This window comes from Buteo buteo, chromosome 3 (genome assembly GCF_964188355.1).
Source record: "Buteo buteo chromosome 3, bButBut1.hap1.1, whole genome shotgun sequence".
In the NCBI taxonomy this organism is placed as follows: domain Eukaryota; kingdom Metazoa; phylum Chordata; class Aves; order Accipitriformes; family Accipitridae; genus Buteo; species Buteo buteo.
In genome coordinates this window covers 65,633,861-65,694,428 of record NC_134173.1, presented here as the reverse complement: position 1 = coordinate 65,694,428, position 60,568 = coordinate 65,633,861, and the positions used below count along the sequence as shown (strand labels likewise).

The following is a 60,568-nucleotide window of genomic DNA, read 5'->3' as shown; positions in this document are numbered from 1 at the left end:
CCAGAGCAGAGCAGAGGGGCAGAATCACCTCCCTCGACCTGCTGGCCACGATTCTTGTTATGCAGCCCAGGACACAGTTGTCTTTCTGGGCTGCGAGCGCACAGTGCCAGCTCATGTCCAGCTTTTCATCCACCAGTACCCCCAATCCTCCTCTGCAGGGCTGCTCTCAATCCCTTCATCCCCCAGCCTGTATTGATACTGGGGGTTGCCCTGACCCCCGTGCAGGACCTTGCACTTGGCCTTGTTGAACCTCATGAGGTTCACATGGGCCTCCAGCCTGTCCAGGTCCCTCTGGATGGCATCCCATCCCTCAAGTGAATCAACTGCACCACTCAGCTTGGTGTCATCCGCAGACTTGCTGAGGGTGCATTGTGTGGTAGCAGTGCTTATATTTGAGCCCTTCCCTTGCAGCAGGTAGATGAGGTATGTCAGCATCCTGCTGTGACCTCCTGACAGGTAGTTTCTGCAGCTGCCTGTATCCACATGTTCCCCTCACCACTGAGTGATCAAGCTTGTGAGGGCCTGTTAGGATTTTTGACGTACCTCATTGCTGAAATGGTAAACTCTGTTTTCCATCAAAACTGAAATTCCATTCATTTGATGTTCAAGTTCAGCTGTCGTTTGAACTAGCACAAGCTGTGTCCCTGATCCAGGGCTGAAATCAGCTCATCTTAACTCACAGTACTCCTTCTGGGTTATTAGCTTGTCCGTTACCAACTTCTCATTAGCTGTGTTCTCCAAAACTTCTGTAGGCAAACTACCTTGCCCCACAGAGATGAGAAGAGCTCCTTCATGGATTTCATGGGTCATGGCCTGAGGAAATGAAGGCTTCAGAGGTAGTGGTCTACGAACTTCTCCCCAGAGCCCCCCCTCTGTGCCACATGCAGTTGGGCCACAACAAGATCAGGGAACTGAATCAAATTTAGAAGAAAAATCTTAATTAGGCTGGGGGGACATGTATGCTTAATTCTGTTCCTGTTGATTTCAGAAGAAACAAAATGTGTTTCCTCTTCACCTGGGCTGTATGGAACTCATTTAGCTTTTGGAAGAGAAGAGACTTAAGGTGCACAAATCAAGAGAATATGAAGAAACAAAATTATTCTCAAAAGGATTTTAATGAAATTCTTCTCTTTTATTTGAATGGTTGCCATATTTAGATAATTAAGTAGAATTGTCATAGGAATGAAAATCATCTTTCCCTTCTTCCCAAGGAATCCGAAAAATGTCACTATGTACAGAATTTACAATTATATGCAACAGTTTATTGTTATTCTGGACTCCAAAATTTGGGATCGCAGGTAAAAATGGCCACACCAAAGCTAGAGCAGGATGTGTCCATCCTGTACCTTTCACAATGTTCTGTGAACTTTACCAGTATACTTTCAAAATGATAGCTCTTCCAAGGATGAGAAGCTTTCCTCACCTGAGATCTTGCTCTGTATACAATTTTCATAATCCATAGCCTAAATAATTAAATTGTATTCCTTTTAGAGCAGGTGAGAAGTCAGGCAAAATGGGCCAGATGAGCAGATGTGTTTAGATTTCTGTTTTCTGTTGGTGTCACATGAAAGATGATATAAAGCAGGTGTAAAAAAAATAATCTAATGATAAATCAGTAGATGTTAGGCATCTAGTAACTTTGGGATTTGGATGGAAATCCTTCATTTCATGAATTTTCTTAGTAATTTTTGCCTTTCACTTACAGAAGTTTCCTTCGTTTTCATGGATTATTTGGCAGAAAGTCTTTCTGTTTTGGTTCAAGCTGCTGAACCTCCATAACTCCCTCTGTAACTGTATTTGACAGCCACTACAAACACCGAGTTTCTCTTTAAAAATTAGAAACCTTGAAGAACTCTGAAATACTTCTGAAATACAGCATCGTTATCTCTAACTTAACATTCAATCAAATGTCCACTGAGAGAATTTCTAAGATCCACATGCTATTAAATGAATTGGAACTCAGTCCTGGTGTGTTACTAGTAGGACTTTGCTTCTTTACTTAGCTTCATTTTCCAGTCTGAATCTACATGGCTGCTCTTCAGTAAGGAAAATTGCTCTGAGCTGGTGGGATCGGAGGTTTGTAACAAAGTGTGCTGGAAGGCACCCATGTTGCTAATGAGTGGAAGTGAGTATACAGTGGCTGCAAGATGTCCTCCGTAACCTGAATTGTCGGTCTCGGTCCATGTCATGGTTAGCAGGTCCCTTCTGAGAAACCTTGGGAACAGACGTCCTTGCTGTGCACCTCAAGCAGACAGCTCTGAGACAGTGCAGTGGTAGAAACTGTGCTTCCCCGTCAGCCCTAAAGGAGTCCTCCTAAATCATGATTAAGGTGCGATAACAGCATGAAGGTAGACTGCTGCTGCTAGCATTGCCTCAGTTTGGCACATAAATAGCAGCCTTCAGTCCCCTTATGCAAGTGCATAAAATGCATAGTAATAAACTGTGACTTACCCCACTTTCAGGTGCCTGGCCATATGAAAAACAGTTAACCACCTAAATCTACTGCTACACAAATATGCTACCAAGGGCAGGTGATAGGCAGCAGCAGTGTTGCACTGTGAGCAGCATTATTTAGATGCGTTCTTCCTGGGATCATGATGCACCCAAGGTTTACATGTTAGCAGGCTTGGCTTTTTAATTAGGGAAACGAAGCATCCATAAGCAGCGAAACAAAACAAGAGGCTTGAAATCATCCTCATTTTGTATTATACAGAATTTCTATATTCATCAGTACACAAGCGATTGCTAAACAGGTCCTCACTACATTTACTTGCAATTCAAACAAAGTGGTTATTATGCAAACAGGTTAGCTTTGTGGAGGCATCTCCAGGGTGAGCTTAACCCTGTCCTGTTTGGTTCCTCTTGTCTAAGTCTTATAGGTCTGTAAATGTTCATGTTGTTGTACAGAACTGCGGAGTTATCGGCCACGTAGTGTGGCTGATAGTAGTTAGCCTGGATGGCCTTCTGTGGTGGTGGGGCTGTGAATGAGACATAGCTGTGGAAGGAATTAACTCTATGGAGAGGTGACTGGGGGGTGAAGTTGCTGCTGAATATGAGAGTTCTTGGGGTTTGCTTGGTCTGGTGGGTGCTGCCGGCTGAGAAGCTGCTGAAGGGATCGGAAAGAGTGTTAGCACTTTCCTCGTTGCTGTAGGGAAGGCTGCGCTGGGGAGCCCAGCTCTTGCTGAACAGGAAGGGCATGGTACGTGGTGGAGACTTTGGTCCCCTCACAGGCTTGGACAGTGCGTAAAGGTGTCGGAACTCTTCATCAAACAGCTCCACAACTTGACCCGTGAACTTGGAGAGGAGGTTGCGGTGAACCTGGCCGCATAACCATGTGAAGCTGGAAGGAGAGACAAGGTGAGGGTTAGCATTAATGTCAGCTATTAGGAACTGGAGATCCCTGCAGGGGTGGTGCGAAAGGCAAATGTGTTTTACTGCTGAAGTTCCTTGTCTAAACACAGGAGGAAGATGGTGTCGCAGTTGAATTTCAGGTCAGTTCACATCAGTGCTCTTTGACTTGCATCAAGCTTTATTATTGCAGCTGCCTCTAAAGCCTTCAAGAAATCTTGTAAAGTTATACAATCTCCTAAAGGGAGCAGTGATCCAGATCCACTGCAGGACTAAATGTCAGATACCATATCCAAGGTTTGGGCATCTGTTCCATGGAAGGGAGTTTAGACCCCTCTTTTGGGTACCTCTCTTTCATGCACAATGCTTAAATTCAGGTCTTACCAAATCTTGTCTGCACGCACATAAATTGTACCTTCCCCGCAGAATGCTGTGCCAGTTGGTAACTCTCACTTACTCAGAACTGACATTAGAAAGACTAGCGAAAAATAACCATCCTTTGTTTTTGTTTTGCCACACTCTTCCTGCATTGGTCAAGAGAAACACATAAAAAGCCAACCTGTCACATCCCACTCCCACTAAACAAATTGCCACACCTGACAAATGCTTATTTTCTTCATTACAGAGAAAATGAAATTATAAATATTTCCTACAGCCTTTCCAAAAATAAAAATACCACTTTGCTATAAAGTAAGGGAGAAACACTGCAATAGTTTTCATTCTGGTAATCCAGAGACACACCTTAGGATACCCCATAGTTCTTAAATGATTTTTCTTTTGTGTGCTTCCTTAATCCACTCAGCAAACATAAATTTGTGCTCTTTTACAGAACCACAAGCCATCTTGATTGTGCTGTGCAGCCTGCCTTGTCTGAGCAGCATCATCATCATCAATAAAAAGAGCACAGTTGAGAGAATGAAATGTAATTACTCCCTAAGCTGACCAGGGCTTGAGCTGTGCAGCAGAGGATACAGAGCAGTGTTGGACTTGAACCTGAGGTTATTCTGTGTTGGCAAAACTCTGCCACGGTTATTCCTGCGTGACTTTATTAGCTACGCTGGATGTGCACAAGGATTGCTGAGAGGCAGATTTGGCTGTAGGTGTGTGCACTTTAAATCTTGTTCTTGTCATGTTTTGACAAAACTCCTGTGAAACTCAGTGGGACTGACAGCCTGAGCTGATGCTAAGGGAATAAAGACAGACAATTTGCATCTGCCTGTTTGGAGCATTCTTAAAGAGGGTTGGGTTTGGGGCATAGAGTGGTTTTATACTGTTGCTTCAGGAGCAAGGGGAGGAGTGAAGAAATGACTAGTTCAATGCCACCAGGCAACCCTACAATATATACTGTACATTTTATGATTGGACATGAAAATATACAGTAAATTACCAGAATACAGGCACTTCTCATCTACTTTGTTCAAATCATTCTAAATATGGACAAAACCTTGGGAGCCGAGGTAAACAGCACAGCAAGCTAACTCCCTGCTGTGTGGGTAGCATCTGCTGTGCTAGCTCAACATTGCCTTTATTCACTAAGAAGCACTCTCTAAACCTTCTCATGTCCTTCATCTAACTGTTAAGCCAGGAACAAACACAAAACCACGCAATTAGTCTGGGATATCTATGCTGAAGGTTACAAACTCATGAAAGGGCTGAGGTGTGGAGTGTCAGGTTTATACTTTATGTGCTAGAGATATATCTAGTTTATAAAAGACAATTTAGAGAGAAAAAAATCAATTACACTTATAAATGGCTTTTAAAAACCCAACAAAATCAGAGGAAAAAACTGTTGCACCCAATTTTGATAATTTACTCCCACACATAACTTCCTGCAGTACCCGACGGACAGATACTCATTTCTGGTTCATCGATCTTATCTGTAACCCTTGTAAGCAGAGAAAGTTGGATCCAATTAATAGCCCAAAGATTCTCCATAAACTGATGGCGAATGGGTCAGCTGTAAAGTAACAAGGTGAGACCTGTGTGATTTTAGACAAACATTTGTGGACTTCACGTAGTGAGTCACAGCAATTTACATTCTGTGCACTTTGCTGAAGAACAAAGCAGAACTAGACATAAAGACTTAACAGGTTTTCATTAGCTTCATTCTAAGAGGAAATTCGTTGTTTAGGTTTCAGGCCCTGTTTTGCTCCTTAGTTTACAATTCCAAGTGCTCTTTTGGGAAAGGCTCAGAGAATTCTGTTATTGTCACTATCTGCCCAGAAGGATCATTTTTCTACCAGGCCTTTTTGAGTGAAGTACATCAGAAAGAAGAGAAAGCACAAAGAATTACTGCCTAGCTTGGGGCCAAAGCTGTATCACTAATTCAGTCATTGATAGCTACTTCTCAGCTGTCTTTCCAAGGCTTTGTCCCAAGCCCCATGTCCTGTTCTGGATCCTCTCATTTATGATTGTCTGAATCAAAACCCGCCTCTCCTGCTCAATCTGCACTGGACTTGTTTCTTTCTGAGTATGCCCTCTGTATTACTGCAGCTGCAGTTCATCAGAGATGCTCTCATCCCTTGTATTTACAGCACTGCAGTAACATGCAGCATTACATGCATTTAATCTGAAATGGAAGGACTGGATTTTTCACCTGAGCTCAGGTTTGAATTAACCTACACATTAGTGTTGCTTGCTGGTGGGATAACCTCTGTATGAGGAACCTGCCCCACCTGAACGGATGCTCTCAGCAAAGCACCCCAGTGTTAGATGTTAGACGCTGGCTCTGAAGAGGCTGGTGGCTTTCAGAGTGGCAGCCAGGGAGGTACGCAGCTGCCCCTGAGGATCAAGGTCTATGCTTTCTGCTGTTTTCATTTTGCCTTCTTTAGGAGCACTGAGTTCATGCATTACCTAACTTCAAATTCTTTTTAAAAAAAAAGGAATAACATAGTTATCATAACATGGGGTAGAGTAACAGAGAGACAGCAAAAAGAAAATACTGCATCCTAACCTCACACCATAGACTTTGGCAATAAAAATTGAAAGGAAAACTGTAACTTAAAACACTTGCTCATGCCTGCACTTGTGCAGGCATGTGGGTTAAACAGCCTTCAGAAGCTTCTCAGCTCCAGTGTGCCCTGTGCAGCAGGACCACACTCATCCACACTGACCCAAGCAATGGCTTTTTACCGTGGTTTTAAAAACCATTCCAGAGCAGGAGATGCCACAGACTCAGTGGTGGTTCCTTTGCCTCTAACTAGTTGCCAGCTTCAGTCCTCTTTGTTGTCCATGAGGCAAATATATTTTGTCCCTAAACACTTTGAGTAGAAAGAGTGAGCCACGGTCCCTTTTAGTGCAGTATGTACAGAAGGCCTATTTTATTTCCTCAGCCTGTTCTGCCCACCAGTATTACAAAGTCATGCAGAGCACAGCACTTAAGTGAAATCTGCTGTTGTATTAAAGATCTTTTGTATTAGTTTTAAGATCTATTCCAATCTGATTTCCAGCAAATGCACTGCAGAAGAGTTTGAGTCTGTTTTACTCAACATCATTCTTGTTTACACCTGCAGAGGCTGGTAGATAAGGTTTAGGGATAACAGAAAACTTTCAGATTAATAAAGTGAGAGCTAGCAAGCCTACAGAAATGCCGTGTACTGATAACCAGCTAGAACCCATGTGAATCTGCAAACTGGTGCTGAGCATGCTGAAGTTAAATAGTGTATAGATTTATTCCTCACCACCCTCTCTGCTTGCTTGCTGGATGGGGGATTACGTAGTTTGACAAGGCTCTTCGGGTTAGAAGATATTGCATCAGCAGTAGAGAATGACAGAAGTGACTCTGCACAGGACTTTGAGGGTTTTTCTTTTTATTTTTAGGATTGAAAAGAGAAGCCCAAAGGAAGCTTCGGCTAAAGAAAATAGATCTTGTTCTGTCCCTCTTCTCCCACACATCCTTCACTTCTACTCTCTCTATAAATCTGCTGTTGCATTTCTACACACCTTTGATGAGGGACTGAAAAAAAACTGAAAGAAGAAGAAAATCACAGGGCAGCCAATAAAAAAAACCACTGAGTGTTCACTCATTTTTGTCTGATGGTTCATTTGGAAACTGAATGAAAACTGGATGCTCGCCTCTGTGGACAGCCAAACTCCTGCAGCCTGCACTAACCCCATGTATTCACCTTTACCTTCATCACTATAGTTATGTAATCATCCTGGTGGCACAGTTTTATCGGACTAGAGGCATTTAAGCTTCCAAACCATAAACTGGGATTAAGAAAAACAATCTCATCCTTTTAATTAAATAATCACCTCTTGTCTTTTTGTATCTTGATTTCTAGGATACACTCAGTCATTTGTGAAGCTATCTACATAGCCATGAGGCTCAGCAGCTTCATTTATTTGATGCAAGCTCAGAGTCTCCTGAAATTCCCTGACTGGAGGATCTTGGATCTTAATTAAAACCCCAGTTGTTGAGATATTGCATCCTCTACCCGAAATAATTATAGCAGCACAAAAGTGGAAAGTTACAGACTCAGCTCACAAACAACAACAAAAAAGGAAATAAAAGGGAAGGTACAGCAGTTGTGTAGATGCATACTGCCTACCTGTTAATGAAACACAAGAAAAAACAGGAAGTCTCTGAAGTATTTCTGTTTTACCTTTAATCACTAAACTTGTCATATGGAGAACAAATCCTCAGATAAGCTGAGTGACATATGCTACATTAAGGGATCCCGAGGGAGATGGAAATGTATCATGTCTCATGATAACACCATCTGAGCACCCAAACAATAGGGAAAGCATAACATTAAGCTGTACACATTTCTAGTTCTGCTCCAGGGCTGCACTGGCAAAGTTGTTTACATTAGTTTCTGAACATTTAAATTAAATACCACACTCCATAAAGAACTAACATCAGCTTTAAAGCAAGTTAAGTGGATTACTGAAAAATGGCACATATTTGAAAACATAAGGGGGTTTTGTTCAAAAAAATCCTTCTCACCTGTACAAAAATTTCCATGGCACTTCTTTGTGAAGTAATATTAAAAATCATAAAAGAGCACCTGGACATGAGCTGCAATGGCTTATCTCACCTGTAAGATCCAGAGAGCACGTATCTCCAGTCAGAGATAAGAAATTTTTCCTGTATTTGTCCTGAAAATTTCCTGCCTGATTTGGCACAGTAAACCTCTCCAGTGACACTGCGGACTGAAATATTCTGTAAAGAAAAAATAAAAAAGAACAGAGTGAATTTTTTTATAATTAAAAATCAGAAGGAAAGGGCCCTTTCTCCCCATTGCCTTTAGCTCTTCACTTCCCCAGTGTTTATTATGACTTCTTCATAGACTCTCCAATGTTACATTTGAAGGTTTGGGGCTAGAGGAAACTTAGCCAAGGTCTCTCACCTGCCACAGGGTTACTTGTTTCAATGGGGACATAAACCTGCATGGAAAGTCATGCAGATGGAGCTGTGCTGTGTAACGATAACTGATGCTACCCCAACCAAAATGAGTGTGAGATGTGTCCATAGCTGAGAGTCGTCTGTTACCTCCGCTGACACCCCAGCAACAATTTCCTCTAGCTGTAAGCTCTCGTTTTACGCTGGCTATGGCACAATCCAGCAGGGCAAAACCTCTGCTCTTCCAATCCATCTGGGCCTGCAAGTACATACATGCTGCCCAGACGAATGCTGTCCTGCAGAATCAGATGCAAGTACATGTGTGAGTGGAGAAGCAGGTCAATTTGGCCCATGTGATGCTCTGCACTGTCCTTGTACCTGAGCAAATGCATTTAAGGCAGGCCAGGCACCCAGACCTGACTCTGCTGTCCATATGCACACTTTGCAGAGTCAAGGCCTTAGAAAATGAGAGGTGCCAAGGATCTGGCTCACACATTGTCAAAGCCTGTGCATTGTAGCAGCATACTTACAATAAATAGCACAGGCTTGTTCTTCCTAAGGAGTGGGGGTTTACAGACATGCAAACACTGTTATGAGCATGTTCTATTAATTTGAGTTTCTTTATACATTTGGGGTGGAATTCAGCTGTTGAAACACAGGTGTCTGGTGCATGTCTCCTGCCTGCCCTCCAGCTGCCATTCCAGGAGGCTGTTGCATCTGCGGTAGCAGCCATCCCCATGAAGGTGCCACAGGTGCCCTACAGCATCTCAAGCAACAAGTGAAATGGTCCCTAGGAGGTTATTTTTAAGGTCAGTTCCCTCTGGCAGGGATGAAGGTGGGCTAAGCTAACAGCCAGCTAAATTTGAGGCATTATCTTTAAAACAGAGCTTTAACAACAGGTTTTATCAGAAACCACTTACTGCAACCAAGGTATTGCCATGAAAAAGTTTCATGTGCCTGCTACCCATGGCTGCCAGACCACAGCTGCTGTGGAGTTATCAAACAGAAGCAATTGTAATGCTTATGTTGGACAACTCTACTACGGGACTTGACTTAACTCTGTTTTAAGACTTCAGGGCCCAGATTAGTTTCATCTAAGGACGTAATGGAAATGCCTTAACTTCCAGTAACATCCATGGAAAAATGTAGGCATCTTCAGAGGAGAATTAGGTGCAATAACACTACCTCTGGAAATCTCTCACTCCCTTTTAATTACAAGGTAGACTGACCCTAGCATAACCATGCTTCTAGCTCACAGTGCCTAAAGTTAGGCATACAAATCTGAACCTAACAGCTTCACAGAGCCACAGTACCTTGAAGAGATCCTCAGCAATTTGCAACTTGTCGCACATCTCCGAGAAGAGATTTATATTGCCATGATCGAGTAACAGGTAGACAAACACCATGCGCTTGTTAGCTGCCTCCAGGAGGTCACAAAGAATCTCAGTGTCTGTGAACACATCCATCACGATAGCTAGCACCTAGGGGAAAAAAGCAGAGGCATTACCAGAGTCAATTTATGTAACTTAAGGTTGCCTGTGAGGCCACTGAAATGTAGTTTATTTTTAAAAAAATATTCTAACAAACACAAATCTTTGGACATATATGTGGATATTTCTTCTGGTTTTCTCCGTAAGCTCCTGAATCAGTAAATTGATGAGATACATATTGCTTCATTGTTTTATTGCTCATATAAAGCCAATATAACACGCAACATACGCACTTCAGTTAAGCTCTTTTAATCATAAAACACAAAATGACCTGTGAATTTGTAGGTGAGATTTCAGCACTAGGAAATACATTGAAGTGCTAATCACAGAATAATAAGGATGCAGCTAAAATAAGAGACCGCAGCCCTTGCCAAATGGCTGACTAGCTTTCATAAGTCACATGCATTTAGCAAGAATCACTGGATGATGCCTTCTCTGTTATGACTTACACCTGGAACGGTCCTGGCTTTAAATCCTCACTGATGGTGGTGGTGGGGCAACAGACTCCAACAGCTACATCTGTTTGGGTTTTTTTTAGTAACGATTTATAAACTAATTGTTTCAATTTAACCATACATCCATGCTTCCCAACTCACAACTGGCAGGACAGTGTATAAAAATCTCAGGACTGGGCATAAAAGCCCCAACAGCTACTTAAATGCACAGCCTCCAGCCAGAGTGGATCAAGGAACTGTAAATGTGATATAAAACCACTTCCATAGTCTAGCCCCTATGCTCAGCATTGGGCACGGCCTCATGAAGGTGCTGGTCTTCACTGACGTCTGCTATTGTTCATGGAAAGGGTCATCTCTGCAGGGCAATTCTGCCCAGCTAATACCCGATTTATCTTCAGAAGGTGCCTATATCTCCATTGACTAGAAAGGCAACCCTTGATAATTGCACTCACAGGATATCATCTTCAATCAAAACAAACTTTACAGTATCTCTGCAGATCTGTCTTACCAATTGCTTCCAACTTGCACTGAATCTTACTCCAAAGCCTGTGCCCACACTTACCAGCGAGCTTATTCCCTTCACCCCCACAAGGAAATCCTACAAGACTAAGCACATCCTGCATAGCCAGCATCCTGTTCAGGCAAGCCAAATTATTTGCAGAGCAGTGAGGATCCCACACCTTCATTCTGCTGCCAAAGCATGGTGTTTCAGAAAGGGCCTCGCCAGTGCTACGTAAGTGGCACAATTTTGTCCAGTATGTCACATTCACTCTTACTGTTAACTCACCTTGTCTTTTTAAATGGCACAATATGCATCCAGCCTCACCGTAGCTCCAGACCACTCTCTAGTACTGCTTTTTCACCAGCTGTTCCCAATTTGTATTTCTGTACCTGACTTTCCTCTCTTACTTGCAGTACTTGTCGCTTCTTTTGCCCAAATTTCATTTTATGATTCGCACCTATTCCAAAAATGTGTTAAGATTACAGTACTACACGCCAATCCTCTGCAGTTTGGCGTCATCTACAAACACAGTCATTTTTCTGTTGTTTAAGTTGTTAATGGATATATCACATACTAGGCTATCCAGGATCGATCCTTATCAAATACTAATTAATAAATGCTGCCGTTGAAAAACTGTACTCAAAAAGCAGTTGCCAAATTTATACTGTGTGTAAGTGTTGCTCCAACACCCTCTTGTAATGTAAATTAGATGGTTAAGAAGGTCATGTGAACCATGGATTTATATTACATTTCCCACTTTTTCCCCTACAAATTTTCTCCTCTTGAGACAGAAAATTGGCCTGGGTCGATAGTTTACTGATGCTTATTCTACTATCAATCAGAGACATTTCTTCTGTTACTGAATCTTTCTGATGCCGCCAACTTAGAACGACTGATCTATAATTCCCCTGATGTGCTGAGCACTTGTAGCCTTTGACAGGGCAGTTGCCAATGGGGATTCTTCTCCCTTGCCATTACACTCGGCGTTGTCAGGCCCAGCACTTGCAGGAGAATAATAAAGCAAAAGTCCGTAACTCCAGTGGGCTTTGCAGCCTGTGCCGCACAGCAGGCACTGCAGCCTGGTATTGTTCCTGACTGTTCCCCTGTGAAACTGCTAGTGGCGTCTCAAGTTTATACAAGGGGAAAACTCCTGGACGATGGTAAACACAGCACTGAAATGTCAAATATTTTTTTTCCAGGAAAACAGGAGAGCTGCCAGAACACACGACAGAGGCTTTTTGTCCCCCTCCAGCTGCTCAGCTTCTGGTTTCCCAGTGCACGGGCAGACTGGCTTGTGGCTGGCACCTCTCTGCGGCCCCCGTCACTTTGTCTGTTGTCAGGGGCATCATCCGCACCTTTCTCATTTGCCAAGTTACGCTGCAGCGTCTCCATATGGAACCCACGTGGCATTTTTAGTGATACTGACAATGTATTAGGGATGAAAAGTCTTTTTTCTGAATAATTTCCTTCCTCTGTGGACGGCTGCTGGCACACCAGACACACATGCCCTTCTCTGGGCTCCCCTTCATCCACATCTCCCATGAATACCCTGAAACAATTGCTAATAGCTCAGAGCTCGCTTTAGCTTAATTCTTGTTACCGGTGCAATGGTCTGAACAGATCAAAGCATCCTGCTGGTGATGCATGAGAAGGGACAGAGCCCAGATGCCTTTTCTATGGCACATTTGCTCTGCTGGGTTAATGGGAGTTTAAAAGAAGAGGGAATGCTTTTTTTTTTAAGTCACCAACATAAAAAGGTGTTGGGAGTGAGTACCAAAAAAAAAAAATAATTACTGCCTGTGTTCAACAATAGGCTCTTTACAGCCCCTTTCTTGAGCAAAGCTACACTGCAACACACAAGGCTGGCTCTGATCAAATACCACGTTTACCTGATCTTTTCAAGAGCAGGAAGACAACCGAGTGCAGAGGAACAGCAATTCTCTCCCCATACCTGAGTGGTCTTGTTGATGTACCGGCGTATGATGTCTCTAATGTTGCTGTTCTTCTCTGTTTGGAAATACACAGTAGCAGTGGATTTTTCCTTTAAATAGGGCTTCTCTGCTGTAATCCACGTGTGCAGCAGAGCTGGCTCACTGCTGTCAGAAATGGTGGGGAAGTAGGTCCCTGAAGGGAGTGACCCAGTATCGTTCTGCTTTGGTGCAGTCGCCCCGTCGGCAGCCAGGGACTCCTGCGCGTAATAGGACTCCCTGGTGTTATCCTTGATGTACTGAGCTTCCACTGAGGAGAGGAAATCCACCTCGCCTTCTTTGCTTAAAGTTTCGAGGTAAGAGTCTGTCCCACCATCCAGGAAGGCGTCGGTGGCCAACCTTATGCTTTCGTTGTGGCTGAAATCCGCTTTTGTCAGCTTTGGGGACTGGTTCTTGATATCCTCCAGCCTTTTCCTTATCTTGCCCATGTGTCTGGAGTGGCTCATGGCTCTCTGTCGCAGCAGTCGATCTGCCAGGCAGGCACCATGCATTTGCACGGCGCAGGCAGCGCAATCATCCTTGTTCGGAGACTGCATTCTGGCGTGAAATCGCCTCAGCTGAACGAATTAACTATGAATAAAAATAAAGAGATCTTATTACCTCAGGCAAACTCACACTCCCTGATTTTGTTGGTACAATTATCTTCAAAAAAAACCCAAAGCTTGCTTCTCAGGTGGTGGTGTACTTCAGCAACAATCTGTTTCCAGATGGGACACAAGTGCAAAGCTGATTAGATTGCTTATCTGAGAGGCACCCACCTCACCCCCAGGGCATACGAAGGATTCGAGTCCAATTACCAGGGCCGTCGGATTCGGTTGTATTTCCCTTCCTGTTGCATCCTGAGAAATGTGAGGGAAGAAAGCACTCAAGCAAAAGCAGGTAGGCTCCCAAGCATCGTTGCACAATCTTCAAAACAGCTTGAGGCTTCTCTGTCTTCCCATAGTATTCGTTAGGGAGCAAAAACAACACTGACGTTGAACTGGGAGAGAGACATCAGCCATGTCTCTAGCTTCAGAACAGCAGAAAGGGTCACGGACTCTTGTCTGGACCCACATGCTGCCAGGCAGGCTTAAAAATAGACTTGAACTTCGTCACTGTGCCCCATTCATAGTATGTTGCTATTACCATAGACGATTCACTCATTTATTTCTTTAAAGCTTTGTGACTACGCCATCCTATTAAAAGAAAAATACCCCTTCCCAAACATCCTGAATATTATGTGGAGGGAGGGTTGTGAGCTGGCCTCAAAGCATCAGAAATACAAACACTCATCACTTGATTGTGCACATTTAGGGCTGTTTGGTTGGTTTTTTTTTTGTTTGGTGTGTTGTTTTTTTTTTTTCCCAGGCTGCAGCTTCTGGAGTCACGTTGTCCCTGTGGCAGCTCAGCTGCTGTGTCATTAGCAGGACAGAGGCACAGGTTTGCAGTGGGGTGAGAGGCGCAGTGCCTCCAGGGAGCCAGGCCAACTGGTATGACTGCGCGGGGGCAAGGAGAGGCAGGGTGGGAAGGCACCCTGCCTGAGGTACGCCATAAATACCTGTATGCATGCTTTTACACAGAGGCACGTGTGACACAGTTTTCTCACACAGGCTGGGTTTGCCCTCGCCCTGCATAGCTCTCTATCTGTGCACCAGCATGTCGCGGCTCCGGAGGGGAGTGGAGGATCGAGGGGACATGCCAGTCTGGGCTTTTGCACAGGGGTATGGGCTGCTGAGAGCACATCTGAGCAGGGAAAGGCTCCTGCCACTCTGACCAATGCGCTCGGGAGCATGGACATCTTCAGGGCCACTTGGAGTGACACAGGCCCAGTTTTTCCAGGGTAGCTTCCCAGATTCTGGGTCTATGTCAGATGCCTTATGGGGGGGAAAAAGTAATTATATGTGAGGATGACACAAACATATATATATGAAAAGAGAAAAGGGTATGAAATGGTTCGGATTTTAATCCCGTAGCCACAAAGGGCTGGAAACACCCACTGGGGGACAAGGAGAGGTGGTGGTGGGGCCCGTCCCTGAGCTCTTGGCGTGATTTTAAAAACTATCCCGTCCCTCCCCCCACCCCCCAACATCCGCCCGCAGCTGTCAGACGCGGCAAAAAGTCACTAATTATCTACTGACCTGTTCCGCGCAATTATGCCGAAAACGATGCTGCCTAATTAACCTGACGTGTAAGATCGCGCCCTGTCAACGCCAACCAGGGCCTGCCCGCAGCAGGGCTGTTACCCCCCGCCGTGGCCAGGGCCAGCGCTGTCGCCTCGGGTCCCACACGGTCACCCCGATGTCCCACATCACGGTCACAGCAGGGCCCCACACAGGCCACCCGAGGTTGTCACCACGGGGCCACGCAGCGTCACCCCAGGGAAGCCCCGTTCTCACCCTGGGGTCCCACACGGTCACTCCCCACGTCCCTCATGGCCCCCACAGGACCCCACACCGTCACCCTACGGTCACCACAAAGCCCCGCACCATCTCCACAGGGCCCCGCTCAGTCCCTGCGGGGGTCCCACAGCGAGGCTGCCCGGCACGGAGCCCGCTGGAGCGGCCAGGGGAAGGGCCGGGCCGCCCCTCCCGCCCCTTCTCCTCCCGCGGCGGGGCTGAGGCGGCGGCCGGGCCCTCAGCGGCTCCGGCGGGGCGGGAGGCCGAGGGGCAGCGTCCAGGCCGAGCGCGGGGAAAGCGCCACCAGCCGCCTCGTTAGCGCAGTAGGTAGCGCGTCAGTCTCATAATCTGAAGGTCGTGAGTTCGATCCTCACACGGGGCAAAGGCCGGCGTTTCTTTTTCTTCCTGCGGCGGGACGAGCCTCCCCCGCTTTTAGCTGGGAGGGAGCCACCCAAACCTGCCCTCTAACCCCCCGGCGCTGTCGTTGCTGTCGTGATTTATGAAGCCCGAGTTCCAGGGCAAGGACCTGTGCCTGCTGGTTGTGGGCTCACAGAAATAATTTCTGCAACGCCTGTTGTTAAAAAATGCACTTTTGGCAGCGGGTTGCCTGCATCCGTGCTGTCTGCAAGCCCATTTCAGAATTTGGGAGCGAGGAAGCGGGTCCCGCTCCTGCGGTGGGCTGTGGGGCGCAGGCAGGGTGAGGGGTCCCGCAGCCCCTGGCAGCGGGCAGGGACGAGGAAGGGCTCTGGGTGCACACACGGGCAGGGGCTCCTGCCTGCTGCAAACGCTCCCGCTTACACCTATTTACAACTGCAACATTTTTACCAACCGTGAGCACGTACGCACATGGCCCAAGTTGCTAGCCAAAAACTTTGTGGGTTTATTTTCTCCCTTTAAATATAATCACATGTAAACTCCAAGACAGTCATCAGAAAAAGGCAATTTTCTCATCTACTCCTCCTGCTTCCCAAAGATGATATTTACTTGTTGCATTTTCATCCCTTTTTGAAAAAAATAAACAACCCAACAACACCTCTTCCCCGCACTCTGCTGCAGTCTGTGATGAGATTTCTGTGGATCCTGGTCGCTATGAATGTGACTGGTTCTGGTTCCAGACGCAGAGGACGCTAACGTGAGGGTAACGAAGCACCTCTGTGCATTTAAGCCTTCATGTAATTTGAGGACAAAGAGTTGCTGTTTAGCGGTACCGTCTGGGTCTGCCCTCCTCTGCGCGGTGCTTCAGCACCCGCAGGGCACCACGAGCGGTCCCGCTCTGATGCTGCTGCCCCAAAGAGCGCCAGCAACACCCCATGGGAAGCAGAACAAATTAAGTAAGTTCCAGGTCCTCATATTTTCACACAGCCAAGTCTACTCCTATATCAGCATCATGTGTAGCAATTATGAATCATTCACTTTATTTAACTTTGCCTCGTTCTTTTTTACTGTAACACCACATAATGTTCTACTCTTGGGTCAAAAATATTAGCCATTGACAATCAGCGTAGCAGCATGGAAAACAGCATATTTATTTAGATGCTCTCTCCCTTTCTTTCTCATGAAAGGCACCTGCTAGTATGTGTAACAACCATATGTATCTCCAGCAACGGAGGCTCCACAGCCTCTCTGGGCCTTGTTTTCAGTGTTCAGCTCTCAACAGAAAGGTTTTTTATCTCTAATTGCAAATTTCCCTGCTGCAACTTGTAGAATCCACGTACAAATCACTGACAAAACAACATTTTAACAGTGGTTTGTTTCTTCAGGTCATGGCATCCCCCAGAACAAATAAAGTATACAAATACTGCAGGTGTAATAATTTAATGGTAAAAAGTGAGTTTATTTTAGAAGTACAGGATTATAGTTACTAAGAAAATAATGAGGTTACAAACAACATACATTTTTCTAGCTAGCATTTTATTTTTATATAAAAATATTTCCAAAGGCCTTTATAATAAACAATCTATGATCAGTCCTTAATCACACTATACATATTTAGCATTTCACTGATTAATAATTTGAAAGTACAGCTGAGGTCCAGAGCAAACTGTCTCAAGGTGTCCACTTTGTAGCTGGGAAACGAGTTGGAGGATGTCTAGTTCGAGTTCGAGCCCGTGACGTAAGCTTTTGTCTGAGCCGTCTGACTTCTGCCATCAGTTCCCGCTCTTGGCATGCCAGTTCTTCTCGTCTTCTGCCTAAAGACACTTAAGTGGAAAAAACTTGGACTTAATATTACAACTAATGGTTTTCCATAAATACTATGAATGCTTATTGGAAAACAGGTATCTCTGGCATAGAAATGCTATGTTTTATCAGTACCACTGTATGCAAGACAGCCCTAAGACCTGTAAAAGCAAGTTTTTTGAAAGTGGTGCCTATGTTTTGTTACAAAAAGGTCAGATGCTGATGGGTCGCTATGGCAGGTCCACAGATACGTGTTTCCCATTGTGTGCAGAGTTTTGTACATAAGATGCATGTGATTTTAAAAAGCACTTTCACTGGCCATAACGGCTAGGACAGCACAGAGGAAATGATTACAGATTAATTCCTGACTATAACTTTCAGTAAGATTTTGATGAAACATCTTCTCAACACCCCCAAATCATACATAACTATGAAGACAGAAAAAGCATAGGTAAAATAATCAGGTCAGAATGGGATTAAAACTAGGCTGAGGTTTAATAGGACCACTCTCATAATGCAACACACTTCAGGCACTTCCTACCTGTGCTGCCCCTTGTAGCAAAGACATTTTTGTCAGGTTTGAGATAGATAGAATACAACAATAAATTGGTTTACTATCCACTAAACACCTACACAACTAATGACGACTCAATTGCACAATGAGGTGTTCCAGTAATGCTTCTGAAATTAAATGTGAAAGAAAGGAGGGTCCTAACTTAGAAACTTACTGTGTGATGATGACTCTGAGGCAGACAAATCATTCAGACAGACGTTTCCAGACCTTGGCACCTGCTGGAGTTCTACCCCTCTCTCTGTACGTCTGGCCTTTAAATCACGCAGTCTCTCTGTGGGAAATGGAGAGAAGGATTCTTTGTAAACTAAAAATGTTTAAATTTTTAGTGAATTTTTCTAGCTTGAGGTGAAACAGTTTTTCTCCAGGAAACAAAACTGGAACAATCACTCACTCCAGCTAATGGCAAGTAAAATTTGCTCAGAATTAGAAGTCAATGTTTCTACTCTATGGGTCAAAGCTACGCATCATCGCTGCATTTCATTTTAAGAAATTACAGCTCCACACGTGCTGCTTCTTTCCATATAATTAATCTTCTGACAAATGGGCCACTAAGATCATGTGGAAGTATGGCTACTCGTACTTGCAGATTTAGTAGGAGACACCCATTTTAATAATTTGCAGTTGCAAATTAATCCATATTAAAAACATTAGGTAAGTAAGGGCAAAGTCTAAAAAAGTTCACCTAAAGCAATACTAATCACTTAATCTTACTACTAATCACTAATCTTGTGTGAGCCTTGCGGAGATGGGGGAATAGGAGAAATATCTGCAAAAACACATAAATGCAGCATTTGAGAAGGATGTACTGGCCAAATCTGGAAGTGCATAAATGTATTTTTCCTGTGAACAAACACTTGGCAAAGTCACTGGTTGGTATAATACTGTATGTCATCTCAGGACAACATTATTTGACAGAGCATTTCTAAGGGATGTGATTTTACGATTGGCTTAAGCTCAGCTAAACCTGTGCTCCTACTAAAAATGCCATTTATATTGCTGCATCTGATAGATCTCAAACTGAGATTCCTTTCCATGTCTGGCCTGATATATTGGTTTCATGAAAGAATATTGCCAAAAAGTACTCATGTAAAGGAGTTAAGCTTAAGTGTATCTCTAATATTGGACACTTAGTTTGTACTCAGTTGCTGAATACTTCATGCCAACATCTACACAGGAGAACTGCATTATCTATATGCTCACCAAAATAGCCATCTTCGCTTTGCAGCTTTTCAGCCAATTCTAATGCATCATTCATTTTGTCTTCTAAAAACCACTTCCTGTATTCATCTGCAGCAGCAGCCGCCTTCTGCTCTTCCTCCAGTTGAGCTTTTTTCTGTGTAACTTCTTCCCACTGTGCAACAGAGATATTAAAAGTGTCTTCAACAGATGTGTTGCAAGGAAAAAGCAACAAGTAAAACTACCTGGATTATTACAGATTTCACTTCACCTTTAAATCAAAATATAGGTTATTAAGTTGAGTGAATGTTTCTTTTTGAAAAATTTCTCATTCAAACACCTGGAGAAAGGTAAAAGTCTTGGGTCAGAGAAAAAAAAAGAGAGGAACTTACAGAATTAGGAATATGCTTTCCTAAGCCTAAAATATCCTCACCAATTTGCTCTAGTGCTTCCAGAAACTTCTAGTCAAAACAGGAAAGGAGATTCCTAACAAAATATTTCTTCAATACCTTTCAGTTTTATGCTCTACCAAGTTATGGGCAAAAGACAGTTACATTTGTGCCAGTCCCACTTAGAAAAAGAAATAATGCAAATACCTTTTTTTCTTCCGCTTCCCTCATGGCCTTCAGCAGTTCAGCTTCTTCCACCCTGTTGTCATGCAGGAGCTTGGCTATCTCTTCATAACGCTTCTCACGGTCCTGATCATCACGCCTTAGTTTATGCAACACGTGCAACCTCCAGTCAGTGTCAATGCATTTCTGCTCTGCTTTGGCTAAGTTTTCTTCAGCCACCTAATAAAACATCTTTCTTACCAGCAATCCATTTAGTCTATTTCAAGTACACAGCCTTACATACAGATAAGGTAAGATGAACTGAAGTGTCCTCCAGTGTCACTGTTAGATGTCCCTGCCGGGAGACTGTACCTGCAGTGCCACTCCTCCATTAATTACAGCAGGCTGTCTCATCTATCAGGGCTTTCTTCTGCTTCTTCTTCATCCTTCTTATTCTTTCCCTTACTGAGGGTCTTTGTTTTGGTTTGTGGTGTTTTTGTTTTTTTTTTTAAATCTTTTGGAATGAGGCATCAACTCTCTCCATGATTTTGGGGATTTTGCTTTCCTAGCATGGATTTAATATGATTTACAGGTGCAATTAACATAAGACTGATACCTGGATGCCAATGCTTCCACCCACACCCATCTGCTTCCAAAAATCAAAGGCTGTTTACAAAAATTTAGACCCATATGTTTATTTCTAGACAAAATATAAATGCAGATGCCAAGCATATGGGCAGTGGGTTAGCTGCAACTATTTTTCCAACTGTGCAGTTACAAGTTCTGAGCTTGAAAATCTGAACAATTCCTAATGTCAAGCTACACACATTCATTACTGTGATCTAGAAGACAGCTTCTACAGCTGAATTTCCTGCCAAGTACTACCAACTGAAAGTTCCTTTGAGGCTTACTTTTGTTTTATTATGGTTACAAATAAAACATGTTCCTTAACAGGAGGATGACTTATTTTGAAAAGCACTTTTGAGTCTTACATGCCTTCTGAGTTCTGAGAAGTAAAGAAAAGGTAATATCCATGACAGGCCCAGAGAATTTCAGTATTATATAGCTGTTTGGACACTTCAATCAGATTTTTGAAAACCTCAAAACTTTAAACATACCGTCATAATCTATTAATATAGGTATCTAGAAATTAGATTACTTTAGAAAATATTTTCACATTAACTTGAGCTAGTTAATTGCAATTAAAATACTATTAACTAGTACTACTTGTACTACTTAGCATACTAACTCCCCAAAATATGTGTTAAGATCCAATCATCTTACTATCTGAGCTTTCTGGTTTTCTTCTCTATCTATTTCCATCAATCTCTGAACAAGATGATCTTCCAGATCCACCTTTCTTCGACAGGCATCCACCTCTTCTTTCATTTCCTGTGTAACTGCCTCTTGATCTTTGATGAGGTGCTGCCAAACACACAAACATAACTTATTTTTGCTAAACTACTAGCCCACATCTGTAATTCCATCTCTTTAACATTTATTAAAATTTCATTAAACTAGTATTTGAATATATATACACATCTCATCCCACTACATATCATAACTGTTGAAGAAAGTGATAGTCCCTGCTGTTTTATCCACTTGGAATTACACTAAGCCTGAGTCATCACAGTGGTCTCGCAGGTTGATACTGATGTAATTCCGTTCCCTGGATTATAGTGGACCGTAAAAGCAGAATTCCAACTTAAATGAATTAGATTCATCATGACAATATTCTGCACTTTTATGGCACATTTTAGCCAAAACCTCAAAATGTTTCACAAATATAAATCATGTCATGGTACAGGGACTTATAATAAACACATATGCAGCTTGAATGCAGAGATGATTTGCCAAAGTAGTACGAATCAGCAGTAGACCTGGAAATAGAATTTTAACTCTCACCACCTTTTCTTCACATTCATCAGGGCACATCTACACAGTTTTCTGGAGAAGAGATAACTGCTTCCCAGGCTTGCGGGAATCTATTGAGCTGTGTCAGCAGGGTACTGAAGCAAAGTTAACATACACAGCCTTCTAAGCTTAAATATAGCCCCTCACTGACGGCGGTGAAACAGTCAGTTCAGGGCATGGCAGGGAAAGCCTGTCTACACAGACTCTTGTGGGGAGACATATATCCTCAGTTAGTTAAATAATTGCTACCTTTCTAGCCTAAAGAGGATGATCACTGTAGAATTAGTTCCCTTAAACAGTTGACTTTACTTGTACTGGAACACAAATGAGCTTAGCCTGGTTCGTGTTATGTAGCCACAATACAGCTGGCTGTGTATTTAATAAATAAATGCTAAAAGAAATTTAGCCCAGTTATGCTCAGCATGGGTTATTAAAAGTCTATGGCCAAAAGCTTTAAAAAGCCAAATACAAGCCAACACATGCTTCAAAATAAGGATTAGTTATCTGGATGTCCACTTCTGCTTGGATTCCATCGGATCTGCACATATGCAAGATGGGCACACGTAGCTGTGATTTCTACACACTTACTATTTCTAACTAAAACGGACATTACTAAAGCCTTCCATTGGAAGCCTTGCTTTTCAGTCATTTATAATAATTAACTGATATTTAACTTTAAACAGTATTATTGATTAAAACCCTTTATTACTGAATAGTGATCTTTCTGAATTATAAGTCAGCCATTTGAGAAAGGAACTGTACATTCCCCACAAACCATCCATTCCTTTTTGCTTAATGATGTTGTTGGCAATTAGACATTTTTCATCAACTACATCAATCTGCTATACTGTTCTCTCCAGAAAATGTAGATATATCTGGATATCACAGATGAAAAGGTGGGAGTTTCTGGGATGAGGAACATATTGTTAAAGACTTATTTCTTATTTACATGTTCCTCACTTCTTTCAACCAGATGAGCACACAGCTAAACCCTGCAGCAAACAAATGATACGTCTGCACAGGAGAAGAATAAAATGGAGAGGATATGAGTATTTTCTCCCAGAAAAACAAATAACAGTGAGTTCTACTAATGCTTTTATCAATAGAGGGTTTATTCTAAAACAGGTATCAGAGAGAAAAAGGGAATAAAAAGGTCTCCTTTTTCCTCACAAAGTCTGGTTGAATGAACACAACCGAATCTGAGAACTGCAAAGGAAGAACCATTAAATATAAACATCTGTATAGTTCCCTAATAATTACCTGTTCAAAAAGCTGTCTTTGTGATTCAAGTTCCATCCGTCGTACTTCTACATCTTGAACGGTAGCAGCTGTTTCCTGCTCTCTCATGGATACCTTGAGGAGAAGAGAAACACATGAAAATACAGTAAAGAAGAAACTCTTCTCCCTTGAAAAACCAGTACCAAGAAGAATGTCCAAAACCCCAAGCCACACCCTACTTCTAAGTTCTAGTTAACTTTCTGTCATACCATGAATAACGGAAAATATTGTCTATCAAAATTACAGGGCAAGGTGGAGATGAGGCACAGGAATAGTTTTGCATCCAGACAAGCATATTAGGGAAATGTCAGGCTTGTTCTAGTGCTAATAACCTGACAGATGCAGCTCCAAATCGAATAAGGAGTCTCTGAACCTGGAATGCTGCAGAGGACAGTACACAGATAGGGAAGTGGCCACTTTGCACCTGGCAGAACCTGTGCTGAGCTGCAGCTAATGAATCTTACAGTGCCCTGACTGTGGAAACGAACACACAGATGTGCTGTGCTCTGTAAGATATGGTGCTGAGACACGAGGAATGGCCCTGCAAAGACTCAATTCATGCCCATGAGGTTCAAAAGCTTCCATTCTCAGCATCTGAATGCCATGGTGCTCGAGCTAGTGACACGGGAGCAGAGCCAGGCCTGGCCAGAGGCTGCTGCGGAGCCTCTCAGTCAATGGCAGAGTTAATTTGCAATCTGGACATACAGCCCACAGACAGCTGAGAATTCACTAGCCCTTTAAGGAGCTCATTACATTTTTCAACACTGCCAATATACAGATGAATCTGGCTTTTCTCAGGAATTTTGCCAGTTAAAGCAAGCCAGTGGAACATAGTGAGTGCCAAATAAAACTGTTAAATTATGCATTTACCACTTAAAGCAGTCCACCTTGTGCTAAATACACCTCTGGGCTCACAAATCACAGTATATCAACTGAAATTTTAGTTATGCATTTTTGCCTTGTTTATTTTCACTAATAAACCTTCAAGAAAAGAATTGTTTGAGCAATACTCAGCCTTTCTCGCAATTTCATCATCAAGACGTTTCAGTTCCATTTGACGCTGATCTTGCTGGTATTTCAGAAAACGCCTTCTCGAAGCATCTAGAAATTGTAGTTCCTTTACTTTCAGTTCTCTTTTCACAGCAGCTAGTCTTCAAAGCCAAAACAAACAGAAACAAGGGAACTTGTATATATAAGGGCAGGACCAAAGAGCACAAACTTGCACTGCAGTTATCCCTTAGTTACTGTGAGCTAATCTCTAACTTATAAAGCTTAGGACAGTTGCTTTCATTCTTGTAAATTGTCCAGTTTTGATTTACAAGACAAAATTAAATTCATAGACACACAGACATCCTCTAATGCCAATGTGTCTGATGGAGCTTTGAAGTCCTGTGCTCTGTTTCTGTTCAATTTTAATAAGCACTAGTTTACTATTGCAATGATCCAGAACTGGAAACTATTCCTTAGAATAATTGCCAGTGTCCCAGTACCTCTTTCTGCACAAAATTAGCCTTAAGTTTATTTGGAAAATATCAAACTCTTTCAAGGAACAAAACCACAAACTCAAGAATTAGTTTGCAAAGAAAGGCTCACTGCCCTCTTTTGAAACAAAAACTTACCCTGTAGGTTACAGAGGTTTAAGGGAAGTGCCTGTAGACATGGTGCTTAGGGATATGGTTTAGTGGTGGACTTAGTAGTGTTAGGTTAACAGTTGGACTCGATGACCTTAAGGGTCTTCTCCAACCTAAATGATTCTACGATTACTTGTTGTTGATCTAAAAAACTATGGAGATGTTGAAATTCTCTTAAACCTTCACAACTGCAAAATGTACAAACTAACAGTTCAGCTTCAGTGCTATCACAACTCTTTGCTCAGCAACTGATACATAAAGCAGTCTTTTATCTAAATCCACTAGAAATACAAGAATGTGTACAGTCACTGATACTATAAATGACTCTCATATCTGCAGCGTGAGTCTGCCCACAGTGCAAATCTGAAGTCTCAGTGTGCAAACACACAGCGCTTGACTGCTTAAGAGCATTCACAATCCAAAGAGACCAGACAAAAGGCTGGGAGCTGAGACAAAAATATGAAGTGACTTGGCCTCTAATCTGCTGTATTCCCTCAGGCAAGGCAGTAATACAACCCAGATCACTTCATTCCCACACCAAAATCTGACCCACCAGACCACACTGTTTTCCCACATTACAGTTTATACAAATTAGTGGTTATTTCTCCTTTACTCACGGTTAAAACTGTAATAACAGGGTACAGTAGCCAGGCCCCTAATGCTTCTTATATTATAATACCTCTGCCTCTGTTCCACCAGCTTCTCTTCTTCTTCCAATAGCATTTTTCGCTTCTGTTCTTCAGCTTCTCGAAGTAATTCCTGCTTTCGATACCAGGCTTCATCTTTTGCTTTCCATTCCTGTGCTTTAGCTTCTAATTCATGTGCTAATTGTCTAAATGGAGGGAGATCACATGTTAATAATTCAAGCCAGGTATCAAGAATTTAACTTGATTACTTAAAAACTGATGACTGTAATAGCAAAGACCTGCTGAAATGCAATGTCATGAAAGAATATGGCATCCCCTTTATGTACTGATAAAGCGCATGAGGAAGAGTTACAATACTGACTGTTACAGGCAACAGGGCATTTCAGATGAGCGCAGATATTTTCTTCCTCACATTCTTGACAAAAACTAGTTTCTAAAGGTGCTTTGGCATCATGGTACCCACTCATTTCAATAGCAAGCTGAGAACTCCTGGCTCTTCACAAAGTTGGACCCTACAAGGTCAAAGGAGGTTTAGGCTCTGACTTACAAGCTTTCAAGTTTGAAGACTTGTGGCCCAATATTTTCTGTGAAGTAACAAACATTTTTTGTTTAAGATAAGACTACTGATTTAACTTAAAAACGTGTCAAACCAAATAACTCTTAACCTTTAGCAGCTATTTAAAGTAATCTTCCTGAATTTTCTTAATTGTCTCTCTTCCCAAGCATACACATTACAACAGAAAAAGGCAAATGTGTCCACCTGTCGCTCCCAGTCTGATACTGTCTTCAACTTTCCCATTAATACCTTTCTCGTAAGTATTCAATTTCATCCTGTCTGATCCTCTCCCATTCCTGAGTTTGATAATCCACAATGAACTTGGGATATTTATTAAATACAGGGTACTGTCCTTTTGTAAGTGGTATGAAGTCATCAAGCATATGTTGTGGATGGATATCTGGTGGCGTAGCCTCCATAAGATGATAAGCTTCCTTAATCACAACGTTAATGTCCAGGTTGTTACGATGATGAAAGAAATACTGTAAGAGACATGCTTCCATTAATGTCCAGGTTGTTATGATGATGAAAGAAATACTGTAAGAGACATGCTTCCATTTACATTCTACAAAAGATTAAGCAACTTTTTAATATACCTATTTGGGAATAATTAGGCAAATTAGCAAGATCTATATACCAAAAGTTGATTTAAAAATGGATTCTTAAGCTAGCCCTACTAATTAGTAAAATATCACTGGCTCAAATGACTTGACCCAAACCTCTTCAAGTTGTAAAAGTATGTTCTGGTTCTTTTCCTTCTCTTCAAATGGCAGTTGCATAAGCGATCTGGAAAGCTAGGTGTGAATTAGAGTGTCCACCTGCCCGCACAGACACTCCTATCACTGGATAAACCTCCCTCAACTTCTGGTGTTCAAACATGAAGCTTGGAAGTTCCTCTTCTTGAAGGACTATTCTTCCTGTCAAAGATCTTATTCACCAAGAAAATCTTTAAATTGGTAATTATTAAACATAGCAATAATGTTTGTTTGGTGTCTGTCAAACTGACTGCTCACAAGCACATTTTCAAGGTGGAAGCCTTTGTTTGTCTACAGAGATGTTTTCAGATGAAAAAACCTCTTCCCATGGAAGGCTAAGCATAAGGAAAGGAAACATTTTCATTTAGCTTCAGAGAATGTCCAATACTGCCTAATTTTGCAAATCTGAAAGCAAAATAATGAAGCAACATGACAGAATGACTGTGTCTGGTCTCCACAGGCAGAAGTCTGTATTAGATCCCCAAAAAAGAGGCAGAATTGCTTTGTGGTTGATGAACTATTGACATCTACAAAATGGCTTTTAGTGGCATTAGAAAGCTTATGAAAGCTTTTAAACATCTCGTTGCATGAAACTGCAGGAAATTGCTGAATATTTTGCTCATTTATTGTATATTTATCAGGTACTAGATGATGTTGTTCAGAAACATGTAATAATATATTAATGTGGAAATGAAACATCTCCTTCTAACCTCTGTAACAACAGATACAAAGTTTTATAGGTCTCTGTAGGTACACTTTCATGTGACTGACTTAAATATGAAGATGTTTACCTCAAAATCAGCTGTTTGATTACAGTGAAGCAGGGGAGCTCTGGAACATATAATATAGGCAACAACAAGCATTAGAAAGTACGAAGGATGGTTGGAGAAGATATTGTCAAAGACTTTCAGCCATTCTTCTCTTGTTAGAACCTCAGAGAACAGTGTTTCTAGAAGAGGCCATGCATAAACCTACATTATTTGGGAAAATTGATAAAATAAACCATTAGTACAATTTTACCATTCCTTTTAAAGAAATAATACGAAATTTTCTTGCCTTATATGAAGAATCTATTGACTTGTGAAAGAAACAGGAACTAAACCAGAATATTTGAAGGTAAGTTTTATCACCCACTATAAACATTCAAAATTAATATGGGGTGATTATAAATAAATTTATTTCACTGGATGTCTGAATCTTCTGTTTAGATTTGTGAAGCTAAAATCATCCCTAATGATAAATAGGGATTACAAAATTAATTCATCACACCTATGTCCACTTTAAAAAAAAAGTATATTTATAATTTGATGAGTAGATTTTCAAGCAATGCGGACTTGAAAGCAAAGGACTTCTAAGAACTACAGTAGCACATATGTGAGATTTATGATCACGGAAAAGAAAAAGCTGCAGGAAAGCAATGATACATTCTTTATACTCCCATATCATTCACTGTTATTTAATGAAAACTCCCTCAAAAAAGAATTATGTAAAAATAAAAGACTAGTGCACTATCATTCACTGCAGTGACATTTTATATATAAAAGTCGGCTAGAATATTACCTGTGCAGTCACACTGTATGTTATTAAATGCTGAAGTAGTTCTTTGTCATGATGTGCCAAAACATTTTCCAGCATACTAAGGACGTTAACTGGAGGATTGGGAAAATACTCAAACCAGTGCTGACAAAAATTAACTGAAAGAGAAAAAAAAAAGCCCAACAAAATCCAGTGTAATCCAGAGTGACAGACTCTTGACAGCCTTAAGGTTTGGTTATAAAGGCTATGAATTTAAGAGGTAGTTTTACGCAGTAAAACCTATTTAAGGTATTACCACCTCTCCTCTTTCCTAGCATTTATCCCTGAACCATTCCCACAGTACCCTGCTCTCCAGCTGCACTGACATGAGTGTTTGTGTCAGTACACTGTGAACCAGACTGGGGAACTAATCTGGCTCAAAAATAAAATGAAGAAAAGTCCATGTGCTGTGGGACTACGTGATTGGAGGCAGATGGGAATATTGAAACCAGTATTTGTGTCATGAAACTACAGCCTGTATCAAGTAATTTTTAACATACTAATTTCTGTAAACTTGGATACTTATTCACTAACAGCATGTGTTTGCAAAGTGGGCATGTATGCTTGGCAGCACATATCTTCTGTAGACTTAGCAGTAGCTGCAACAACTAATTTAAGTGTAAAGCACTTTAATTTAGAATGTTTCTTCAGAAGACGGCCATAGCCAGCTTTCAGCCAAATGTCTAATTTTGAGTTACCACATGCTTAGGACAACTAAACACAGTAAAACCTTAAGAAATCATTACCGTTTGACTGGGAGTAAGTGAGGGGGTAGGCAGGTGTGACTACTTTTCCCATGTCTCGGAGATTTCAGTTATTATGATATAATTACCCCAGATACATTTGGTTTTGCTGATTAGACTTTACAAATATTGTTAAACTGCTAACTTTGTGCTAGAAACACTGCAAAAGGAAGTCTAGTATCTTGTTTTATTTACAAGCAGGTTTTTGTTTTAAGCATACAGTTGCTACATATTAATTTCTGGCAACACCTTCACAAGAGAGCCTGGTGACCTCTTAGGAAATACCTCATTCATTTCATCAGGAAAAGCTCTTTTGCATGGGAAAGCTTAAACATGTTGCAGCATATCTGAGCTTTTAAAATCATTGCTTACCTACTACTGTAGCAACAACTTCAAAGCAGATCAGCTGGTTGTTCTGGAATAATTTTACAAATGGGAATGCTAGCAAAGGAATATAAGGCGTCTCAGCAAAGATAGCAGACCAGTGAGCTAGAGCTGATAAGGTCCTATATGCAAAGGCAAACAAAGGTGTAGCAAACATTGATCCAAAACCAAACAAAAATATAATATGCATTTTAGAACCACAACATAGAAAGACTGTAAACTTCAAAACAGATGCAGGATTATATGAGTTGCATGAGGGCACTACTACTTCATTTTAGAATTTTCCTTACAGCTGATTCCAGTTATTGGACACATTTCAGATCACTATATGAAAATAAAAAACTATAATATTTAAATAAATATAAATATATATTTTACCTCTGTAAAACTCTCAGCAGTTTCATACTTTTGATGGGATATTCATTTTGAATATTCACAAACGCACTGTGGGTACCCTTATCTATTAAGCTACTGAATGCTAAGTGGTTTTCAGGAAGTTGTAATAAGGAACGCCAAACAAACATCCTGCAATTAAAATGCAGACTTAGTCAAGCAACTTCTCTTTCATAGGCCAGTAAACACAAAGCAATTTTATTTTGTGCAAGCATGAACATGCACACAAACATACCTGTACTTTGCTGGATATTCTCCAAATCCTTTCAGTAAGGCCCGCAGACGTTTCTTGTTTAATCCACCTGGCAATTCGTTCTACAAAATAGGGGATCAACAATAAATGTAAGCATTTCTCTTTCATAATCTCTTTCCTTGCACTCTAATTGATGATAGCAGCAAATACTGAAGTTCCTAACATAATTAAAAAAAAAAAAGTGTACTGCTACCTGTTACATAATCCTAGGTATTTTAACAGCAAAAAAGATAATTCAAAAGATCATTCATCTACTGAACTGAAAGAACAGCTGTCACTGATTTCAGTCAGAAGCAAATCAGACCCTCACTGACTAAACTACATATAATGAAATGATGGATATAGCCAAACCATAAAGAACATTGACATAAGGAATAGATCGTATTGTGATGAATGTTACAGAAGGATATATATATACAGATACAGATATATGTGTGTGTATATATACATGAGAATATATATACATATGAGATGCAAGATAAAGACAGAGAGAGAAGATGGCACAGTGATGACAGAAGGGAAATAAATGTAACAGTAATGCATCTTCTAAATAATTAATAAAAAATGAAATGGCTTCTAGGCAGACATTTTAGAGGTGCCAGTTTGCTAGCAGGGAAGCAGATCAGATCTAGCAATATCCAAATGTGTCACAAGTTGCTTGAACAACTTCAGAGGTACCCCAAGCTGACTGGAGGCAGCTCTGGCTGTGTCACATAATACAGGAGTACAGGCTAAACAGAGAGAGGAAATGGTACTAAAAGTCCCTTAATCCCTTCTCTGGCTCAAACATCCAAGTGAATAAGTGCCTGAACTTATTCTTTAAAGTAAGTGGCTAAATATTTTTTTTGCAATAAAATTTAAATGCTGCAGACTGGACACAAAATATCTGCAGCTTCTTCCCACCTCTTTATTTTCAAGTGATGTGTTCACTTGCAGTTTTAGCAATCTGGTTTGAATTTTGCTTCCTTTGGATTTCCAAGGCCACTCTGACCTTCCTGAAGTCACTCTCGTTGTCAGTTTATTTGCCTCGGACGTGTACTTGGACGAATCTTCCACTGATTTGAACATGGGTGGTGGAGGCTAATATTAAGTGAAAATACCTCCGTTAAAATCTTGTAAGGCAGGTTAAATAACACTACAATTTGATGTTTACTCTTATTTTATATGCTATATTTTTGAGCTTGATGGCCATAGCAAGAAGAATAGATGCACATTTATACCATAAATAAATATATATGGACCTTATAGTCCTGAATAAGTATGCCCATGAATAAAACTGCTGTAATAAAACAGAAAGATTGTCAGAAGGTTTATGTAGCTTCCAAACCAACTCAAACATCATGTTATTTCCTCACTTGGGAAACACTAAAATGTAACTGGGATAGTATAAATGTGTATCATGTACTGTTCAGGTTATTTACTTTAGTGTGTTTCTCAATGTCACTAAAATACTTTGCATTTCTATAGCACCAGTTAAAAAGAATACAAAAGACCTTCACGAACTTTAATTAGTCTTCAGTGTCAGTGAGGTATTAATTCAATGTTGGAGATTGGGAAAGCAAGTAACAAAGTGGATATCCCAGTTCATGTCAAACCGGCAGCAAAAGTGCAAATGGAATGCATGTGTGACATCTTTACACATCCTTCCTCAACTCCAACTCCATCATTATCCGAAGCTGGTTACTGTTTACTTCAAAGACATGGTGATTAAAGATATATGGAATTCTGGATTTAGAAACCTGACTCCCATTAATAAATTACTTTAATAAAATAAGAACTGGTATTTAGAATGTTTGTTGTTTAGGAAGGATTAGAAGTATCATTGTGCTATAATGATGGATGCTGGTATCCAATAACAGAGTCAGAAGAACAAAATCACAGCAACAAAAACACCATTCATGCCCGCAGTTTAAAAGAATATCAGTTGCAAAACATTTCCTATAGGAAATGGAACAGAAGCAGCACAGTTATGCTGTTTCCATCTCCCCCAGAATGTCATTACAAAGAGAAATTGGTCCATACAAATTGCTGTAGAAAGAAATACCATCTCCCCCTCCTCCCAACACCAGACACACAGTGATATATATACTTTAAAAACATCAAGCTGGAGTAACTATGAAGGGAACTCTACAAATCACTTTTTCTTTATTTGTAGTGTTAAATATGGCACTCCAATACGTCTGCAAACTACTGATGATACAAAAGTTATGTAGACAAGTATCAACTTGAATGGGATTTACTGCTGTTTTAAGAAATGTGAAACACTCTACCTTATTTCCTTCTTGAGTCAACGCTTGGACACTGTATAAATTAAGGCTACCATTTTCCATTACTGATGCAATATACCGTCCATTGGGGCTAATCGCTGCTGTACTAATTCCCTCTTCATAACTCCCAATGTCAAAAAGAAGTTTGCATGTTTCTATACTGATAAATCTCATAATATTATCTTGACTTAACACGCCAAGGACCTGTAAGTTAAAAGGATTCATCAATTAATATTGCCAATGTAAAACAAAGAGGAATACCCAATTCAGCAATGACATTCCATTAAGCTAAAAAAGCAACTGAGCAAACATTTAGCAGAGTAACTTTCCTTTTGTATGGTATGGGCCCATATCCTTAGTGTCCCCCAAAAGCCCTCAAAGTATACGTGTTGAATCAACTAACCAAATACTCCAGTCTCAAGCTTTGTAAAAAAACTGACCTGATTGGAGCCCCCATCAAAACTGTCAGGGAGGAATTCCAGATGACGGACAGCTCGTACTTTTGCAGGCATCTGGATTATTCTTATCAACTGCTTTGATTCTAAACACCATAAGTGAAGATGATTTGATTTTCCACCAGCTACAAAAATCCGGCCATCTCTGGATCACAGATGAGGAAAAGTTTCCATCAGAATACTATAATTTAAGTTATTATTAGCTAAAAAGAAAGAGATCATACATTTCCTCCTATGCCTTCAAATCACTTTTGAATCTGCCATTATTCCTGTCATACTCTCCTGAAAGAATAAAATAGCTCCTAATCAATAAAATTTGCTTTTGTAAAGGATAGTTTAAACCTTATTTTAGTGGTCATTAAAAATCAACTTGCTTTATTTCAACTGCTCTAAGACTGTAATAAAAACCCCTACTGATCCTTGCCAAAAGTATCAGTCACAGCAGAGTTCAAAAGCTTATCATAGTATAAAGCTCAATAGTTCCGTAAAACATTACAAACAAGGAAAGAAAACCTGTTTTAAAACTACAATTTTTGTAGTCTGCCTTTAGAATGTTCAAAATAGCAATTTACCTGGTAACTGCAAAGACCTTATAAAGCAATACAGAACCTTCTACAGGAGTTGGCAACTGGTATTTACAGCAAAGAGTATCAAATTCCCATGCAAAAACAGAATTGTCTTTGAAACAGCTCAGGATGGTGTTACTCAATGGAAGAAAAAAAACCTGGAAGAACATGGAAAAGAAAAAAAATGTAATGTGTTGTCAAGGAAGTACCATTTAAATTGGACCAAAGTGTATGGCAAAAAAAAAATACAGCAAGAAACCATGACAGTATGGCTATTACTATAACTGCATAATGGAGCTGCAGTGCAAGGCTTAGATCCCACAGGCAGATCCCACAGGCAGCAGGTCCCCTTCCCCTGTTACAGCCTAGGCAGGCCCGCTCTCCCTTGCACTGGTTCCGAACTTCTTATACCCTTTGCTAAGGCAGTTTAACTCACTGAAATGACACAAATCTTTATCTGTGTAATTTTTCTGACTGTTAAACTGCCTTGTGGAGGTTTCTGATGAGTGCCAGAGAGGACACAATATAAACAGTGGGAACATGAACACAGGAGCAGGAAGGGATGGGAGACATGAGCCAGAACTGCTCACTGAGCAACTGCTTGTTGCATCTTCGACAAACTAGCTTCAGCATTCAAATAGTACCATGAGTCTGCAAATGCACTCTATGAAGCCTTCATCTTTAGACTTAAACTCCTTAGTTTTACGTACAACTATTAAAAGTAAAAAATATCGTAGAAAGTTTAGCAATGTATTCTCCAAATACAAAATGCAGATTTTACTGTGAGGATGAATGAAGATAAACCCAAAAAGCTTGTAAATATATTTTTAAATTATTTTGAACATGTTTATTATTTATGTGTAATCTCAAAAAGAAAAAAATCGGATTATTTACATTTTTGGATGTCATCAGATATTTTCTTGATTAATGATAAATTTTTGGTTTACATCAGAGGTTCTATTTTGGTAGCAGCACATGCAGCTTCAGCAAATTCCCTGTACCTATAATTTTGAAGGTTAAATTGAAAATGTCTCCTGGTATCTGAACATTGAGGGACTACTTGAAGTACTCACTGGCTGAGATTAAGTCAGTGCTATGAAGTTCAGAGTTTTGGTCTGAATGGTCTCTTGGGGCCTTGAAAATCTGTAAATCTGGATACATGGGATGGATTCATCTTGCTGAATGTTAGTGACTGAAAGTTGGCTGTTCAGGCCAAATTAGTCACTTGACAGTGAGCAAAAGTTACCTGTGGGGAAGGAGTCATCTCACCTACAAGAGTCATTTATCTTCAGACAGACTGAGCTGCCTCTCCTCCTTCAGGGACCCTGAGGAAGTCTAGACAATGAACTGAGAACAAATGCCTATCATGCAGATGGATGAACTTTAAATTTTGGTAAACTGGAGTACTGAACAGTTCCTCATTTTCTGCTTTGCCCTAGAAAAATATTACAAGATTGTCACAAGCAGCTGTTGAATAAGCAGTGATGCTTTGGAAACGGTCATTATAGAGGTCTTCTCTTAGCTCTTCCTCATTTTCTTTTCCACCCGCTATTCATACAGTGTGCAGCTCAGTCTCTGTCTTTTTAAATTAGCTTTGCCACATACCAATTTAACAGAAGGTGTATGTTGGAGTGCAACTGGGCTTAAGTAAAGAAGCACCGAAAAGTACACCGCAGAGATTGGTGTGGCACTACTACGATGGCTCAGACAGTAAGCAAGAATCCACCTTTGGACAGTGAGCGTCAGGGCTGTGGTCTAATAATAAACCTGATCTTTAATAAAGCACTTATCTGTATGTCTTAAATCGTGGCATGGGAGTAAGTGTCATTATCTCTATTCTAAAGACAGGAAAATTAAATCCAGATAAATTGGGTTATTTGCATAATGTCCTGTCAGAAATGGTAGAGCCAAACCAAAAGTGGGCTCTTGATTCCCAAACAGTGATTTATTCATTCAACCATAGTCACTACTGTTTGGATTTAAACATTGTTTCCATACTGTACCATCCTGATCCTATCAAATTCTGAGGCATTTATCAATAAGAAGCCCCTACACATAACCTACACAAAGAAAGATAATGAGCAGTAGAAAAATCTTGCCGACTAAAGAAATGCAGCCATCTTTGGAGGGAAGACATGATAATTATTTTAGCAACACGCACTACACAACAGTTTTAATAAAACAAACAAACAAACAAAAACTTATGTATGATCTTCCACAGTAATTGCTAGGTGACTATTTCAAGCTGACAAAATTTCTGCCTGACCTAGAACACGGTGAAGACGCTCAAATGAATAGCCTTGTTCTCTGCAAAACCAGCATGGCTTTTTAGTGACCAGCCTGACGAGAACTTTGGTCTGAAGTGGTATTTGTAAGACTATTCATTGCAGGTCAGCATGTGTGTAAGCAATGCTCAGGCACTGCGTCAGTACCTTCTGTAGTACTTATGCCAAAGTTTGACATTGGGTGGCGCAGGCAGACCTGTTTAAAGCAGCGTAACGCTAAGGAAGACCTATTTAAACCACTCCCTGACACAAACACGTCATCCTTCTCATCCTCTATGTTGTTCCAGTACAAGTGTCCGTGCAGCAAACCAAAGCAAAGAAACCACTAGGCTGAAAAGCAGCAACTCCTTTTTGCTGTGTTGCTTTTCAGCTTTGTTCCCACATTCAGTGCTTAGTGTGCATAGAAAGAAGAGCAGCTTTGGAATAAGCAGCTGAATGGGGTAGGTGGTGGTGACTGTTTCAAGTTACCATCATGACACCAAACCTGTTTTTTTTAACAACACCCTTAAATCCCAGTGTCATTCAGGTTGGAATCAATCTCTAGAGGCCCTCTAAGCCCACCCCCAGGTCAAAGCAGGGTCAGTCTAGAAGACAGCTCCAACTTCCAGGTTAAATTGGGTTAGTCAAGGTCACATCCAACCAAGTTTTCAGTATCTCTGGAGGTTCCTTAAAAGTTCCCAGCAGATCTCTGCAACTATTGAGTCATGATTCCAGTGGTCTGCGTGATGTGATAGGATGACTGTTAAGGAGATACACCCAAAGAACATAGAAAAGATTTGGCTGTATTTTAAAAAATATTTTCAGGTACTGTGATTTTAACATGCAGTGTTACTCCTACTGAGGTATGCTTGTTCACCCTTTAGCAATTGCTCTTTACTCACCTTCTGTATACCCACAGACTGACGAACATTCAGCTTTCTTTTTCTTTGAAAGGTGTCCAAGTCCCACAGTTGTGCTGTATCAGTGGATGTAGTGATGGCATACCTGCCTGAACCATGGACAGAGATGGAAGACACCGAAGAATCATGTCCCCTCATCCAACTAACTAGCTCCTTGGTTTCTGCAGGAGTTGATGAAAAAAATGAAAAGGATATGAAAGTCATTCAAAGTGAAACAACTACTGCTTTACTCTTTATTGCTGACACTATGCTGTGAAGGAGACTTTTAAGCATACCCAGCGCTTAAAAGTATATGACCCATTTAAGTATATGACCATTCACCATCACAGCCCCAAAAACAGGAAACAAAGGTATCAGTCTTCATATAGCTATTATACCTTAGAGAAACATAACCACCTCCTCATCTCCAAGTAACAGATTTCTTAAGTTATTCTCAGTTCTACACAGAAAGCCAACTTGCACAGACTTGTTTAACTTAGCCTAAGAATCAATCTTAAAAAGTCATGAACACTGTGATCAGGTAAGTTCAGCAGGCCTCATAGGTAGATTATCCGATGTGAACACCGCAGTAATCTCTGCAAGTTGAGACTGAATGTTCTAGTTAGAATTCTCCACTTGTTTTTACTTGTGGACAATGTGTATGAATGATTATGCAGCTATTTACAGGTGCAAGGAAGAAAGGTTTAATGACAACAGGCTATGACTATAGAAAGGCAAAGTCAGAAAGCAACACCTCATTAATTCTTTTAGAGTCCAAAACATTTTTACGCTGTGTATTGCATACTAAGGAAATGGTTCCCTGACTACATTGTCTCCCACTTGTGACTGCATGACCACTAATCTTCCCTCAGCAACCAAACTGTGTTTGTGGCTATTACGCTATTTACATTGGGTAGTTTGCCTGACAGACCATGGGGCGGTTCCAGCTGACCTACTGCTGTGGCATCAGATGGGAAATGGCTATAAAGCAGCTTATAAAGCCTAACAGTCAAACTTTCTGCTGTGCTTACAGACAATTGAGTGCTTAAAGCTATTGTCACCTGGGAGGATGACATGGGATTACAGCGTATGGCTTCTAAAGAAGGGGATGGAGCCCGCCAACTAAGTATTATCTAATACACCTCTAAGGATAGTTCATCCAATACTAACTTATGTGAATAACACTTCTATTTTTAAACATTCTTCAGTGTGACTTGGTATCTGGAAACAGCACCATATAAACATGCAGGACTCTGGAAAAATTAAGAAGATTTCTCTAAGTGCATTCAAAATCTAAGTTTGGTCTTACTGTGGTTGAAAGGAGGAGAAAAAGAATGGAGGATTCCAGACCTTAACTCTGACTCTTCCTCTGTTTCGGGAAACCGTGTTACATTAAGATCTTCACTCATAATATCAGACTCAAACTCTCAAACTGCAGATGAGTGATTCCTACAGCTTTTTAAAAACATTTAAATCCAGATGATATGAGACACTACAACTGCAGTTTTTGATAGGTTAAGATTAATTTATGAAGAATGAATTGTCAATGCCTTTCACCATTAAACTTCTAATCAAGACAGACACACAGCTGGCCTGTGAAATTAATTTTAAATATCGCTTTTGAACAAGGATACAGATCTACTTGCATACTCAAAAGCATTAACAGTTCTTTTAGTTCTTTTTTCTTTTATCAAATATTTTACTGTAAATATAGTTAATAACTGGTTCAGTTGCAAACTAGCATACTGTCAAGTGATTTTGGTTTGATTTTGCATAGAGCACCTCATTCTAAGCAAACATATACAGAATTGCTTTTAAAAAAGGTAACATACAGAACTGTGATCCTTTGCTATACTCCAGTTAAACAGATGCCTGCGTGACTCAGTGGGAACAAGAAACTTTGACAGAGCAAAGGGTTCATTTACCCACAGGACTGTAACCCACATGGGTCCAAACTTTTCTTTTTTTGACAGATGGCATGAAATACTAGTAAGATTTCCATCAAAAAAACTTAGAAAAATTTGAGATCAAAACTAAAATTATATAGGTTTTTATAGCAATTCAGATAGTAAGCCTTTAAATCTCTCCTTACCTATATCAAAGCACTTAATGGAATAATCTGCCAAAGCCACCAGGAATTCTGTCTTTCTGCGAAGATTAAATGCCAAAGCAGTGCAAGCCTGCATTGTTCGCTGAACAAGGTTGAACCTATTTAAAAATATACATTCTCATTGTGTTAGGAAACTTTGGTCTGTGTCAAGTGAAGTAATAACATACTCAGTCTCAATATATTTCACCGAGAGAAAAAATAAACTCTAAAGGGAGCAAATAAATCATATCTAATTATAATAAATCTAAAAATCAGTGCTAATATTTTAAAAATCAGTAATATAAAATTGAAAAGAGTGATTAATGTATTTCTGCAAATGACAATACTAAGTCTAATTTATTGTAATTCATGGCTCCTATTATTAATTGATTGGTAGTGTTCAAAGAACAACTTCTAGTGGTAGTATTTAAGTTCTATGAAATTGCTGTCTGTTCAGTTTGGAGTTACAAACTTCTGGTATTTTGGAGCAGCTAAACTAATAAAATAATTTTAGGGAGCCTACATGAGACACTGGCTTGTAGTTTCAGCTCTGAGCAAACTGCTATGTATTTCCACATTCATAGAAAGCTGAGGGTTAAAACCAGACCTGTGGCACGCTGTCCAGGCAAGTTCCATATTCCTGAATGTTACAGATGTCAAGACAATTAAAATGTCTTGACAGAAATACCTTACCTGTTTCCATTCAAGTCAAAAACATATATATTCCCTTGGTGGTCTCCAGCGAGTAGAGAATCTCCGGAACTGTCAAAAGCCACATTCAGAAAACGTATTGTCTTTGAATGGTATCCTTTGACACTATGAATTATGTTTACTATAACTCTGTGAAGAAAGCAAGCAAAACAACCATGCTTAGAATCATTTTATTAGCACGTATTTCTCCAAGACCTAGGATTAAAATATTCCTAGCTTATGGTTTTACAATTCTAATCATTCATAGTGGTCTATGAAAAATCTTCCATGAAAAACACGTATTTCTAATATAAAAAAATATACGAAAGAAAGGAAGTCATTCACTGTGTTGGAAGGTAATTAGGAGACATGTAAAGCAGATGGGGGAATTACCATTCATGATGCTTTTATGTGGCTCCTGGCTACCTGATTTTAATTTATGTTATTAATGAATAACACTAACATACATGCTGACATATCATCTACTAATGTATCTGAAAGCCCAATTCAGCACTCAGCAAGGAACCTGGCTCTTCAGTGTGAAGAAACATGCTAGAAAACTGAGAAGCTATGAATTATTGTAAGAAACCACTCCGATTAGATGTGGGGGGAAATCAGTTTTAATACCACTTCTTTCCAGAGTCTTCAAATGCATGAAGGAAGCCTTTTTTATCATTATTCATCTGAGAAATTATGGAACAAAAGTTGCTGGTTTTTTCACATTCTATCCTTGTACCATGCTGTCAGCATAAAACGGACCCAGTTGCAGCACTGAAGCCCATGTGCAGACTAAGCTGTAAGAGGAAGGTTTTTCCAGAAAGCAGGACATTAACATCTGGGACATCTGCTACTCCTGGAATTTTTGGCTAACAGTGGGCAAACCAATTGTGTTCTATCATCACTTGGATGTAAATTCAGAGTCAAACTAAATATCTAAAACTATACAGGATATTGGCAGGCTGATTAAAGTCTGCAGGGCACTTGCAGAAGTCTGTGACCATGGCTATATAAGATGCTGATAGGTATCTGAGACATCACTTTCTAAGAGAGCAGAATAGGAAACCGAGTACTTCCATGCAACTCTTGGTGTATGTTGCAACACCTGAGTGAATATCAGATGAAGAAGAAGGGCCATGCAGCCATGGTACAGACTAGAGACAAAACTAATAGTACCTCATTCTGTTAAGCCCATTCTTTTCTGCAATAAAAGGGAAGGGCCATAAAAATCAAATTAGAAAGATGTTAAGCTATTTTAAATTATAATTAAAATTTAGTGATGTCAGGGTCTTCAATGTCATCAACCCCCCCCAATGCAAAGTACGGCTTCTTATTCTAAAAACACCCTGAAATGTGAGCACTTCTCAGCGTAGTTACAGCATGTCCCAGAACTTCCCCAACAGGGCACTCTGCCTTTCAAAAGTTCCTTTGCCACTAAACTAACCCAGGAGAATAAAGTCAGGAGTTCCCAGAGCTGCACCTGGATCCCCCAGGTCAAACACCATACAGGTACCCCAAGGCAGGATTCATACTGCTGCTCTTCAGCTTGGGCCAGGCTGTATTTTCATAGTATTTCCCGTTTTAATTAAACTCCGGGGATTCACCCATGGTATTTTGTTCAGTACAATTAAAACCAAAAAGCTAAAGTGGGATAACTGCCCAGCCAAGCTGCGAGCCCCTCCGAGGACGGAGGTTTCCCAGCCTCCTCGGGGACCTGCTCCACCTTCAACGGGAACGTTCTTCCCCGTTATCCAACCGGGCATCCATCCCCGGGCTGCAGAAGCTCAGGTGGCCTCCGCCTGGCCCTGCCCCTCCCGCCCGCTCCCTCGGCCTCTCCTCCGCGCCGCAGCGCCGGGGACGGCCCCGGCTGCGAGCTGAGGCGGCAGCGCTACGCCGGGACCGGAATGGACCGGGATGGCCGTTACCCTCGCCGCGCCGCCGGGCAGGGCTTGCGGTGCCAGATGGGGCCCTGCTGGCGGCCGCCCAGGTCGGAGCTCTCCATCCTCGGACCGCCGCCGCTCCCGCGCTCGCCGCCTCCCCTCACAGCTCCTCCAACGGCGGCCGCGGCGGGGGACGCCGCACGCATGGTACAGCCCGCTTCCCGCTTCACCAATGGGGGACAGTAGGAAGGAGGCGGGCGTTCCCCCCCCAAGAGGTTGGCCAGCCGGGGAATGGAACCGCCCCGCCCGGCGGCCCCGGGGCCTGTCGGGAGTTGTAGTTTTCCTCGCGGGTGTCACGCGGGGGGCCGGGGCGGGAACGGGGGAGCGGAGCGCGGTCGGTGCCGGTTAATTCATAAAGTAGAGGCCACATCTGACAAAAAAGTGGTTTTATCTTATAACGTCGCGCCCCATCAGGCAAGGACATGATGCGAAGGGACATTTAATAGGTTTTTTTTTTTTCAGGCTTTCGCAAGTGCAGGGCTCACTGCCGGTTCCCTCCCGTTACCAGCCCCCTCGCGCTACTAAACACGGCTGCGGGGAAAGGGGCAGACTGCAGGCCCAGCCCGCGGGCACGGCGGCACCGGCGGGAGCGGCGGCACCGTCACCCGGCAACGGCGGGTCGCTCCCCCGCCCCCTCCCCGAGGAGGCGGGACTTCCGGCGCTGCCGTAGCCCCGGCAGCCGAGGGGGCGGGGCCGGAAGTCGCGGCGGCTCGACCGAATTCGACGGCGCCACGTCGGGCTCGGGATTCCCCTCCCTGCCCGGGGCGGTGGCGGGACCAGCGGGTGGAGCGCGGCCGGGCCCTCGCCTCTCCCTCAGCGGCTGGGCTCTCGCTTCTTCCCTCCCTCAGCGGCCGGTTAGTAGCGAGGCCTCGGCGGCGGCCGCGACATGTCGGACCTGGGGGACTGGTTCCGGAGCATCCCGCTCATCACCCGCTACTGGTTCGCCGGCTCCATCGCGGTGCCGCTCATCGGCAAGCTGGGCCTCGTCAGCCCCGTCTACCTCTTCCTCTGGCCCGACGCCTTCATTAACCGCTTCCAGGTACGGGCCGCACTACTAGTCCCGGCGTGCCCTGCGGCGCCCGCGCCATAAGGGAGCCCAGTCCGGGGCGCGCTCGGCATTCTGGGAGTTGTAGTGAGCGGCAGGCCGGCCTGCGGGGCTGGGGGCTGCGGGGCTGGGGGCTGTCCCCCTTCCCCCGGCCTCCGCGGCCGCGTTGGGAGGGAACCGCGCACCGAGGCGGCCCTTAGGAGTGACCCAGATCACCTCCGGCGAGAAGCCGGGCCTGCCTTCCTGCTTAACCGGTGTGAGGCCTGTCAGCTGGGCCCAGGGTTTAGCCAGTGCTGTGCCCCCGCAGGCCCCGGGCCCCCGACCAAGGTGACACAGGCTGCGGTGCCTGGCCCTGCTGGGGCCCCTGGGTGAGGCAAGGAGGGCTGTGGGCCTTGACGGGCCCTGTAGTTCGTTTTGCGTCTCGTTCTGGGGTGTTTATTTTCCTACGTTTTCTGGGGGAGCTGTTCTGGCTGGCACCGGTTGGTGTGCTAAGGCACTCGGTGATCATAAAACCTGTGCCTGTGACTTCAGGTGAGTTGCCCAGCCTCTTGCTGTGTGATTGTGTGAGCGTGACTTTGGGAACAGGGGTCACAGGCAGGTCTGCAACTGTCCTAAACTGCAGGTGGCTCTGGAGATACTGAGGCAGAGCTAAAGAAGTGCATCTTTTGCACCTTCTTGCTTGGAATTTGAAAAAACTTGTGTTTGGGATTGTCAGCTTCTGTGCCTGGCTATGGTTGACATAAACTAACAACTCAAGTACTGAGGTTTCAGATGTACAGTGTTTCTGGATGCATTAGCAGTGTTCACAAACTGGACATAGTCCTTTTCCTTGCATTGCGAGGTTAGAGGTTCAGTGTTTTGGTATGCAGGTGTGTAGAGGGAGAGTGCCCCTTGGATGAACTGAAAATGAAAGGGAAGAAAGGGAAAAGATCCCAACCTTTCAATTGCTATTATATGTGTTCATTGTATCTTCAGTGAAAAAGACTAAGTGCAAAAAAGATAAAAAGATGGCTCTATCTGTAGTTTGTTTCAAGTATTGTCCCCAAAATTTAGTAGCTTAAATGACTTGTTTTTTCCTCTAGTTCTGTTATTCCTTCTGGAATGGTGATGTTCAGGATCCCAATACTCTATTTGTAAATGTTTCCAGTTAAAAGAGCTCATTCATTAATGGCCAGATATTTTCTGTCCTTGCTACATGCTGCCATGCAGTTGGCTGTGCCCAATATTGGTAGTTGGGAGACTCTCTAAGGCAGGTGCAGAATGCTCAGAGCAGTGTGTGCTGTCTCGAATGGTACGCTAAAGGCCATTACGTGAATTCCTTGGCCTCTGTACAACAGGTAAGAATGGGTTCTGTATGGGTGCTTTTAAAACAGGGTGGCATCCTTGCAAGCATATCCCTTTTGCACTGCAATGAAGGCTCAATACTGCAAAGACGCGATGGAAGCGATCTGGGAAGTTGTATGTGATTTCTGTTGTAATCTTAATAGCTTTGCTTCTCAGATTTAAAAAAACAAAATGTAAAAGCTGCTGAAGCAGGAGTAACTGATACTTGGGCTATTTTTAATCTCCTCCTGGATCTTCCAAGTAATTGATAACTGTCGTGGTTTAACCCCAGCCAGTAACTAAGCACCACACAGCCGCTCACTCACTCCCCCCGCCACCCAGTGGGATGGGGGAGAGAATCAGAAGGAAAAAGGTAAAACTTGTGGGTTGAGATAAAGACAGTTTAATAGAATAGAAAGGAAGAAACTAATGATGATAATAATAACAATAATAAAATGACAATAATAATAAAAGGATTGGAATATACAAAAGAAGTGATGCACAATGCCATTGCTCACCACTCACTGACTGATGCCCAGTTAGTTCCTGAGCAGCAATCCCCCCAGGCCAACTCCCCCCAGTTTATATACTGGGCATGACGTCACATGGTATGGAATATCCTTTTGGCCAGTTTGGGTCAGCTGTCCTGGCTGTGTCCCCTCCCAACTTCTTGTACCTCTCCAGCCTTCTTGCTGGCTGGGCATGAGAAGCTGAAAAATCCTTGACTTAGTGTAAACACTACTTAGCAACAACTGAAAACATCAGTGTGTTATCAACATTCTTCTCATACTGAACACAGAACATAACACTATACCACCTACTAGAAAGGAAATTAACTCTATCCCAGCTGAAACCAGGACAATAATGAATGAAAACAGAAAACCTATACATATGAGTTAATTCTACAGTATATAAATATATCTTTCTCTTTTGATTTGGACAGATCTGGCGGCCGATAACTGCAACTTTTTTCTTCCCAGTGGGACCTGGCACGGGATTTCTCTACCTGGTGAATTTGTATTTCTTGTATCAATATTCATCACGATTAGAAACAGGTATGTTATCCGTTAAATTGTATGCATATGGTGAATTCTGCCTGGAGTTTATAGAGACTACGCGTTGTCAGATACAGCTTCTGTTGGGAATGCTTGTGGTGATGGGGTTGTGGCTGATTCAGACAGAATCGTGAGAAAGATGGCTCATCTCTGTACCCGCTTATGTTGGTCAATGGGAAACTGCATTGAAAACTGATTTTCTGTGATGGGTTCCTTCCCATCAGCAGGGAGCCTGTTAATTTAGGATCTGAACTTGATACTTCTTTCAATAGGAGAGCCTGGTGCTTTTAGTTGTTGGATTTCAGGAGATGAGGGATAGAGACTAAAAGATAATGTTACCTCTGTTTTCTTGTCTGATGTCCTTTAACACGGAAGGATGATAGAGCATATGTAATAATGGGTATATCCATCAACTATTTAAGTTGACTTTCCAACGAATATCTAAGAAAATAACAATGTCAGCTTTTCTTTTTCTTTTTAAAAGGCAATGATGCTTACCTATGTTATTCTGTTGGTTATGTTGAATTGAGAGATACCTTTTACAAATGAAGTGTACCCTTCTGTCAAATAGAAATGTGAAAAAGTTAAGGAACTAGTTGGATTTCCAGTTAGGGGGAAAAATTACGAGTGGAAGAAAGGAGATCAGATAATGGATCGTTTATCTCAAAAAAGATTGTCATTACAGGGTAGCTTCAAAACTGGTTTTGATTTGCATTGCACAGTTTATTAAAGCTAGGCAAAAATTGTTCCAATTGAAGTAAGTAATTAAAGTATTTGCAAAGCTGAGCTCCTCCTGAAAGCATTTATGAACAAGAATTTCAGTGTAGTTCTAATGGAGTCTCAGAACTGATGGTGTAAGCGGAAATGCGTTGCAGGGAAGTCCCATGGCAGAGAAGAGATCCCTGGTAAACCTGTCATCCAGAGAGTATTGTGGAATCCTTTTTAAATTGTAAGAAGAGTAGCAGGGAAAGGGAGGCGTGGTGCCAGATTATATCTGATTGTTTTATTAGTGAAAGTTAGTAGTAGTTTAATAGCTAGAAACAGTTCCTCCTTCTCTTTGAGCCTTTCTGCAGTAGATAATGAACACGTGAGAGTACTGGCAGTTATGACATTCTGCTGTGCAAAGCTATGTGTATTAAGAGTTCCTGATATACTAATATGCAAATTATAAGACATCACTGCTTGTACATATACTTGGAGAATGCTCTAGTTGTCTGTGATGTGTCAGAAGTCTCATGGAAGGAAATAAATTTATATTTCTGCTGTACAACGCATCTGGATTTTGAAACTGGGAAGTCAGCTGTGTTGTTTGAATCAATGCATTTCTTTTATATTACAGTAATTTTTCTGGGTGTAAATGAAGTTCTTTGTTAGGTCAGTCCATCCTTGCTATGAAAAAGGCTTGAATCTGTCTGAAAGCAGAAAGTGTAGAAGTTGCTGGCAATATGTTTACAGGTGGAGATTAGCATAGGTCTATGCCTTCTTTGGTCTGTGAAACTGAGGAAGTGAAAATTCTATTTTCAGGGTTGTACGTGGTTTTTGAGCATACACTGGTGTTGCATTCTAGCTTCAAATTTAGCCGTCAGAAATATGCATGTGGTTTTGTACTGTGCTTGTGCTTTCCTAACAAGCTGACCTCTAGCTTCCTAAGGAAAAGGAGATTGATGTGGTTTTGTTTTGTTTCTATTGGAGAACAACATAACAAATACGAAGAAAGCAGAATATGCAGAGTTCGCTCCCCAGCAGTATGAATGATGAGATTATGAGTCTGCAGCTCTTCCCCAATGACTGGACATACCTGGGGCCCTACTGGAGGACCAAGTGGGCTAGAGTTCACCTCGCCCCTGTGCTGAGCTTTTTGGCAGTCTGTAGCTCAGTTTTCTTAAATATTAATTGGAAAGTCAACTTAAATAGTTTGTCTAATATTCTTGTTGGTAACCTCCTAGATAACAAGAAGTGAAAAACTTTAAGGGAATAATATTTGCTTTGATTTCTTCATATTCTGGAGGAATTCCTGTGCTGGAGTTTCTACAGGTTTAGTAAACTTCCTCTCTTTATTTGTTTCTATTTGTTGTATGGCAACAGTAAGGAGAGAACTCCAGTTTATGCAGTTCTCCAACTTTAAAACCTTCCAAAAGATTTTTTTCACAGTTGGGGTTTGGTTTGTATCTTTTTTTTTCCCCCTGTCATGTAACTTGCATGGTTGAACTTAAATAATAAACTTAACTGACTGAAATATCAATTTTGTTTTACATAGGCTGAGTTACTCTAGTTACTCTAACAAGCTAATGCTTAAAAATAGATTTTCTTTCTTTACATTTCTGGGGACGTGTAAAGTAGTTGTAGGAAGCCAAATAGTGCTAACGTTAAGCAGTCGCCTTCTTTCTAGGCATTTTGATGTTTAATTATTAGCATGTAATTTAGCTTGTTTGTGGCGCTCTGTGTTTGTCACTGTGTGGTTTGGGAGTGTTTCAGCAATATTCTCAGGCTTTCCTTGCCTTTATGGAGCTATATGAAAGTTGACAGGAGTCTTGCTTAAATGCCAAGGTCCGTGTCAGCCTTTTGCCACAGTTTGCAAGAGAGAGGGCTTGTGATTTTCATGGTTGCAAGGAGTTGTTAGTTTGTTTTTTTTTTAACCCTTCTCTCTGCCAGGTCCCAAACTCAACTGGGCGTCTAAATATAATTTCATTTCGTATGACTGGCACGGAATGTTACCCTATTTTTGTTTCCACTGTCCTGAAAAAAATTGACACGTTTGAAATGGGAAATTAGGCAAGCAGTTCAGCTTAGAAGAAGGAACAGAATGCGCTATACACGTGTACCCTCCTTGTCACTTATGTTAATTTTTCTGGAGTGTAAAAACTATTGTATCTCTTGAGTCTGACTAGATGATGCAAAGAGGATGCAATTTGCCTAAGTAAGGACTGGTTTTCACATGACTCGATCATTAAACCTGATGTCTCTGCTTTTGCTGTGCAAGTGTATTTCTTTATTGTGTGCTTCTGACTGGCAGTTTCTTGTGAAGGGCAGGGTCCAACTCCGTTTTGAAGTCTTATGAAGTTAAAACCATATATCTCCAGAGTTAAAATGTGTTCTTTTTTAAGTAGAGATGCTGTTTGTGCACTTAATGCAGTAGGCTGAATGTCTTATTTTTTGGTCTGTAGGTTGTTCTATTATAGGGCTTTTTAAAATTAAAAATCATAAACCACAGACTGCATGTAAGACCGCTGTTATTAGCTGAGCTTTTCTTAGACTCCCCAAAGTTAAAAAAAAAAGTCTTAATTTCTTACCAAGATTTCAGTACCTTTCCTAATAATACTTTATATTTACAGGGGCTTTTGATGGAAGGCCAGCAGATTACATGTTTATGCTCCTGTTTAACTGGATCTGCATTGTTGTATCCTTCTGCTCATCATCAAACTTTTATATTTTCATTCTCCTGTTTCTGTTTGAAATATGTTCAAAGACCAGGTTTTAGCAACTAACAGTTTAAAAATGTAGCAAATGTTCACAGGTGAGTTTTTAATCTTCCTGGAAAGGTAGCAATTGGCTTGCAGGGAGAATACTCATAAATGTGCTAATACAAGTATGTAATGTGGGGACTAGATTTCTGCTTACATAAAGCTCAGTTTGTGCTGTGTGAGCTTCCGTGGTGTTTGCTGTATTGCTTCACTTGGGCACTTCCATGGATTGCCATGTAGGCGAAGAGTGAATTTAGGGTGTTTAAGCTGCCATGTGCAAATGTGTCTGATCTCTGCCATTCCCTGAGTTGGAAGTTCATGTACCTTGTGGAGAGATCCTTTACCTGCTGGGCACAAGTCAGCTGAGTCTGTGAAAGCAGTGTTGTGATATCTGCACTGAGCCAACTTCCAAGAAGCTGGGCTTGTTGGTTTGAGAATGTTGGGAAACAGTTTTTCCATGAGCTGTGCTGTTCTACCTGATTTTTCTTTTAGGTCTCGGATACAAAACTGGGAGGAGCTGTTGATAGACCAGGTGGTTGTGCTGCCATTCAGAGGGATCTTTAGAGGCTGGAGAAATGTGCTGGTCAGGAATCTCATGAAGCTCAGCAAAGGGAAGTGCAGAGTCCTGCCCCTGGGGAGGAACAGCCTCAGGCACCAGGACAGGCTGGGGACTAACATTCTGCAAAGCATCTTGGCAGAAAAGGCCCTGGGGGTCCTGCTGGACACCAGGTTGACCATGAGCCAGCAATGTGTCTTTGCGGCAAAGGTGGCCACCGGCCTCCTGGGCTGCATTAGGCAGAGCATTGCCAGCAGGTTGAGGAAGGTCATTACTTCTCTCTGCTCAGCCCTTGAGACATATGGGGGGCTGCATCCAGCTCCAGGTTCCCAAGTACAAGAGAGACATGGACATGCTGGAGTGAGTCCAGTGAAGGGTCACGAAGATTGTTAAAGGGTTGAAGCATCTGTCACATGAGGAGAAGCTGAGAGAGCTGGGATTGTGCAGCCTGGAGAACAGGAGGCTCAGGGGTGTTTTATCATAGAATCATAGAGTAGTTTGGGTTGGAAGGGACCTTGAGAGGTCATCTAGTCCAACCCCCCTGCAATGAGCAGGGACATTTTCAACACCATCAGGCTGCTCAGAGCCCCGTCCAAGCTGACCTTGAATATTTCCAGGGATGGGGCGTCTACCACCTGTCTGGATAACCTGTTGCAGTGTTTCACCACCCTCATTGTAAAAAATGTCTTCCTTATACCTAGTCTGAATCTACCCTCTTTCAGTTTAAAAGCATTACCCCTTGTCCTATTGCAACAGGCCCTACTAAAAAGTTTGTCCCCGTCTTTCTTGTAAGCCCCCTTGAAATATTGGAAGGCCACAGTAAGGTCTGCCTGGAGCCTTCTCTTCTCCAGGCTGAACAACCCCAACTCTCTGAGACTTTCTGCATAGGAGAGGAGTTCCAGCCCTCTGAGCATTTTCACGGCCTTCCTCTGGACCTGCTACAACAGGTCCATGTCTGTCTTATGTTGGGGGCCCCAGAGCTGGACACAGTATCCAAGTGGATAAATACTTGATGGGGGAGGGAGTAAAGGAAATGGAGCCAGGCTTCTCTCACTGGTGCCTAGTGGTGGGACGAGAGAACAGGCACAAAATGAAGCACAGAAAATTCCATTTAAACATAAGAAAGACCATTTTTTACTGTAAGGGCAGTAAAACACTGGCATGGCTTGCCAAGAGAGGTTGTGGAATCTCCATCCTTGGAGATGCTCCCATGCTGTCTGTGCTGTTTGTACCTCCTTGTAGCAATTTGCAGTGGCACGGCATGTGGAAAAAAGGGAGTGGTGACATCAGTGTGAACCAGATACAGCCAGGAGAGCTAGCGTGTAGAAATGCTGTTGCCTTTATCAATAGATTAACTATCTCTAGTTGCATTCCACTGTATGGAGGGAATTGCTATTCCTGCTAGTCCTGCTGAACCACAGCAGTAACTAGGAAAGCGATGTGTGTTTAGTTACGTTGTTAAGAAAACCGTCAGCTTCATTGTGGTTGCAGGCTGTTGGCTGTGAGCTATTAGATGAATCTGATTGTGACTTACTTTCAAACTGGTTATTTAAAAGCTTCCAGTTGCGTGTTCCCTATATGATGTAAGGAGCAACCTGGATGCACGATCTGGGAAAATGCTTGGTGCCATTTTATACACGTTCATGAACTGTTAAAAGCATTCTGATCATAGCAAAACTCTTCAGCAATTGTTTCTGCTCAGCAGTTGCCACAGCAAGTAGATCCTTTGGGTTCCAAGGTAGGAGAGTAGTATTAAAAGCCTGCATTGATGCATTTCAAGAAATTATTTATTTTCTATGACTCAGTGGCAATATATTGGTGGTTTTTTATGATCTGGTATTTCTTTAGTTAGAAAACCAACATTTTAGTCTTTAGAAACCTAATGAATGAATCCAGCTGTTGAACTTGTAATATGCTTTTATGCCAGTTTCATTATGGAGGGAAGGCCAGTGCATCTGTCAGCCTTTGGGGTGATGACTTGAGGTGGTGGCTTGAAAGGCTACTGAAAAACAATCATTGAAACTAAGTGTGTAAGTCTCTAGATCACTGGACATTTTTCATTTTTTCCAGTGGTTAACTTAATACTACACAGGAACCCTGTTTTAATTTTAAACATTAAAGGCCTTTGCATGTGTGTTCTGTGTGTATGCAGCTTCTTTTTGTTATTCTAGTCTATCAAGTTTTGCTGTGTTTTCCTTAATGGTGCAATGACAGATAACTGGCTTGGCAATGGACATGCAGGTAAGTGCAGTGCAGTTTCTTAAATAATAATCTTATGGAACTTTCTGACTACTTAATGACTTTATAGAGAGCATTATCAACATAACTGCAGAACATAGTTAAGCTAGGCTGGTTTAGTTTATATAAAAATGGACTGCTGTGTGTGTATTAGCCTCAGCCAACATCACAAGCCTGTATCTGACTGCCACTCCTAACCTAGTTAGGGAGTCAAGGAGTGAAAATTTGCTCTTTGTGCAGTCAGGAAGTGTTCAGCCTTTTACTAAATTGGACACAAGATGTCACCTATGCACTGTTTCTTCTAATGAACGTGGATCTGCATTCTTACTTTTTTATCTAAAAATGAATTCTTTCAAATTTAGTGTACCTTTTACTTGCCAACAGAATATCTTTTTGTGAAAAATGTGGCTTCAGATCAGAACTGTGAAGTGAAAAATCCTCACAAGAATGATGAAAATAGTGGTCTAAAGAACCAGTTTCAATGGGGTAGTTCTTATCTCCCCAAATATTAAGGGGGGAAATGTGGGAGTGTTTCTTGGACACAACAGAGTATCAGATAACTACATAACTTCGGCCTGCCTCTGCTGTTCTCTCCTCATCTTATTCTGTCCCTGTCACCCAAAGCCTGCACCAATATCTCTAATATTCTGTACAATATTATCTTAGCGTTTATTAGATCACTTATCAGGCTCCCTTGGTAGACAAAAATAGAGATCATGCATCTGCAGTCAGGATTGAGTTCTGTTAAGGGCTGTCCATAACTACACTTAAACTTCTTTTGCTGTGAGCAAGACACCACAAAATTCTTCAAAAGCATGCTGGAGTCACCCATACATTGTATGAATTTTAGACAGATTGTGTCGATTTGTATCTTTTTAAAAAGGTGCTTAAAATGGTTTTATATCTGCATACAAAGTATTGCTTAAAAGAGAATCAGTTGTTTGATGTACAAATGTGTTTTTCTTAGAAATGTTTTTTTCTTTGTGTTGAGTGGCTTGCTTGAAAGTGAGAAGATAGAGTAGGATAGCTGGGCTTCTATTCTCATGTCAAATACTTTCAGAAATTAGGTATTTGTTTTTCCAGTAAAAATAAAAATGGTTCTAATAAAGACCTTAAGGTGCTTGTGTGAAGAGTCAGACTGTTGGTACTCTGTGGGTCTTTGGGAAGGCCAGACTGATGCCAATGTACCAGCTTTAATGTGGAACCTGTTGAATAGCAGCAACCCCGAAGGGATGAGTTTTAACCTCTCTTCCAAACACACGAGCTGGTTCATAGTGTTAAACCAGTTGATGGAAATGTTGCTGGCACGGTCTGTCTTCAGCTCAGAAATCAGCAGATAGCTAAAATAGTGCTTTACATTTGTTTCACCAGAAATAGTCCAATCAGCTAATATTGAGTCACAGTAAGGAGGTATTTGAAACAGTCGTATCTGCTGGCATGGAGCACAGGTTAACTGAGCTCTACCAAGGTGGCTTAGCCAAGGCTGGCTGTGATACTCTGAAATGGTGATTTACTGGTGCACCTTCCCGCTGTGGTGCTCTGAGGGGGACATAGCTGGCAATTCAGTGGTGTAACACTTCATCTGGCCTATTAGCTTAGGCCCAGATGAGTGTGTTTGGGTTAGTTCCTTGGGTTGTGAATGGAAATGATTGTGGCACAAATATGTCGCCGACTCTGCTGTAGGTGTGCTACTAAGCAGCTGGGAGCAGAGGAGTTCACCACAGCTGCTCTTTCACTTGGTGCAAGTTGGAGCTCTGTGCTTTGGCATGGTCTTGCAAGAGAGAATGACCAAGTAGGTTCTTCTGCTTAGTTTTCTCAATAGCTTTTGAACAGATCCATGACATATGACGGCAAAGATTCTGGGGCAAACTTTAAAGATTTTGCTGACGTATCATGCTTACAAGCCATTTTTGAAGCTTTTAGCTCCTGCTGCCTGTTTAAGTTTCTTGGGCTTCTGTAAAAGTGATGGTAACTTTTTTTATTATTATTTTTTAAACATTGCAGTTGCTGATGATTCCACTCATCATGTCAGTACTTTATGTGTGGGCCCAGCTGAACAGAGACATGATTGTATCATTTTGGTTTGGAACAAGATTTAAGGTATGTCAGACAGGATACTGAAAAGGTTTCTGACCAGGAGACACACATGAAGGGGGCAAAATATAAATATTTTCTCTTATTAAAGATGTCATAGCTATGTACTCCTTGAGATGCAGCAAAGACAAATGTCTTCATGGTCTTCCATACAGTGTCACTCAGTATGGCTTTACTGAAAAGATGTACTGACAACTGAAATTCATCAGTCTGAAAAGAGGAATAAAATTCCTGATAAACATTAACCTGGATATAAGCTGAATGTAGTGACAAAATGTTGGTATTTTAAATTGTTCTTCCCTGTGCAACCTCATCTGTTTCTGCCAGATCTTGTAGTGAAAACTCTTTTGGTCATTGTTTCCAGACCTTTTAAATATCAGAAATATTAGGACTTTGTTTCACATGTAAGCTTGCTGTGGAACATAGAGTGCAAAAGATGCATCTGCTTATAATGTTAAATGAGTATGATTTGTCTAAAAATGTCAGTAATCACTCAGGTTGGAGTATCCTACCTTGTTAGGTAGAATCTGCTTAAGTTAATGTATTGGGATTTGTGTAATGCCTAAAACGTTGAGATTATAACCATGCTTATTAGTGCATTGGGAAGTTGAGCAGGTTTATGTCCTTAATTTGTACTCACAACTTCTCTGTCTACATTGTGTTCTTTTTCAGGCCTGTTACCTTCCATGGGTTATTCTGGGATTCAACTACATCATTGGTGGATCGTACGTATTTACTTATATGGCCAATTTAAAGTTATGAAAGCTTTTACAGCTATTGAACTTACTGATGAATTTAGAAGCAATATTAAAATAAGAGGCTTAAACCTGTACAATCTGACTGATAATGCTCGGTGTCACATGGTGGTCATTTAAGATAAAAGCAAAGAGGAGATGTGCATGTAAGAACTAGAGAAAGTAGGTGAGGGGGAAGTAATAAGAATTTGGTTTATTTTTCTAGTAAATCTGTGCATTAGGCCTTTTTCTTACTAGAAGAGTACTGCACGGTAAAGAAAGATGTCATCTCATATGACCAGCCATCATTACTGGTTTTAGAAACAAATTTAGCTTGACTCTGATAGTGCTGTTACTTCTTTGCCTCACAGTCTTGCCCAACGTGATGCTTTTTTCAGCTTGTGAAGCAAGGGAAAATGGCAATAACAAGCCCGTGGAGTGCCATCTTAGCACTTGCTGAATTCATTGGTCTGTTCTGGGTTTCTTTGACTAAACTCTGTGTTGCAGAAATCTCTATGCACAGTCTTTCTCATTAGTGCCCTGCATTGATTGGGGCCTCTTGGTGCCGCTGTAACACAATTAGTGACAACAACAAATTATGTGGTTGATTTATAAAAGGAGGAGATAGTACAGCAAAACCAAATGCCCTTTTCTCACTGTGCCTCCTACTGACTCATCTGTCACTTGAGAAAACTGCTTGCTGTTAGATACCTGCTGTTTCTATGCATGACAGAAGATATTCAAGGGCCTCCATTCAGCAGTGTTTTTGCAAAATTGGGAACAAAACAGTTCAGTACAGCAGGAGACAGGTTGTCCAGTGAAAGTCCAGTGAAAACAGCAGTAACTTCTCAAGCTCCGCAAACTATTATTTTAGACACTAATAGCTGTACGGTCTAATTCCCTGATGTAAACAAGTATTTAATTGCATTTTCAGTACCGACTGTAGAGCAGGCTTAGAGGGGAGGGTGGAACAGCCTGTTGATGTCTTGGCACTGAAGATTGGCCCTTCTAAAGAAGTGGCTGCAAAATGCTGAGGGAAGGGAAGTTTTCTGTGGCTCATGGCTCTGGCAATGCCTGTGGCAGATAACAGTAGTAACTGGCAGAAGATGGTCACTTGTTTCACATGCTGTCTTCTCTGAAAATAAACAATTCTTGTTGTTTTGCCTTGCAGGGTCATCAATGAGCTGATAGGAAATCTGGTTGGACACCTGTATTTCTTCTTAATGTTTAAATATCCAATGGATTTGGGAGGAAGGAATTTTCTGTCCACACCTCAGTTCCTGTAAGCTGGCTTTATTCTTTAGCTCACTGTTTGTTTGGTCGAATTTTCTGTATTGTTCATCAGACATATATCTGCTGAGATTGTAAGGTGTAAAATACTTTGCTAAATCAACCAGCTTCAGACTATGATATTGACTGTGCTGCTGAGTCATCAAAAATGTTGAGTTTCTTGTAAATGGCCCATGTGAGAGTTCTTTGTTAGCCTTAGGATGGCTTGTGTTCTTTACCCACTCTTAAGAGTGAGAGTAAAAGTCATTGTTCTGCTAGTGAATTGAGCTGTAGTAAAGAGAACTCCCTAACAAACATCAGATAGTATAAAAAAAAAATTTTTTCTCCTGTAAATGATCTTTTATCTGTACTTCTATGTGTCATTACAGTAGCTACCAGTTCAGCAACCTGTAACAATAGTAAGAGTCAGTTGTAGACTTGTTCAGGACTATAATATGTATTCTGCTTTCCAGTCTGTACCAGTCACCTTGACTGAGACTGCACGTCTTGGTTTCTGAAGTGCTTTTTCTTGTGATCTGTTCATTGTTTTGGCATTGAAATACTACGATCAGAAGCCAAAGTTTGTAGCTTAAGTTGCCCTTGTCCTCATCCTTTTGGGTTGTAAATATTACTTCTGTACCAAACTTTAGCAACTCAGTTAACCCTTTTTATAGCATAAACTGTTAATTAGAAGATGCAAAGTTGAATTACAGTTATACTTTCTGTACAAGTTTTAATGAGTAGGGAAGCTTTATATTCTACTTTTGTGTTTGCAAGCCTTTCTGGTTATCATAATTTTCCATAAAGATAAGAAGACAAAATGTTTTTTTAAAATGTCTTTCAAGGTAATAACAGCTCTGAAACTGCCATCAATCTTGTTGGTTATGTGCAATTCTCTTGATTCCTCTCATGTGTATTTAATTTTTCTCTATATTTGAGAAATAGGAACAGAAGTACTGCAAACAGCTCTACAAAGGGATAAATTCTGCCTTTGCACTGTAATGTTTTGTTCAAAAAAAGCTGCTGTAATGACTTTACAGATACCTTAAATGTAATAACAAAGAACTTTTTTCTATACAGAATCATTTTTCTTGCAGAAAGGAACCTGGGTTTTATGTCTGGGCCTCAGATTTTAGTTGTCAAATTCATCAAGGGATTTGCAGGAGCTCGGTGTAACTACTGTAGAGCTGAAATGACTCTCCATTGATGGCATCCCTTGCAAAATGCAGCAGCTGTATTTTAGATCACTCTATTTAGATGGTAGCCTAAGTTGGATGATAAAGTCTTACAGCTCTGATTTGCTCTGACCAGGTCACTTGAGCTTTGATTTCAGACAAGCTAGTTGCTTGAGCCTGTTTGCCTTAGTCTCTTTGGTCCTCAGTTCCTAAGGAATGTTTACTTGGAGAGCAGTGAGATGGTTAGATGCTGTGATAACAGGACCTTTGAAACTATTGAAGAAAGAGAGATGCTCAGAAGTGATTTGGATTTTTTTATTATTTCCCCTGAAAAAAAGGGAGAGAAGTTAGGGGAATTAAGTTTGTATCACAGCATTTATTCTCAACAATGAGATTCCCCTATCATGTGGGGGTTTTCCCTGTGTTTGGATTTTGGATCTAACCATTTCCCAGAGATGGAAGTTTCCCAGAATTCCCATTTCTCAGTGTGCTGAGGGCTTAGATTTGGAAAGAATTCTGTGAAGTACTGCTGTGAAAAGCCAGTTTTATTGCAAAGTCTAGCAGCTAAAAGGAGATACATGGAAAAGTAGTCTGGCATTTACCCCCAAGGTACAGCTGTTTCTCAAACTCTCCTTTTCTGTCTTGTTGTAGGTACCGCTGGCTGCCAAATAGGAGAGGAGGAGTGTCGGGGTTTGGTGTCCCACCTGCTAGCATGAGAAGAGCTGCAGAAGATCAGCAGGGTGGTGGAAGACACAACTGGGGCCAAGGTTTCCGGCTAGGTGACCAGTGAAGAACTCCTGCCCTTGGAAAACAGCAACTCCTTGGTTTTAATTGGACGTAGAACCGACCCTTCCTGGTGCAAAGCATGCTTAAGAACTGAGCTCTCTGTAGTACTGTTGGATTTAACTGATTAGAAAGAATGTTTCTGGTTCAAGAGAAAACTAAAAACTCCAGAAGGGAAAAATGTAGATCTTGCTCCAGGTTAGCCAGTAGTGTCCAATTTGATTCTGCCATTAAGAAAAGCCTTCTTTATACAGTATAGTCTGTCTGTTGCAACGGGCATCCATTATGCTGTCTTGTTCCGTGATATGATGGAACAAGCTAATGGTGTTCTGTCTTGCCTCGTATGTCAAAAGCTTTGTTGACCCTGGTAAGGTAAGAATCCAGTGTGAGGCAGATGGATCAAACTAACCCCAGAGTTTAGGAAGCTGACTTTTTCCATAGCTGTGCTTAAGTCCCAGGGTCTTTGGAAACATTATTTAAGTGATATCTCTCTGCTGCATTCATAAAGCAAAGTGCAAATATTTCATTTCCATTATTAAGCTGTGTTTTGAGGGGAGTTTTTTCTTGCCGTGCAGCATTTGTCCTACCTGCGACAGGGTGGGCTGTGTAAGACTAAGGATAAAAGGGCTTTCGTCTGAAAAGGCAATAACAGATATTCACAGAATTGAAATCTCTGAACTCTTCATGGCATATTACAAGGCTTGCTCTATTTAAACTGAAGTTGTCTGGCTCCCCCCACCCCCGGCCCTGAGATCTGTGGATTCTTGGCTTCAAGGTTTCTATTTTGATTGCAAAATTGGGTAGCACAAATACTACTTAAACTAGAAAATGTAACATATCATTCTGGTTAATGTAAAGGGTACTGACTACAGCATTATGTTTGTTAACTGAATCTTCAACTTTCTCTTAAAAGCTTTAAGACATCAAAGAATCAAAGCTGGAAATAAACTTTTCCAGAATCAAGATACAATAGAACAGATTGCTTTAATACAGGACTCTTTCATTGACAAATAAGAAATTATGTACACTGTTTATTAGTATCTGTACTTTTTTGGTAAAATTTTTAGACATGGAAAAGGGAATGATTCTGTACAGTAGTTTTCCTCGTACTGGGTTCCCCTGGGCAGAGCATAGGGCTAAGATCCAGGAAGTTGTAATGCTAGCTTGTTACTGACTCACCGCATGGACTTGAGCAAACTTCTTACTTATCTCAGTTTTCCCAGCTGTAAGGAGGACTCATGCATGTCTCATAGCATTCTTAAAAGGTAGCTGTCCCCGACTGCCCTAGGTGGGAGCTGCTAGTGAGCAAGGTAAGGCTTAGGGTCACGTAAATGACAACACTTCAGCTAGAAATGCAATTACTCTTAAGCTTAACCAAGACTTCTAAGTTGGAATATAGCTGCTCACTTTTTGTTTTATAGTTGGAGGAAAAGAGCGTCATCACTAGGATGAGATTCAAGTCTCTGACTGAATTTCCCTTTAGCATTTGTCTGGTTGTTTTACTGGGTAGGTAGGGCACAGAAAGTTGTTCTGCCCCAACTTGGGTATCTCAGGTATCTATAAGTAGGTGAAGTGAATCTGGGCCAAAACATTTTTATTACTACTTTGTTTCTTCACTAAACCTGGGTTCTGAAGGTTTAAAAACTTGTAAATACTACGTGATGTGAAACTGGGTGAAAAATAAGCAGCCAGACTGGAAGTTTTCAGCTGGCTTGCTTGGAAAAAAAAACCCGCATGCTCCACTTCTTCACTGCAACTCAATTCTGTTGATTTGGCTTGTGGAAAAATGTAGGAAACTGGTAATGATCATATTGTATGCTTAGGTTTTACAGGAACTTGGAGTTCAGAAATCACCTGCCATTTTTGTCTACTCAGTGATGAGTTTTAAAGATGCTCGTCTGTTTCTTTGTATAAAATGGTAGGTAGAAAAGAGGACTGCAGTGTTGTAAATATTAATCTATCATTGACCGACAGCTGTTACTTGATGCTAACTTGAAAAGTCTAAGAACCATCATTTTTATAGGAGCCATGATGCAGCTGGTCTTTTTAGTCATAGTAATATAACTGTCTCCAAAGCATTTGTCTTTTGAGTCAGGACCTAACTGTTAAGTGAAGATGCAATAGTTTGTGACTCAGCTAAAACCCTGGCACACTCAAATTGCAGAACATCTTTGTACAGAAGGCCGGAAGGAAGGCAGGCTTGAGTGGGAGGAAGCATGGCAAAAGTCATTGTCCTGGCCCAGTGCACTGCGCTGGGTCTTGCTTTGCAGTACATCCTTCTTCTCTAAATGAAGAAGAAAGGGTCTGCAAGGAAGACAGACTTCTGATAAGTCTTGATTAGCTTTTGAGCTGCTTCAGGTCAATTTACTTTGGTTTATGGAAAATTCACTTCAGAATTCCATATGACGAGCTCAGTTTGTTCGTTTCTGACTTGTCACTTGACCTGAAGCACTGTTTGTCCTGCAGCATACACTGACAATGGCAGTCTCGTGTTAAATGAGTACCTCCTTTCTTATTTTGTACAGATAATTTCCCTTTTTGTAATCAATTTTTGTTGGCAAAGTTTTAAATTAAAGTTTTAATCTCTGTTACTGTCTCTGTTTTGCTAAATTATATTTCAGCTTAAGACAAGCCTTGTGATCTGCATGTCTCTGGGAAGTGTCTGACAGCTGCACTGTGACACCACCTCCTGCTGTTGATAAAAGTACTCAAGAAAATGACCTGCTTTTGGGTGGGAGTCTTGTCTTCTCTGATCAGTTGCAAAATCGTAAAGGCATTTTCTGTGTGTCTGTTTATCACCGTGAGTTTTGACAGTCTGTGTCCTTCTGGGCTATTATTGTTTTATAGCTTGTTTTGTATACTTGATTATTCATCCTTTATTGTCCTCCAGGAGGAAGTATCCTTCTACTTACCCTCAAACTTTGTGGGATTGATAGAGATCACTTACTTTTCTAGGGGTGAACTTGGTATTCTGCAGTGCCCTCTCTCTGTCCAGCCAGATGTGCACAGCTGCCAGAATTCCTTTTGAGGCTCTTATCTCAACTGATTTGGAGACACATTGAGTATCCTCTGAATGACTCTTCTGGTCCTCATCGTTTGTCTGCCTGCACTTTTCCTGTTTGTTACCATAGAGGCACCAAAGATGATTGTGGACTTGGTACATAAGGCACTGTGTGAATTTGTTGTGCTCCTTGAACTGGAAGGTCTTGGTCCATACTAAATACACCAGATAGAACAGCGTGGCAAGTGTGTGCCTTTCGATTTTGCTCCAGTTGCATAAAGAGTCAGCGGAAGAGCCAGGAATATGAAATCAAATGCTTCTAAAATGCTCCATCTTTCATTTCTATCGCTTTGTCTTGGCAACAGCTCCTCTCTCAACACAACTCGGTAATGTGGTGTTGCCAGTGACTTAATGAGAAACTGGACCTGTTCTTTCATTCTGTCATCAAGTTGTTGCATTAGGAAGACTGAGAGGCTTTAATATTCAGAATAGCATATTGTTTGCAATACAACATAAAATTCTTTCTGTGTTTATATATCGCTGTGTACCTTCTCAGG

At 41.5% G+C, this 60,568-nt stretch overlaps 3 protein-coding genes and 1 non-coding gene across 9 annotated transcripts; 2 read left to right on the top strand and 2 right to left on the bottom strand.

The window, feature by feature from the left end:
- Positions 1-913: 913 nt before the first annotated feature.
- FAM83A (family with sequence similarity 83 member A) lies at positions 914-14,122 on the bottom strand. Of its 2 annotated transcripts, none has more exons than XM_075023900.1 (5): positions 13,886-14,122; positions 13,091-13,697; positions 10,006-10,173; positions 8,388-8,512; positions 914-3,340 (listed from the first exon to the last, which is right to left on the bottom strand). In XM_075023900.1, the coding sequence occupies exons 2-5, from the start codon at positions 13,661-13,663 to the stop codon at positions 2,794-2,796; spliced, it is 1,413 nt and encodes a 470-aa protein (XP_074880001.1). In that variant the 5' UTR covers positions 13,664-13,697; positions 13,886-14,122; the 3' UTR covers positions 914-2,793. The 2 variants fall into 2 exon arrangements, with proteins under 2 accessions (XP_074880001.1, XP_074880002.1); XM_075023901.1 differs by having other exon boundaries at positions 13,925-14,037.
- Positions 14,123-15,811: 1,689 nt separating this feature from the next.
- Positions 15,812-15,884, top strand: TRNAM-CAU (transfer RNA methionine (anticodon CAU)). Its single transcript has one exon. It is a non-coding gene; the product is annotated as a tRNA-Met (tRNA).
- Positions 15,885-17,315: 1,431 nt separating this feature from the next.
- On the bottom strand, positions 17,316-41,402 carry TBC1D31 (TBC1 domain family member 31). 4 transcript variants are annotated; one of them, XM_075023885.1, is made up of 22 exons: positions 41,263-41,401; positions 39,344-39,490; positions 38,654-38,769; positions 36,565-36,743; positions 33,405-33,556; positions 32,818-32,977; positions 32,381-32,581; positions 31,014-31,190; positions 30,093-30,172; positions 29,843-30,007; positions 29,453-29,586; positions 28,323-28,456; positions 27,554-27,733; positions 26,257-26,489; positions 25,484-25,636; positions 24,189-24,324; positions 23,156-23,248; positions 21,266-21,406; positions 20,027-20,221; positions 19,455-19,605; positions 18,409-18,525; positions 17,316-17,700 (listed from the first exon to the last, which is right to left on the bottom strand). In XM_075023885.1, the coding sequence occupies exons 1-22, from the start codon at positions 41,337-41,339 to the stop codon at positions 17,549-17,551; spliced, it is 3,273 nt and encodes a 1,090-aa protein (XP_074879986.1). In that variant the 5' UTR covers positions 41,340-41,401; the 3' UTR covers positions 17,316-17,548. The 4 variants fall into 4 exon arrangements, with proteins under 4 accessions (XP_074879986.1, XP_074879985.1, XP_074879987.1 ...); XM_075023884.1 differs by having other exon boundaries at positions 29,843-29,989; XM_075023886.1 differs by lacking the exon at positions 21,266-21,406 and having other exon boundaries at positions 41,263-41,402.
- Positions 41,403-41,953: 551 nt separating this feature from the next.
- DERL1 (derlin 1) lies at positions 41,954-59,598 on the top strand. Of its 2 annotated transcripts, none has more exons than XM_075023893.1 (8): positions 41,954-42,316; positions 44,589-44,700; positions 48,033-48,097; positions 50,932-50,958; positions 52,960-53,055; positions 53,722-53,774; positions 54,955-55,065; positions 56,879-59,598. In XM_075023893.1, exons 1-8 carry the CDS (start codon positions 42,164-42,166, stop codon positions 57,015-57,017), a joined length of 756 nt encoding a protein of 251 aa, XP_074879994.1. In that variant the 5' UTR covers positions 41,954-42,163; the 3' UTR covers positions 57,018-59,598. The 2 variants fall into 2 exon arrangements, with proteins under 2 accessions (XP_074879994.1, XP_074879995.1); XM_075023894.1 differs by lacking the exon at positions 41,954-42,316 and adding an exon at positions 42,433-42,853.
- Positions 59,599-60,568: the final 970 nt, after the last annotated feature.

Coding starts and splice junctions, on each gene's coding strand:
- FAM83A (XM_075023900.1), bottom strand. CDS start 13,663: ATGCAGTCTCCGAACAAGGATGATTGCGCTGCCTGCGCCGTGCAAATG. Junction 8,513..10,005: donor TTGCTGAGGATCTCTTCAAG/GTACTGTGGCTC, acceptor TTTTCTTTACAG/AATATTTCAGTCCGCAGTGT. Junction 3,341..8,387: donor GTGCTCTCTGGATCTTACAG/GTGAGATAAGCC, acceptor CTCTCCTTCCAG/CTTCACATGGTTATGCGGCC.
- TBC1D31 (XM_075023885.1), bottom strand. CDS start 41,339: ATGGAGAGCTCCGACCTGGGCGGCCGCCAGCAGGGCCCCATCTGGCAC. Junction 27,734..28,322: donor CATACAGTGTGACTGCACAG/GTAATATTCTAG, acceptor CAAATAATGTAG/GTTTATGCATGGCCTCTTCT. Junction 23,249..24,188: donor ATGATGAAATTGCGAGAAAG/GCTGAGTATTGC, acceptor CTTCTCCTCAAG/GTATCCATGAGAGAGCAGGA.
- DERL1 (XM_075023893.1), top strand. CDS start 42,164: ATGTCGGACCTGGGGGACTGGTTCCGGAGCATCCCGCTCATCACCCGC. Junction 50,959..52,959: donor GCTTGGCAATGGACATGCAG/GTAAGTGCAGTG, acceptor TAAACATTGCAG/TTGCTGATGATTCCACTCAT. Junction 55,066..56,878: donor CTGTCCACACCTCAGTTCCT/GTAAGCTGGCTT, acceptor GTCTTGTTGTAG/GTACCGCTGGCTGCCAAATA.